The following is a 60,439-nucleotide window of genomic DNA, read 5'->3' as shown; positions in this document are numbered from 1 at the left end:
CTGTGGTGAAAGGTAAGGTGTGGATGTACGCAGCTTCCAGGCTCGGAAAATAAATCCAGTCCTCCTGCATTTCTCTAATATTGCCACTAAGAGGCGCTGTCCCGCCTCTATAAAAATATTCCAAGTTTATGTTGTGCATCTACTAAATAGTTCATGTCATTCTACTTTTTGAATAATGAAATTTAAAATTAATTAATTACTTATAAAAAATGTGTTGCTTCTGCTGTTATTGGGTCATAAATCTAGACCCATATCACAAATCACCTTCGTGCTTTTTAAAAAGTAATGTAGTGAACGTAAATACTGAGCATTTCTTTAGCTGATATGTTATCAGCGTTTGGATAGGTTTAAAGCTCACGTATGGAGACATTCACAACAAACAGTGCAGGATCAGCAGCCCCCACACCGGCAAAATTCCTGTGCTTCTTTAGCTCCACATACAAAAGCTTACAGGAGGCTGTGAGAATGATCCATTATTACTCTGACAGCCCTGCCTCCACCCTCGCCCCGCTGTTACAGATGGGCCACTTAATGCTACACTGAAGAGCGGGAGGCATTTCTCTTTGTTAACTAAACATTATACATTATATAACATCAATATCTGTCTGTATCTGAAGGTAATTGCAGTTTAATCTGGCTTAACGTGAAGCTTAAACGGCTTAAATGAAACTGTGTAAGAATGTTAAATGTTATGATAAAATATTCTGCCGTGTTGGAACGAGCTAAGCTGAAACCCGGCGAGTCCACTGTGCTGCATCCGACACGTGAATAGCAGCTTGTTTGGATTCATAGCAAAAGTCTTGTCTACGTGACAGATCTTCCAACGCTGAGCGGACTTGTTTACATTAAAATGCCATGAAGACTGAACTCGCCTGCAGAATGAAAAATGCTGCTACTGTTTGTAACATTCCTCGTCTGCTTCGCATAGTGAGAAGATGATAAAATGATGCTTGGTATTTAATTTCAACTAAACATACTAGCCATTTATTTCCATTATCACTGTATGATAATGCACCAGATTTAATGAGATTTTTTTTGTATGTAAAATATAACTAGTGATGAATGTTGGCCTAAAACTTTAATACCATGCTGTATGTGGGTAAGTGGCTTCAGTGTAACTGAACACTTTTTTTTTAATAATTGGTGTTGTACTGACAACATGTGGTCACAGCTGGATGACTGTTAAAGCTCATCTTCCCACATGCAGGCAGGTCTGTTCAGACGAAACACTCCCCTCAAACTCAGTTCACTTGGGTGTTTATTATTTCATGACATATAATGATAATTATTATCTTTATCATTCAGTGTCACTTAACTACAGATCGGTACAAAAGAATATAAAAAATATAAATTGGACGTTTGCGTTGTCGGTTTTTTACCATGACTTTAGACAAGTGTTGTTTGGTGAGAGTGACATCAGCATCTTTTCAAATGCCCTGTAAAACTCTAGCTAAAAGACGAAAGGCATTCAGTTACATCTATCAAAATGAGGTGGCTGCAATATGCAACATACTCGTGTTCAGATCCCACTGCCCTCTAGAGGCGACGCAGCTACAGCAAGTCAAATCCCACAGCTTCAAAAATAAGTTACAAAGAGGATGAACCAGTGGTATACACAAGACAGTGAGGGCTGTGGTCAGTTCAGACAGAAACAAACTACGTATTGCACCTTTTACACCTCAGTGAGAAGTTGCTCATGATCTGAGTAAAAAAAATTTAAAAAAAACTAGATGAACTCTAAGAAAAACATATTTAGCTCACACAACCAGCATTCATCTGGTGACTCACAAGAATCCTCAACTAAAAATGTATTTTAAAAGGAAACCGTAGAAAATAAAACTGTACATAAACGTTAGCAAAACAAAAGGCATAGTGTTGCCGTTGGAGAAGGAAACTGCTCCATAACATTTGGTGACTCGTGATTATATTAGTTTTCTTTTTATGTAGTGTTTGGGGTGAAGCTGCTGAGTACGAGGCAGTGACGTCATACAATGTCCAGAGTTCTCAGCAGAACAGTGTAAAGTAGACTAGTTTGAGTAAAATGTGAAACCAGTGCATCGTGTTTGAGCTTCAGTCGCTGGTTTCACTTCAGTCCAACAATTACTGAACTCTGTTTGTATAAAATCATGTTTTCCTAATCTTCAAGGAAAAATTTGCAATCTCTAAACCTTGAATATCATAAAGTACACACTTTAAGTAGATAATGGATATATTTCTAATCCTCAACACAATTAAATAGTCAACAGACTAATCATTAATACAGACAATTGTTCAATGTTGCCCCAATTCAGTCAGCAGCATCCTGATCATTGTAGATATTACAATGGTAACCAGTAGGAGACTGGCACTGGGAATCTGGATGCGTTTAAACTTTAAGAGGAAGTGAAGATTGCAGCCTTAGAAATCTTGGAAGCAATTACAAGCAACTGGCTACAGATGTGTAAAACTAGTCACCACAAGGTCGCTCACGATGACGCAAACAGACCGCTTCATGCATCCAGTTACTAGGCTGCGAGCAGAGCATGGTCCAGTGATGAAGATGGGGTTATTTCAGACCCCACAGATGCTCCATTAGCACCCACTTTAAAGCATAATAGCACAGAATAATGGGAAGGCCACCAGCACCGGCCTTAGAACCTGAGATTTACAGCTTACAGTTTTTATGAACAGGTACAAATATCAATCAATGGTGTACGTGTCTAAGTTGGTTTAAAAAAAAAGCTAAACTATACAAAGAAAATAAACGAGCGAACATAAATAAAAGATATGGCATGTTTCAATGGCATCATATTCAAGTAATCTTCAAGTCCCTGATACTTAGTGGTTCATGTAAACATTAGAGTAACACAGACACAGAACCAAGAGTTCTTAACAAGGCAGCAGCAAGTTCATATGTACATTACACAACCAACGCCCGCGTCTCCGTCACCACGCCGGTCCAGTCACATCAGTCCGTGTTCAACTCTTTGAGTGGTGTTGGAGAAATTAAAACTCGAGCCCCGGACGGCGGAGAGCCACGATTTCGCCCGATCGCGGCAACTCTGCCACGAGGCTCAACTTTGGAGAAGGGAGCAAAGACGAAACACAGAAGAAGAACTAATAAAAGACGCTACAGGTGTGATCCAGCGGAGGATTCACCTGCTGCCAACAAAACAGGAGATTACTCGTCTCAGCTGAGGTCTTATGTGGTGAGGAATTTCCACAGAGGCCCTTCGCCTAAACGCCACTGGCCTTGGATCAAAGCCAGCTGACATTCAGGAAACGCAACACAACAACTGCACCACCTCACACAGCTTCTTTGTTTTCTGCCGAGTCGCTCTTTTTTCCTTTTCTCTCACTCACATAGCGAAACAAGAAACAATATCAGTCAATGTGACGCTCTCGTTTTTTTTTTTTGGATTAGACATTTTAAAAAAGTATGTCAAGCAGCAAGATATCCTTATCACAGATACTTTGTGTTCTGTACACTTCTAAAATTGGCTCAGCTATCACGCAACTGAAAACAGGCACTGAATGAGGTGGGTGTCGGATCACGCGGCTGCTTTCATCTCATTCACAGTGATGGCAGTCTTATAATAACAAAAACAGCTTAGAGTATGACATCCATTTCTTTTTTTCCAGCATCTCAGCGTTTCATGAGTCAGTGGAGCATTTGTCACGTCAATGTGATGACTTCCACCGGGTCACTTCTGCCTTTGGACCTCTGCTTGCGTTTGAGGCGCCTCTGGGACGGGGGCGGGGCATCCGGGGACGCCGAAGGTGTCGCCGCGCTGACGGAGAGAGAGAGCAGGTCCGTGAGGGGGTGTTTGCGGGCGGGGAGGGCGGGCAGCGCGGCCGCGCGCTCCCGCAGGGCCCGGCGCTCCCTCTCCGTCTCCTGGCGTCACCTGTCGAAGCAGCCGGCCGCGAACGTGTGGTGGGCGCCCAGGTAGCCCCCGCCGTAGGCCACGCTCAGGCAGTGGCGGGGCTCCCCGGCGAGGGCCATCTGCACGGAGATCGGGCCCTGCAGCGGCACCGCGCGCGCCCCCGGCTGCAGGCCGGAGGTCAGACCCGGGTAGGAGGGGAAGCCGCCGGACGGGGTCATGGACGGGTCCGCCGTCAGCAGGCCCATCCTGTGGCCCGGGAGGAAGTCCTGAGACACGCTCACGACGGGCCCCAGAGCCTGGGAGTCCGCCAGCAGCTGCAGCTGGGACAGAGATGGGGAGTGCTGGGAGAGGTGCGGAAAGCCGTCGGGCTGAAAGAGCAGCTGTGGCGTGGAGGAGGAGGAGGTGGAGGAGGAGGAGGAGGCCGGACGCTGGATAGCCGAGACGGGGGAGAGGTGGGAGGTCTGGGGCTGGGACTGTATGGAGGAGGGTCGGTGAGGAGGGGTGGATTTGGTTTTGTTGGCCTCCTTAACGTCATTGTCATGAGCACTGTGGGAGGAAAGCAGCAACAATAAACAATCAGCAATAAAAATAATTATTATTATTATTGTAAACAAGTCATCTATTCAGACAAGTCTTGGCTGCTCTGACGCAGAGCTCGCTGAAGCCCCCCTTTAACCCCCCCCCCACCATTAGTCTCCACATGTGCAAACAATTCTCCTTACGCAGATGCACATAAATAAAACACACCACATCCCACTGAACAGGAAACATGCAGCCTCATTACATCTGCTAAACGCTGAGGCTATTAGCTGGGATTATTACATGGACAGGCCTCGTCACATAAGACAGATCTACGACTTTCTCTGTTAAGGTAGCAGGAATTATGCCTTCCACATTCACTACATCAAGGCTTCGCGCGGAGCCGATCCCCGCGACTTTCTCCAAGAGCGCGTCTTACAGCAGCATGAGTTCGATGCACTGGGTGAGGTGGTCCCAGGTGTAGCCGGTGAGCAGGTGCAGGGCCGTCGTCCAGCTCGGGGAGATCTGAAGGCAAATGCGAGACGCGGCCACACACGCAGCAGCAACCTGGGACGGTCGGAAGCTCAGGAAGGCGTGGTCTATGGGACAGAGAGAGAGAGAAGGCCGCCAGTGATTAGCACGAGCAAGTCAATTCACCTCCCGAACAAAGAATGGGCTGGATCCTGCTCCTCCAAGCCTACCTTGAAGTGACACCTCCAGGAAGTAGTGGGTGTATTTCTCCATGAAAGCCTTGGTCTTGGAGAGCGAGGACAGGGGCCAGCCGTTGTACAGGTCACCCTCCTGCACCGAGGCGTGGAGGTAGTAGTCAATAAAGTGGGCAGGCGTGGGCATGCATAGGTTCCAGTTAAAGGTCTCCAGCAACAGAAGCTCCATTTTGATTAGATCCCGCTTGTTGAGGACCAGGTTCAGGCTGCACATGAAGCCCAGAGAGTTGAGCTGCTCCAGTTTGGGGACCCGGTCCTCCTTCTCCTCAAATTTACCTTGGGGGAGAAAAGAAGAGTCACAACACAGGAATTTAGTGCAATGATGACAAATCTTGTCACTGAAACAGACTTAACACACAACTAGATTATAGACCATAATGTATTAGAAATTGAATTCAAGCCGCTGAACACAAGAAAGCTTGTAGACAGGACATGGTTGAATCATTGGATGGGCTTGTAGTTACTGCATGAGAAACACCAACCAAATCACAACGGTGGATTAGGTCAGTTACCAGACAGGCCTAAATGCCGAACATTCCAGATGCTTAAATGGATGAAGTAGTTTGATGAAGTAGTGAAAATCCGTCTCATAACATATGTTGATTGATCAGGAATCCACACAACGACAGAGGCAAATTTATTATATGCCCAAAATCTGGGGGTAAATCCAAATGTGTAGGCATGAACAGTTTATGGTGGAGCATTTTCACAAACGCATATAAGACTTTTTACAAATGTTTTACATTTAATACCTCAATCTGAAGCCATGTGCACCAGGTTGATGCAGCTTCCACAAACCCAAAAGCGATTACACCAACAGGCCTAGGAAGCATCGCTACAGGCTTATAGAAAGTGGATTATACAGGCCTAGCGCCTTCTGTAAAAGCCAGTCACCTCCACTCCAACGTGCTCGGTCCCTCTCACCCAGGCACATTCTTGCAGACACCACAGCAGTGCCTTCGTGGTGAGTCCCCCTCCCTGTCCTAAGACGTCCTCTTTTCTATAGACACAGCCCGGAGGCCTCTGGGGTCCCTGTGGCCACTGAACAGAGGTGACTCTGCCTCTAATCCACGGCATGAACGGGCCTCAGTGCAAACTTAAAAAAAAAAAAATAGGCCAAGACGGTGTCAGGTTACTCTGATTCAGTCTTCTCCTAAACACGTGTGCCCGGGAGTCAAACACACAAAATGACTCTTAATTAATAACAATTACATCTGTTTACAACTCCATTAGAGTAGAGCAGTTGGGTATTAACATTGCCTGCACTTTGGTGAAAGTCCAATTCAAGCAGCATATATTGATTTGTTTGATTCATGAAATATCTAAATACTTTTTTCTACAAAGACGTTTTTTTTATTAATGCTTAATTAGAAACCTGTCCCTGTAGAAAAAAGTATTTAGATATTTGCTGTTACTTACATTCATCAGATAAGATATGTGAATACGCTGAGGTGCTGTTGGTTGTTATTGGTTATAATATTCGCTAATTCATTTAAGGTCTCTCATCAGATTTGACATTCAGCTGGGAACAACAAAAAACGCTTTCTGAGGTAAATGTCTGCCCCTAATCTAAAACCATGGCAACCGAAATTTCAAAATAAGGGCTTATTGACTTTTCCAAGCTGCAGTTAGACGTTCACGCTGGTTGCCTGACATGCTACATCTATAGTAGCACTTAGCTCCATTTGTGCCCATGCGTTGAGGAGTGGGGGGTGTTTCCTCTTAAAGCGGCCGCTTCATCACAGATGTTGTGACCTGCCTTTAAGCAACGCAGCGCAGAGGGAGAGGGACAGAATGGTTGAGAGAGCACGAGGGGAGGGCGGTGGGGGGTGGGCAACCCAATGGGCCAGGGGGGTAATTAGCAGGGAGGCAGTAATGGCATCTCTCCAGCAGCACAGGAAGCAGAGGGAAACAGGGCTGTTTACACCCACCAGGGCTCGTTCCAACGCCCAGTCCACACGCGTCCCTTTCTTTAACCCTCGCATCCTCTGGAAGCGGCCCGTGTCTGCTGCTAGACGGCTCTGTCCACACAGACGCCGCCATAAAATGCCGCCAGCGCCACCAATCTCCACACAGCACCAGACGCTTTGATCTTGAGAGAGACAGAACAAGTCAATCTCCTCATTGTGCTCTGTGATTACTCTCCAGGTTTACTACTGTGGCTGAGCAGCCACATGAATGACACGGGAGGTCCCAGACGCTTCGGGAACAAAACCAACAGCCTCTGAGAAACCTGCAGGGGTAGTGTAATATAGCACAGATAATAGACACAAAGTAAGTACTTCACTGGCTTCTGTGTGTATTGTGATGTTGCTTTGTTTGCCCACTTAAAAAAATGCAGAATAATGAAAGATGGAATATAATGAAATGGGTAAGAGTCAAATCCAAAAGGCTGGTGTTGCAGATTGTGTAATGATCTTAAAGGTGGACCTCTCTGTGACACATGTGAGCTACATGCAAACTGCATCACTGCCTCTTGTCAGGAAACAGGAAACATACATACCTGTCCTGTGAGTTCAGCCTATCTGGAATTTAAGTGGCTGCGTGATCCTATCTTTCCAGCAAGTGGGGACAGACAGACGTCACAGAGGCCGCCTTCCTATGAGGTTAAAATCTACACCTCTCCGTTTTCACTGCACCCAAAGGTGACTTTGTGATGGGCAGCGTTCGGGTAAACACGGGGGGGTTAAGGGTCATGGGTGAGGAAGAGGTAAGGCTGGGATGCAGGGCCTCTTTCCAGGTGTGCTGTTATCGCAGGAGGTGGGGGTGGGGGGAGGGTGGGGAGGGGAGGGGAGGGGCAGTTAGGAAACCTGAGAGCTGCTCTCCGTTTTACCGGCAACAAAGAAATTGAAAGCAAATGTAAAAGTGACAAAATAAGATGAAAGGAATCTTCTTTCAGTTTAAATCATTTCACGTTGGGTTTTCTCTTTGAATGATTTTCTTTCGGGCCTTTTTTTTCTACCCTCTCCACGTACTGGGTCGTCTTTCATTGGGAGGGTGAAATTAGTCACAGCTCCCTCACAGAATCAATGTGTTACCACCCCTGGCCTTGGGGAAGTGACATTGTAGGCCCAGGCTGATCCTTGACCCCTTATGCTAATGCCTGGGTGACCAAAGAGAACTCCAGAAAAAGTCCATCAACCGAGGGTATAAAGCGTCCAGGCTCATGCTTGATGAGGACTGACACGGGGAGGGTGTGGGCAAACAGAGCCTCCAGCAGTAGACAAACAAATACCAGTAAATTCTGACAGACTTTGCTGATTCTAATGAAACAACGGCTCGTCAACAAAAAGGGCAACTGGCGTTGGGCAGAATCTAACAATGGTTAGTGTGTGCAAATCCAAACCCATATGTACGTCTCCCCATCATTTATTTAATTATGAGATCACCGCATGAAAACGGTTCCATCAGAATTAGTGTCAAGCCTCTGAGAGGGGGGAAATAGTGAGTCGTCTGTTATTCTACAATAGTGGGACCCTGCTGGGTGGGTCAGTTCTAACATGCCCCATTTTGCAGACCACCACCTCTCCCTCCCTTTATACCCTGTTTAACATCAGCAGCCAACCTGCCTTTGAAGTAGTGCACTGCTCGCTTCCCAACCCCCCCAGGGACGTGGGGCTGCTTTTACTGGCCGCCCCGTCCCAGGACTAAGTTGCTCTGCCTGACAAGGTGAGAGAGTGAAGAAGATGCAGAGCTTAAAGCAGAAAAGTAAAAAAAAAAAAAAAAAAAGACACCAGTCGGTTAAGTGGTAATGTGGCAGTGGAGCAGTGCCCCTTCGGTAGGAAACTGGCTAATGGATGATATTGCAAATTGAATCTTAATTAAGGTGCTCGGGTGCAAAAAATCCATAGGTTTATCACAAGGTTGCTACAGCAACCATCTTTCCTTTAGCAGTGTTAGCTCACGGCAAGTCTCTACCCGACACGCACACACGCATGCACGCCTGCACACACAACCTCCACCCCGTGGTCTCCGCTCCCCTCCCCCTCTCGGGGACGGGTCTGGCTGGCTAGCAGTCCAGAAGACGGGCTTTTGTTTGAGGCCTGACTCGAAGAGCATATGGCAGGTGCCCCTCAGCACACAGTTCCTCCCCACCCCCTGGCTCTGGAGTCTATGTAAGTGCTCTGTGTGGTCAATATGACTGAGCTTTTTGTATGTTTCACTGGATGCTCTTTTTTTGTTTGGACACCCCCGAATCGCTGAATCAGGTCCACTGAGCCAAAAGGATCAAACCACAGCGCACAGCTGAAACAGCACAAAGTGGATCATCAAGAACATTGGATATCCATAATCACTCAATTATAAAAAGCAAAACAAATACACACATAAAACACTGAGACAACGGAAAAAAAACAGCCATACCATCAAAGATGCATGTGTGTCATCAATTATCATAACAATTAGCTGCCGGAATATAGCTGAGCTGAGACTTCAGGGTGCAAAACTGCCAGGAAGACTGATGTGATCACTGCAGGACCTCATGGAATGTAACACAATAGAAGCTAAGTTCGTGGAGTGGCTCCACACGGAAATATGCGTAAACAAGATATAGCTTCGAATTTTCCAGATTGCAATTTGAGTAACTTGGTTCTGTGCAAAACTAAAGCGTGTTAATAAATAAATAAAGCATCAACGAGCAAAAAAAAAACTCTACATCTTACTCTTTTAAATGAAAAGCAATTCATCCACACGCACAAACAAGAGGCCAGGAACACACATTCACAATGGTGTAACAGGATTAGGCAGTGACTGCTGAGAGGCACAAAGGAGGTAGCGATTAATTAACCGAGCGCGGAAGCCTGAAATATTTAAGGAAAGACAATGTATGTGGCTGTCAAAGCCAGGCACAGGGACCTGGGGAAGCCGCTCAATAACTAGGCCAGATTCCAAAGCACCTCAGGACAGATAAAAACCCAAGACTACTTTGAATCAAACGCCCTTTCATGCCTTCATCAATCATGGCAGGAGCTCCACCGAGTCCTGGAGGAGTCAGAGGCAGAAGAGCGCCGCAATCAAAAGAATCAATAAAAAATGATTTCATCTGTTTGAGAGCAGGAGTGGAACCTCTGTCCAGGTTGCTTTAACAGTATTTATACGTGTCCGTGAGCCAGGACTCACACGCGTCCTTGTGCTTCTCACGAGACTGCTTTTAAATAAAACCTCTTTCAAGTCTCTTCTTCAAATTTACCCCACCGCAGAGACTACTGTGATTGCACAGGTGGCCTGCACTCAACTACACACGCACGCTCCCAAGCGAGCGGGCCCCGTTCCAGACTCCCACTTTGATGGCATCATTAGTCTAATTACCCATGATGCCAAAGGCTGCATTAATGCACAGAGAAACCTCACGGCCTTTTAATCATCAGACGGGCGCGGAAAGCAGAAGCGCCGGTCGAGCTCCGCGGCTGGAAACGAGGGTGCACGGCGCCGGCAGCCTTGTTTTTCAGCCCAGTCTGCAGCTAACGGTAAACTGTCATTACAGGTCTCCTGAGCGCATCTCAAATTAGCCTTGTTGTAGGAAGTGCTTCTACCTAGTGCGTCCACACACAAACCACAGTCACGGAAACTTTTTTTTTTTTTTTTTTAAAGCTCACAGTTGTTCGGCGGCTGGTTCTCATTTAAAAGGTGCACAGACAATAGAAAATTTTCACTCTAAGCTGGAAAAGCAAAGTTGGCTCATGACACATAGACAGAAAACAGTGTTGAGGCGGGACTTACTGGCAAGAAGCAGACAGGAAAGGGCAATGACGTATAGCTGCTTGACTGCCACGTCGTAGTGGTCCATAAACAAGTCCAGCAGGTACACGGCCAGGTGGCGCGCCGTCGGGCAGAGCTGGTAGCGGTTACTGAGGATGGCCAACAGGTCCGCGAAGTAGCGCCGCATGCCAATTTGTGGAGAGTGGGCCCGGTAAATGGGCAACTTCAGCTCCTGGATAAGAGAGGAGAGGAGGAATGAGAAGGGGGGGGGGTAAAAGGCAAAGTGATGAGAGGAGCAGGGTGGGCAGGAAGCGGTGATGGAGACACACGGGGGGTAGTGAAGGATGCGCATAATAATGGTGAAGCACGCATGTGTCCTGCTGCTATGAGGAGAGGAGCTCCAATCGAGCAATAGACTCAATTTAACAATAGAAATTGTTGATTGTTTCATCTCCATCTCAGTGTAATTGAATTCAACATTGCTTTGGCTCATTTTGTTTGTTGCAGGGGTCTGAATAATGAGGGTGGTGTGTGTGTGTGTGTGTGTGTGTGTGTGTGTGTGTGTGTGTGTGTGTGTGTGTGTGTGTGTGTGTGTGTGTGTGTGTGTGTGTGTGTGTGTGGAGCGGTTCCTTCAGTGGAGGCTGAGTGGTAGATAGGATTAGGTTTCACCCGACACATCTCCTATTCATGTTCAATTAGCTGCATGTGTTTCAAAGTGGATGAAAGGTACTCGGGGACATTAGCATTGAATGAGCCTCGGGTGTCCTCACCAGCATCTACAGAAACAGGAGAGCGGCGGCTCCAGTAACACGCTCTGCCTCAAACAGAAAACATGAAAACATTTGGCAACTCATTCTCCAGTTACTTCTTTTGAACTTAAGCTGCTTATCGCAAAATGTTTTTGTTTTTAAAAATATTTTTTACTCTCTGTACATTAGCATAAAAGCAGAGCTGCTGGGTTTAGTAGGAGATTGGGGGATTGGTGGAATAATCTCTATTGGTTTGAACAATGACGCGCGCTTCCATTAGAATGAAAACACATCGTGTTATGACTGTTGTCACGTTCCTGCCTTTAGGGTGAACAGGCTCAAACTGACGGCGAAGGCTCAGTGTTTTTTGGGAAAAACAAGCAAACACAAACAGTCAACTGTTTATCCTGAGCACAACTGAAGCAATAATACTCAGACTGGCACTTCAGTGATACCCACAAATAAACAGGACCCTCCTCTAATCCACGTATCGCCACTCCACCCCCAGTGCCACAAACACGCATAGCACCCAATCCGCCCCAAACTCTCCTCTCCTCCCACTGCTGCCGCTGCCTCTGGTCCATCTGTCTGTCTGGGGGTACAAGAGCAGCAGGGGAACGGGGGGGAGATGGCAGGGCTTTTTTTGGGGGGGGGGCTTTTGGAGTCTGGAAGGGGCTCCGGGGGGGTAGGTGCTTTGTGATGGAGCCATACCATAATTAAGGATTCCACAGCTGCCTTCACCTGATTTGCATGTCTGATAATTTGCCACATGCTACACACCGCCGATATCTCCCACATCAGGGCATTATCACTGCAGCGAGCGTCATTAAGGCTGGATGAGGCTGTGGGGGAGCAGGCGCCATGCAGGAAACCAGAACGCTGTGCTGAGACGACTCTCACACACACACACACACACATACACATCTGACACCAGATTCACCCATCTTTTCCATCAATGGATATGTTTTTCTCATTTTAAATCAACTGAGGTTACGCTAACTGCCGAGTACAGAGAAAATCGCTTTGGCATTAATGACTTAAGCTATGAATTAACATTGAAATGGTCTGATCTGGGAGCAAACAGAAGAGCACCTCATTAATGCACCTCAGTGTAACAACACTACAACCACATAATTAACATATAATGGAATTAAAGTCTCTGCTAGGAACAAAAACACAATATGACCCTGAAATGGTAGAATTCACAGCAAACAGCTGCACTGGGTTGTATTTGAGCATACCACTGCATCCTAAATAAGGTGGAATGATAATAAACAAGTCTTAAGTCTCCCTTAAAACCCAACTTGGACGTCTTTTAACTCAAGATTTTTCAGTTTGCTTCAACAACAGTATATTTAACTTTATAGCACTTTACTTTTATCCTCAACCGTCTGATTCAGTTTATTTGGAGCTTGTGTGTAATTTTATACTCTCCACAGCAATCTGTCTTCATTGCATCTGTATGTGTCTTGTGGTTTTATAATGAATTGTCTCACAAAAAGAAGCTCACAATATTCAAAAAAGGCATAAAATTATTAAACTAGCTTTGTCCTTATAGTTGTCTAAACGTTGCCTGTCAGCTAATTAATTATTGGGCCAAACGCTTTTATAAGCACATATTACAGGTCTATAAACGTGACAATTCCCTTTGTTGAAAACCAAGACAATCTGTAAATGGCAAAGTTAAACAATGCCTTTGGCAGCACGCCCAGAATCATTTAATATCTTTGTGCAGGTCTTCTGTTAAATACCATTGTGTTGAAAATCAATTTCAAAAAGCCCAACACTGTGCAATTTAAAACAGTTGTGGGACAGAGATACAGTTTGTTGTCCTTGTACAATAAGGGCCCTGCATCTCACAGTATATGTTGTGGTGAGTCATACGTTTTGTGTTTCACCAGAAATGCTAATGTAGCCAGCTCAAAACACGACACTGATGCTATCTGTCTCTCTCCCACAGTATCTGAGAAAAGAGTGGGCGTGCTGTAGTTTCTCGCTCTGTGTGCCGATTGTCAGGCCGCTCACTCTGAGTCAGAGTCTGTGCAACATGAGTAAACTGAAGAAGCAGGCTCACCAGCATCAATGCGCTACACCTAGTGACACGCGGAGCCAACCTCCGGCGTGTTCACACAGCCGACGTCTCGAACCTGACCTCTATTCCTGTGCCTCAGTGAGAAGCTGGCAGGAGAGACCCAGCGACGTGCCAGTCTAGTGACAGATGTCTCCATTAAAGTGACACCAGGGAAGAAATATGATCAAGCTTCGAGGTTAATTAAGACACTCTTAATTAATGAGCCTTAACTCCTCCATGTAATCTAATTTAGATCATGTTTAAGTAGATAACAGCAGAGGGCAATTTTGCGTTTCTTCAGAATATCGAACAGCACATCTGGAGCCTCGTCACACGTCTGCTGGCTCAGACTTCACGGTGCTGAAAGTTAGGCTTTTATTTCGGATTTATCTTGTAACTACTTTGCTCAATTAATTTATGATTAAATAGAAATGGAAAAATGTCCACTGCAATTTAATTGAGTTCGTTTTCCACTTACTTTTCTTACGATTACAACAATTAATTATACTTAATAACAGTGTGCTTTGATAAAAGAGCAACAGAACAGAAGTAGTGACAAACAACAAGCAGTGACTTCTTGAGATCTTACTTATGACTCTAGATTAGCAATTAATCAGTCACCGTGTCTGTTGTTGATTAACTTTGTGTAGCTCTACTAATCAGTTAATTACACTGTCCTCGCAGCTTTAATGACTTGATTAATCTAATCACACCAACTGTTGTAACTGGCTGCTGTTTTATTCAAAGTCACCACAATACGCTGTTTATTTGATGTGTAAATGACAGTAAGACTTATCAAGTATATACATTTAATTTAACTACGTTTTTAAACCCTACGCACCATGAACACGTTAAGGCTCTGAAATGAACGAATGAACGGGACTCACCTTGATGCGGAGGGACTGATGGATGTCTGCAGCTAGCTGTCCTTTCCACCACTGCAACTCCCTCTCCATCTTTCCCATCCAGAGGAGACTTCAATAAAACAAGTTTTACCTGCTGACACACACCCGTCCAAAACCAGACAAACACTTCAGCACGGCGAAGAAACGCGCAGCGGTAAATATTTACGGACAAACAGCAAGTAGAGGAAACGGGCTCCTAGGATTTAATCGAGCATTGTGCTATTTTGGGGGAAAAACCAAATGATGAGAGACACAGAGGTGTTAAAGTTTCTCATCATCCTGCCAGTCGCACGCCAGAGGTCCGCGCAGGCCATTTTCTCTGCTCGGGTATTTAAATGGCTCGGTTAAATGCCCGCTCGACCACTGTAGCGCAACATGACTCCAACGTCGCCTCCAACAAACGCCTCTGCGGAAACTGTGCACTTTAAAAAAGCGAAACACGAGCGAATCCCGCACTCTCAAAACGCGTCGGCACCACGAGACAGCGTCCAAACAGCGGGGGCTACACAAGTTAACTGGCCACCGAGCCGCGAGCAGCCCCTCGCCCAAAAAGACGCAAAATAAACGGCACAATGGGGACTAAGGCTGCAAATCCCCGCAAAAACGCACGCGGTTCGAGCCGAAGCGCCGCCGCCGGGTGAAGGTCCCATCACGTTACATGTGCCACTCACCGCTCCGACGGGAATGCCCCCCAGACCCCTTTGTCTCAGTCCGACATCCTGAACCGGAGAACTCCTCTGCGGCTCAACTTTGACAAAGCGCCGCTTTTGATCCGGCGAAAACGCAGGACTCGAAGCCGCGGACAAGTTCGCGAAGCAGCTGCCGCCGCGAAATCCCGACCGCGAGGGTTTTACTGAGCCGTCGCCCCGAACTGCTCGCACTTTTTCCAACAGACTCCGCTCCGCCGTTTTCTCTCCGGTGGCTCCGCTCTAACAAAGTAGAGTCCTCGGCTGCACCAGCTGCTGCTGTTGCTGTGCGAAGTTCGTGCGCCCGACGTGAACGTCCCTCCTCCTCTGTGGGAGTTGTAGTCCTTCACAGGTCATCCACGGAACTACAAACACCCACGCCTCGCCTAAATGAAAAACGTCTTTCTGTAAGAATATGTTGGTTGATGCGATTATTATTTATTTAATTTATCATCTTTAAACACATAGAATTTGTCGTATATGAATAAAACCTTATTTAAAGGTTTTATTCATATACGAGAGTCACCATATTGAATATTTACAGACTATTCTTACAATGCTGTTGTTATTTGCCTTTAAACGTTTTTGTTTAGTTTTTAGATTTAATTTTGTTTCATTGCTTACAAAGTTGATGTCAATATTTTAAATAATCATTTTTTTATATAACCAAAATTTTCCTCGCTTTTTCTCTTTTCTTTTTTGGCAATTTTACGTCTTGTTTATTTCACAGTCACTAAACTATCTTAGTTTTAAACTTAAAATGTGGGAACTGAACTTTGTATAGTGCATGAGCCCCACAAATCATTAATGCGAAAAGGCATAAGCACCATCAGGACATAATCAGTCTTTCTTGTGGTATCTATTTTAACAAGCAAAAAAAAATTTTAAGTACGTGAAAAACAATTAGTAACTGCTTGGAAACATTTTGAAAGCTTTTATCTGTGTAGCCATCAGAGTGGAGAGCCATCAAGTCATTTCTAAATGTGTCCACGTCTGCCCCCTGGTGTCAGAAGTGCGGAACCACACTTGCGTCCTCCGGACTGACTGCCTTCAAACTGTCATTCTGGGCATTAGCGTTTCTGTCTGCTTCACTAAGGAAGTCGTGGTCAGCGTAGATGAGGAAGCCAGTAAAGGTGCTGTCCGTCCAGAAAGGGTCAAAAAAGAGTCCGTTCTGTTCAGAGTAGAAGATCTGCAGCCAGACCTGGTCTGACTTCTGCAGGTGGAGGACGGTCGAGCCGGATGCAACATCATGGTTCCCTGTGTTTGCGTCAAACGTTTTGATCTTGTACTGTCCGTTGTGCACCAACCCGATGGCCAGGTGCTTGTTTGCCAGAGTGATATCATAGGTGAAATAATAGACTCCAGGGACGGCACAGATGAACTTTCCGCTGCTGACATTGTAATGACTCCCCTCATTCAGCAGGATCCGGCTGAAGCGGATGGGCATTCGCTCTTTAGGGTAGCTCTTGGTCACCGCCACAGAGAAGGCCGAACGGGCTGCACCGCCACAGTTACAGCCTCCGGGAGCTCCTTGCTGGCCCGCGTCACCCGTGTCTCCCTTCTGTCCTCGCATTCCAGCCCCTCCGGGCGTACCTCGGAGCCCCTTCAGGCCTCGAGGTCCAGCCTTGCCAATGACGCCGTCACGGCCTTTCACACCTGGCTTGCCTTGGTTCCCTGTCCTGCCTGGTTCCCCTGACAGCAATGAGGAAATTATTAGTTTGCATGTTCTACAACTGAGCATTAAAACATACACGTTACAGCTTATAAATAAAAAAAATAAATAAATAAAATAGGTCCTCAGTCAAAGTTATAGCACAATTGCTACTATAATTGCTAATATGCTTACACAGTTAGGAACATACCAGGTTATCGTAAAGTTTATCAAGTGCAAATATGCAATCAATTAATCATTACTTTATTTATTCTGGCGACTGGTTCAGCAGCAGTGAATAAACACATCTTAAAAACAGATTCAAACTCAATAAACCCAACTACCTCTTTCTCCCTTTTCGCCCTTCTCCCCATCCTTTCCATCGGGGCCATCTTTTCCAGGAGGACCCATGGGGCCCATGGTCCCTGGCGACCCAGGGGCTCCCGGGTTTCCTGGAGGCCCCGCTGGGCCAGGCAGGCTGCAGACCAGCTGGGAGGACGGGACGGTGATGTTGCGCCCTTTCTTGGATGGCAAATTCACAGACTCGGAGATGACGACCAACAGCAAACAGAACATCAGACGTATCTGGAGCATGATGTTCACTGTGAAGCCATGAAAAGAACCAAAAGTAATCAACGGCAACTTAAAAAGTGCTTTTGATGAAAAGAGTCAACATCAGTTTGCAAAATATGTATGTGAAAATTATTTATGTAACAGCTGACAAAGCAGAGCAACGTCATCTTGACAGTATCTTCTCGTCTCTTTTGCAAAGGGAGTGTTCCAGATGTTTTAGAAATGCAGATAAACAACTCACCAGTTGACGAAATATATTTTTAGCGCTATCCAAGTCCTTTTCCTGAGAATATCCAAACTGTCCAACAAGCTTTTCCAATAATCGGGTGAGGCAGCATTCTCCAAGAGGAGCACGGCAGAGAAATGTGCAGTCCACTGAATCGCACTCTAATACATCCGCCCTGTTTAAGCAGCTACGCTGCCAAATAAATGCTTTCACCATGATGTCATTATGTTCAAGTCAAGATGTATCACGTCACAGTCATTGCCGGGGAAACTGGAACATTGCTGGACAAAAATTCATAGTTATGCATTTTAAATACTACTGAATAAATATTTTTGGGATCCACAGAATAACAAGCTCTGCAGCCAGGTATTAAAATACACAAAGAATGACACCAGTATTTACTGCTGGAATACAGAGTCAAGGAACCCTTAAAAATGTTCCCACAGTCAGGTTGGGCAGCAACTTTTTTTCTTTAAACTGGTCCAGTGTGGAACTATACAATAGGTTGTTGTGTTACAAGTTTATGTAAAACAGATAAACAAAAATGTCACAGCCAACTACAGAGTACAGTTATTTTATTAAAAAAACATGACAGACTGATTGAAGCATGCGTTTACTCATTATGCAACATGCAGAAGTGGGACCAGGAAATGCAAAACCACCAGAACACAATGGACTTTGCAGTGTTTCAGCAGAAACCTTTGAAAGCTAAACATGTTTTTCAATGAAGCAACAAATAAACATTGATCTTGAAACTGTTAAAACCTTTCTGGGAAAATCAAACTTGACAGCAAAATATATGCATCAGAAACTCTCCTTTGGTTACCACAGGAACACTGTACATTTATTATAAAAATGCAAAAATCCAAATAAAAAATGCTTCTTAAATTGTTACTTGGACCAAGGTCAGCTTCATTTTGACTGAAAATAAATTTTCCTTTTTCTGTCAAATATATTGAGTACAGACAAAAGCAGACATCAGTGCTGTTCTGTGGTAAATCCAGCTGGATAAACAGAAATATACAAACTACTGTACACATTTTTCTGCATGGCTGCTCTTCGACATGTCTAAGACTAAAAATCAAGTCTGAGATGTTTTCCCCAATGAGCAGCTGCTCTGATAAAGTCACTGGGAGAGTTTGAAGGAGTCCAGGCAAGACAAGGTCACTGTCCCAGGAAGGAAGCCATGGGATCATCTGGCCGGCTGCGCTTCATGCGGAAGGCCTCAATCTCCTCCTCAGTGGGGGCCTTTACTTCCTGCAGGCTATTGTACGGCCTCTTCCTCTCATCCAGCTGCATTATTGCTTCTACGTGCTTCACCCGCTTGTCCTCAGCTTCTAGTGCCTGGGACAGAGAAGAAATGTCCACATGAGTTAAATAAAAATGTCAAAGCAGATGCAGGAAAAACAAAACGGAAAGGTGTGTCCTCACAAAGGCGTGTACCTTTTTCAGCTTCTCCTTCTTCTTCTCTTCATCCTCTGAATCACTGCTGTCAGCATCATGTTTCTTATTCTTCTTGGTCTTCTTTTTCTTCTTCTTTTCCTTCATCTTATCTCGATGCATCTGTTGATTGAAAACAATAACATGAACATGGAACATAGAATGCCCCCCCCCCCGGTAAAATTCCAATTCCAATTTACGGTAGGAATTTCTAAACTCTTCACTTACATCCAAAAGCGACTTGGGCTGTTCCTCTTCCTGTGGCTCAGTTAGTACTTCTTCAAATGGAACACAGTCTGTGTTGTTCTATGAGTTATTAAAAAAAAAAAAAAAAGTAAAGACACTATAGACTGTGTACCAAACAGAGCCTGTACGCACAACCGCTTTACTTACTGTTCCAATTCCAGCTTCTCCAGTGCAGTAGCTCTGTTTGACCATGGAGTGACAACACTTGTATCCCCAGAAGCCGTCCTTCCAGTAAGAACCCCAAATACACTTAAAAACGAAAAAGGCAAGGTATTAGAATACAAAGAAAATGATAAATGATGAAATGAGGCAGGAACTTGTGCCTGTATAGTCTAACTTACAGTGTGGTTGTTGATGAGCACGTCCTCTTCATACTTGGAGCGAGCGACAGCTTTCTCAAGTCCTTTCAGAACAGCGCCGTGGCGAGAGTACTCCACATAATCCTCTGTCTGGGCCAACAGCAGCTCCCGGGGTGGAGCATCCAAGTGCTCTTGACCTCCATACTGATCACACACACACAAAAAATCAACACTATTGTTCCAGATTGAACTGGGACCAGGTAACATTTAAAGTATTGGTGATTATATTTTTGGTAAAAAAAATCCCAACTACTGTGAATAAAAATGGGATTACAACAATGCACTAATACGACTTAACTCAACAACAACAGTTATTCTGTTGACACAGAATGCAATTAAACCTTGATTTGACAGCTTTGAATTGTGCTCTCTTATACTGTATACGACCCAAAACGTGATCATCTCCCAAAATGTTGCTTGTGTTTTTTCTGCACAAGTGAGCATCAGGTTCTCACCTTCTCCAGGATGCTCTCACTCTGCTTCTCTTTAAAGTCCTCTTTCTTGACCTTGAAGGACCGATGCAGAAGCTCCAACTTGGTGGGGTCAGCCTGAAGATGCACCTCAGAGCCCCTCTCATAAGCCTCCCAGGCAAACACTGTCACCAGGATGAAGCACAGACAATTAGGGTAAGTTACAAATACATGTAAGAGTAAACGCAATTCATTTGGTTCCTTGCACAACATTAACATTTTACTTTACATTTAATTACTGTTTTCTTCATCAGAAACGTTGACTTAACAACAATATACTTGATAACTACAAAAAGAGACACACAAAGCCTAAATAGATCTGTAAAACATTGCACTTACATTGTGTTTGAGCCATAGTGATTGTGTCCCCACTATAACGAACAAAGTTGTCTCCAGCATATCCCACTCTGCCACACAAAACAGAAGTTAGTTCAGTAGTTATCAGTGGAACTGAGTTTACAGTAAATGCAGTAGCACTAGCTTACTCATCAGGGTTCATTCCAGTATTAGAGTATGGATTCTCTCTCATAGCTCGAGTCTTTGGATCATAGTAGGCTGAATTTAGATCCAGATTCCTCAGATACTGTGAAAGACAGACATAAAAGGTTCTGGTTAATAAGTGCCTTAACTGTTGATTCAACACATTCCAGTAAAGCAAAATAAGAGTAGCTAGGAGTAGAATAATAGCTCGTCAGAGATTGACAGTCATGTATCGCTTACTTTAGCTGTATCTTCTCGAATACGCAGATTCCTGACAGTGATGCGCCTCTTGGAGTCAAAGTTCTGACCAGGCATGTCAATGTCATCTGCATATTTATCTTCATCCTCATCCTCACTGTCATGTTCCCGCTCCTGCAGAGGGATTTAAACAATATCAATAAGACCCATGTTTTATCTCTAGCATGAAACAACAGTGCTATTGTTATTAAAACGATCTTGACTTTACTAAACACTTACAGTTGGATCAAGTTTTCCTGAGGCCAATTCATCTTGAAGCTTCTGTGCCTTTAATGTCCTTTTAGCCTGAGAGAAAGAAACAAATGCAAAGTAAGATTCACGCTAACAAGAGTTACATAAAACATATCAAATCTATAGGGTCTCACAGTCATTATAATACATTATAAGCAATACGAATAATGGCTTTTCCAAAAGGTGGAAAAGCGTTAGTTGCTCATTTTAAAATGCTTGTTTATTGTCTTGCTCTATATTATATATTCTGTAAAGGAATTGATAAAACAATTAATACTTTCCTTCTATTTAAGTTTTACCAGATGAACTTTGGTTTCATGGAGTTTGATTATGTGTGGAGAACTTTTGCATAAAGTAATTTTTAATGTTAATTCTTTCTTTTAAGAAACCATTACAATGATAACTAAATAAGCTGCAACAAAGTTGAGTACCTACCAGATCAACCTTTGCATACTCCTCCACAATGCGCTGATGTTCCTCAGGGTCATACCCATTCCACCGATCCCGCTTCCCATCATAGTCCATGTCAAGCTGGACCTGTGCATGTTCATCTGGAGCTATTGCTGTGCCCGTGTACTTCGCACCAACTTTTCTAGGTCGCTGAAGACATAAAAGGTGAAGGTCAAGGATAAACATTTATTGCTGAAAACAGAAAAACTCTTGAAAGTAATTTGTTTTGGGTACAGAGTTGGAAACTAGAGCAACTCCTCAATGTGATTAAAGCCTAATTTACCTCCATGCAATCTTTTTTCTTGTGTGTCATGGCACCACAGTTCTCACAAGCTCCCTTTCGAAACTTTGTGACAACTTCAGTCTGAGGAAAAAAACATTAACTTTTTACTAAACGTCGCAGCCTATATGCTACATTCATATGTAAGTAAGTATGTAAAGGACATCTTACCTCTTGCACACCTCTTTTATACCACTCTCCAATAGATGAAAACTGCTTCTGATTTTCAGCCTGGGGTCTCTGATGTTTTAATGTGGGTCTTTTAGTTGGGTCAACATACCACGGGACTGATGAAATATACTGTGGGATGTGAGGGTTAATGTCCCTGAAGAGGAGAAAAATCAAAAGGCAAAAGTACCACATGTTAATGTTATTATAGGATATTAAAATATTGCATGAAAAGAGAGCAAAAAGAATTTTGTCTTGTGTGGGAAAATTTGTCATGTTTAAGAAATAGAGTTGAATACTAAGACAGACTCTGACGCGACCGCTCTTTACAGTGACTTACTTTCCCTCCTCGTCCACCTCAGCTGGAGCATTTCCGAGTTTTCGCTGCTCCTCCAACTCCTTCTTCTTCCTCCAGTCCTCCCTGGTCATCTTCTTGGGCTCATCCAGGCCCACGATCCCCTCATTGCTCACGCTGGTCTCTTCAGTCATAATGGAACCTGCCACAAACACGCCACAAGTTATCAATTTGTCCAATTAAAGCGTTGACATGTTGATTGTAAACACACTAGTCGGGAATATGCAGTTTTATTTAGCTAAGATTACCCATAGTGTTAGCTTGCAACCTTTAAGCTAACGATAACGTAGGTGTTTATTAGCTAGCTAAAACAGTTAGCGTGACCCTAACACTTGTCTGTCACAGTAACCGACAAAAACGTTACCTTTATATTTTCCGATAACTTAACAGTGTACTTGATGTTTCCTGGTGTTTTACTCTTCTGTTGTTTTCAGATGTTGACTTAAGACGTCGCCATTTTACGTCGACCAGGTACGTCACGTCCTTTTCTTCGTCGGTGGTGTTTAAATCGTGCATATGTTACAACGGGCGCCCCTTGTGTCAGTATAATAACGTCCCGATAAAGTGGAGGCTAAAGATAAGGATAAATGTATTGAGGTAAAAAGTTATAGCAGTAAAAAGCTTTCGATCTACACGATAATGTAACAAGTAAAGTAAGCCTTGAACTTTGATTTAAATATAGTACTTAAATATTACATTTTCTTTTACTTGCAACTCTGCCAAGTTGTTTGTGTCTAAAAAGCCAAATAGTTTATGTACTAAAATGAAAAGTGCAAAAATTGCTTTAAATGTACTCCACTAAATTAGAAGTATTACCTTGACTAGGGTTAAATCCAACCACGCACAACAATTATAAACATATCACACCAATAAATAGAAAATACAGAGAATAGCATTTGTTAGCTTTGTAATATTTCCACTAGGTGGGACGAGAAGACAACAAACAAACTGGATTCAACATAAGTACTTAGATTTTATTCTACTTTACTGGAACAGCGTTGATGACTGTGCATTGTTAATGATATCTGGTTTGTGGATTTTTATGTGTTGTGTGTCTGATCCTGAGCTCTCACCTACATGTTGACCAGGGAAAAACACACATTAATATTCATTAATTTAACTTTTAGAAGAATCATCTACAGTCTTAATGATGAGTCCACTGGGTTTATTTTTGCATTCCTCAGAAGCACCACACAGTTCTTGTTTGTGTCTAATTGTAACATGAACCAATGAGAACTTTATATTTTGATCACAAAGACATGGTTAAGACAGTAACAACAACACAAAGTGTCCTCGTTGCGACAGTTTGAACAAGTGGAGTTTCTCAACCTTTCTTCCACTTTTCAATGAAGTTTCTTTAAAAAAGGCCAAAAATATGTAAACAATGTCGAGTGATAGAACAGAAGAAAAACACAACAGCACCAGACAATGACCATATGAACAGAAGTATAAAGAGATGGACTAAACCAGTCCTCGAGCCTTAGCACCAGAACACATCCCCACTGTCAGACCAGCAGTCTGAGGATGAAGAAGGCCAGTACCAAAGAGAAGGCAGTGTTGCATTCAAGTAGGTACCAAAATATCAAAACTCTTCTTGTCTTTTAAACATGTTTTGTTTTTTTGCTGAGAAGTTATGAAGGAATCAATGAACTGACTCATTTGTCATCGTCTTCTACTCTCCCCCACTCCCAGAGCTCCTCCCCATCGTCATCATCATCACCCCCACCACTTTCATTGTAATCACACCAAGTGTCATAAACAGCTCCTCCATCCTCCTCTTCGCCTTCCTCTGGCAGGGGACCTCCATACAGCGGCGCGTCCTCACCATCCTCTACTATTTCCATCTCTGCCTCATCTTCTTCTTCCTCCTCCTCCTCCTCCTCTCCTTCCTCCTCCTCCTCCTCCTCATCATCATCATCAAAATCATCCTCATCTTCATCGTCTTCCACCTCTCCCATGTCTATGCCACACACCTCCCCGTCCTCCAGCTCGCCATGCTCCCGCTCTTCTTTTGTGGAGGTAGGAGTGGAAAACAAATTACCATCAGTTTTGTCTGCGAGGTAAGATCTGCTGGATGGGACGAAGCTCGACGTGGCAGTCTTCGTGTTGATGTAGAGACGTGGAGGCGGCTCCCGCTGGGCAGATGCAGCCTGGTTTGCAGAGGAAGAGATAGGAGTAGGAGAGCAACTGGCTGTGTTAGAGTTCAGGGCCACGGAGGGAGAGACAGGCACAGCAGTGGCCCCGGGCCTCATGGAGGTCATGTTGGGCACGTATTCCCGAATCTCCCCTGGCTCCAGCGGGTCGGGTCCACAGGGGTCGTGCTCGCTGCACGACAGCTTGCCGTCCAGCTTGGAGATGAAGAGCATGCCGTCGCGATGCTCCTTACAGTAAGAGCTGGGGCACATCTCGCAAAACGAAGCAGCCTCTTTGCCGCAGATGTCACACTGGTGCCACGGACACTCCCACCGCCCTAGAGACAGTCAAATTCAAAAAGGTACAAAAAGGTTAGTTGTCCTTACAGCCACCCCATCTTGTATCATTATTCATGAATATGTCCAGAAGCAGCAGGTCATGGATGGTTTGGACGCCCAGTTTTCTATTCTTAAACAAGTGGCTACACAGCGTCCCTTTTGTTGTACATTACAGGCACAGTCACCCACAGATGACTCCCCCCCCCCCCGCTGCCTGTACTCGCCTGCTGGTCTCTTGGCCAGGTTGAGACAGTCCGCATGATAAACCTTGGGGCAGCCTGGCTTCTTACAGGACACTATCTGCCCCCCGTCGCCGCAGCTGAAGCACTCGTCTTCCCTCTCCTTGGTCACCTCCTGCCTGGCCTTCTTTTTCACAGCGACCCTCCTTTTCCCATCCTTCTGTTTCAGTTTCTCAGCTGGTGGCTGATTCTAAACACGAGGACACACATTAGTACGTTTTTTTTATGTATGTGTGTTCGGAACCCTTTAGATCTAAGGCTTTTACCTTTGGCCGGACTCCTAGGAAACCACTGCAGTTGGGCGCCCCACATTTACAGGCCGTTTTCCCATTGCCAAGACACTCCAGGTTATAGTTGAACGTCAGCTCCACTCCTAAAGTGCACATTGAATAGAAATGTATAACACTGCAGCTCTGCAAAGACTGCACCAGGGGGGTTCTAAGTGGGTCACTCACCCTGTGGGATGTCCTGCAGAGCAAACAGCCCCACCCTGGTGTCCCCGTTCACAGTCCATTTCTGAGTCTCACAGTTTGGCTGGCAACAGTGGTTCATAAATCGAGCCTGGTTGCCCTTGGGCCCAGCATCAATGATCCGGTCCTATGAGAACAAAATACAGCTTTTCTAGCCTACAGAACGCAAGCACCATGAATTAAGTGCCTGTCGGACTCATATAACCTTGTCCAGTGTAAGCATGTAGAAGTTACAGATGTCATTTTCCTGGGCATGTCTGATCCTGGCTCGACACTCTTCTTCATCTATTACCTCTCCAACATATTCACTTATAAAAGCTCCCTAAAAAGCAAAGAAGACCATGTGAAAAAAAGGATCAAATTAAATATATAGTAATGGTTTCACTGCGGGTCGTGTTCTCGTCGACCTTCTTGATGTTGAGCATGGCGCGTAAGCCCCAGCCGCGCCCCAGCGTCCTGAAGATGTCCACGTCCGTGTACTGGCGCTTTGTGAACGCCTGGTTCTGGCACTGCTCCCCTGCCGCGCACACCTGAGGGTGGCACTCGTACATCAGCATGCGGTTAATGCACTCCGAGTCCACGCCGCAGGGGTTCTCGTCCGTTATCTTACAGTTGCAGCGCGGGATCTCCGACAGGTCGGCCGTGATGATTTGCACTTTCCCCACTGGCCGGTTCACCTGAGAATCACAACGAACATCTGGATTGTATTCATTTATCGGACAACGAAGGCTAAAACAGCATAAAAACACCACCAAGGTAGTACCTTAATATGCTTATATGGAGGCGGTTTCTTGTCATTCTTTCTGTCCTCCTGAAGTTGTTTCATTTCCCTTTCCGCCTGGAGCTCCTTGAACCGCTCTGCTGCTTCAGTCAAAGCTACAAAGACACCAGCGTTACCCAAAATTTGAACTTTGGCTACAAATTTATTAATCATTAATTATGAATTTATTCATTAGATGAAAATGCCACTGAGCTGTACGCACCTTTTTTGTACACTGCATCTGCACCCTTCCCCATTTTCTCTATATTGTGAGTGTCGCCCTCCATGTAGGGGAAGACCCTGGCCTGGTACGTCCACACAAAATCTTTGGAGCCAAAGAACTGCACCGGGAACTCCCCCACCTCGTGTTTCATCCTCAGGATGTTATCGGGGACATCTCTGGCCAGACAGACTTCAGCCGGCCACCACCTAGAATTTCAAAGCATGTAAATCCAGCAGCCACTGCTAGCAGCGCCTGGAGTCTGGGTACGGAAGGGACTGTGTCCTCACCTGTAACGCGCGTATTTGACCCACAGTATGTCCTTAATTCGCGGCCTCTTCCCTGCTCTGCAGTCGTTGCAGTACCAGCTGCCCTGTGGCATCTCCATATTCAAACATTCCTGGTGGAACGCAGCCGGACAGGCTTCACAGCACAGCAGACTGCCCCCTGCAGAGCCGCAGCCAAACCCTGGTTAGCGCCGCAACAGACCTTTAAGTAGAATCTTGCATTGTAAGTGCAGCGCTGTACCTTCAGAGCAGACAAAGCACCAGCTGACGTTAATGTGTTCATGGTTCTTGCAGCCTTTGCGTGGAGTGAAGTGGTTCGGACACAGGAAGCTGTTGTTTGCCAGCACCACGCTGCCCGCTGCCATGCAGTTGTCGTTGGGGTGATAGGCCACAGGGCAGCGCACGCATCGAGTCAGGCGGCCTGGAATACGGAGGATCAGGGTTCGATCAACACGTGCACATCAGAACCAGAACAAATTCTAATACGTTTGCCTCCATGTTTAAACCAAAATCTCCCATCATGTTTTCATCATGCTCAGATCTTTAACACGAATAAATATGTGAAGGTGTGTACAGCTCCAGGGTTTCACTCATCCACATGCAACAAGCGCCTTATTAGCGGACCTCACCCTTAGCGCTGCAGACGTTGAGGGGGTTGCTAACGTGGCAGGACAGACAGACGTGTAGAGGGCAGCGGAAGCCTTTGTTAGTCGACTGCGTGGCCGAGAAGGTCGATATGCAGTCGCTGTGGTAGAACTTCCCGCAGACCGGAATGATGCAGCGCTTCACGTCTTCGCCGGGCTGCTTACACACGAAGCACTTGTGCACACCTGATGGAACATGCACACAACAACGTCAACAACAACAGAGTCACAACAGAAGCATGTGCAGACGCTTTCAGCGTACTCACCAGTTTTGCAGTCATGGCAGAGGAATTTCCCTTTGGGAACTGCCGATAGACCGATACAGTGAGGGTGAAATGCTCCGTAACAGTGGCCGTCGCACACCAGCAGGTCTCCCGTCCTCTCACACACCTGCACAAAAAACACAAAATAACAGGCAGGCTATTAATGCGCCTGTTACCAATGAAGGGTGAAAACAGGTGCACTTCACCTCACCTGACAAACATTCTCCTTAGAGGACAGGGTTCCTAGTTTACCCTTTACGTCCCCTTGGGAAGACATGGTGTCATTCAGACCGACAGGCTGCACCTACGCACGCCGAGAAAGAGCTGCCGTTACTCCAACTCACAGTGGAGGAAGGATGGGTTCGTTCATTCACTGAATCATACAGTCATACACGCCTACCTCCGGTTTGGGAGTTAGTGTTACAGTGTGTATGCTTTGCTTCTCCTCAGTGCTGCAGGCCTCCACCTCTGGCTCCTGCTTCGGCGTCTTGGACCCCCTGGGGCTGAGAGGCCCGTTTGGAGCCAGGCCACTGAGGAGGTCCATGCCCTTCGAGTCCTGGGTGGCAGCATCCGGGGCAGAGGACGCCTCGGCCACAGGCATCTCTTCATTCAAAGATCCAACCTTTTCAATGGAAGTAAGACCAACAATTACTTTACCCTGTTATCTGTACAAATGAATTTATTTCCCTTTTCTCGCCAGTCTGTAGTAACTGTGGGATGAAAGGTGCTTCTGCAGTACCTGAGCTTTTTTGATTAACTCCTTCGCCTCCGAGGTAAATCCACAGTGTTGTTTGGGCTCCTAGAAAACAAACATTTATTTGTACCCATGTCCAAAGCTGTTAACTGGAGTACTGGTGTAGCTGTGTGCTCAGTCCTGACACACCTTCTTTTTGGGAGATGCAGGAGACACTTCTTCGACGGCACATTCCAGCACCCTGTGTGAAGGCTTCCGTGGCCTCTTTCTTTCTTGGATTGTCATCCCCACGTCTAAGAACAAGCAACACCAGGAAAGTTAAATGTGCTGACGGCGGATTAACAGAAGTATTTAGCAAAAAGACGCGGTAAACTCATTTACCCGATTCAGGAGGTAGATCAGGTTCTTCTGGTGTCTCTGCATCAAGGGGGGGCTGCGACGTGTCGGGAGATACTGAGGGTGCTACAGGAGAGAGCTCTTCCTGAGTTGGACTCGGGCTCGGCTCTGCCAGAACCCCGGTGGGTTCTATAGAAGGCGAGGCCGAGAGAAAGGTTCCTGTGGTGGCGCTGACATCGGGCAGAGCCGTCATCCCTGAGGTCTGCTGTGGACACACACCATGATCAGCTGAGCAAGTACACACCACACAACACTATTCCCGAAAAGCTTTTTAACCTGGTTTATGTTGAATGTTTGTGCTGTGGGGAAACAAAGTCAGGCTTCTCACCATTTCTAAAGACTCAAGGATGAACTTCTTTGTTTTCGTTTTTGAAATAAATATCTGTTCATACTCCTCGGCCGACTCCAGGAGCCTCTTGGTTGGTCTCCGGCGACGTTTGGTCCCCGTTTGCCCTGTTAAGAGCAAACATCAGATGCACATCGTCGGCTTAAACATTACAGGGAATTAACGTAGTAGCGACGGTTTCCATCTTACCAGCTGAGCTGCGGGGGTCATTCTTGTCACTCGCCTGCTTCTTGACATTTACATCAATCTGGTCCGACGCTCCTGTGCTGTGCAGCCCGTTGATCTCGGCAGACGGCCCCCTTACGGCCTCCTCCTTAGTCTCAGCGGGCTCCTCGTGCAGCTGCCATCGCTTCTTTGGGGCTACGGTGGATTCCGGGTTCCTATTGAGGTAGCTGACTGTGGGATCAGTAGTGACGGAGGAACCAGCCAAGTCAGCGTGGCCGCTTACAAACTCCCTGCCGTACGCCAAGTCAGAAAGCTCTGAGGAAAGGCCCGAGTGAAGTCCTGAAGAAAGGCCTGAGGAAAGGCCTGAGGAAAGGCCCGATCGTCCAAGTTTAAGTTTGGCTGGAAGCCTTTGCTTTCTGCGCTGTTTGTCTGCGCTGCTGATCCTGGACTGAGCTGAAAGGTCCTTACAATAGTAGGTGTCAGCCCTCATGATGGGTTTACTTCTATTCTTGGTCTTCACAGCTTTGTTGGGAGCTGTTGGGGATTTCTCCGACAGTCCTTTCTCCACCTTGATGCCTCGAGCGAAGCCATCGCATGAACCATTGAGCGCGTGTCCTCCCGACGACGTGGGGATGACCAGCGGCTCCTCCTTAATGAGCACCGGCGACGGCGGCAGCGTCAGGGGTTTACCCTCCTTTTCCCTCGTGTCGTGAATATCTTTCAGCAGCATCAGGAAGGTGCTGAATTTATAATTGGAATCGGGCCGAAACGAAGCCGCGGAGCCGCCGCTGTCCTCATCGGCAAGGGATTTGAACATCAGCTCCTTGACGTCCTGGAAAGCGGCCACGGGGGACGGAGACGAGAAGCAAGACGGCGCTACGTCTTCCACAACGGCTTCTGTCTTGACCTCAACGGGCCGGTCGCCCGGCGCACTTGAGCCCGTGCACTTAGACGGAGGCAAGGAGCCATTGCGAACGTGCTTCTTGTCAGGTTTCCTCGCGCGCCTTTTCGGAGAGCTGTGATGTGCAGACGCCACCGCGCCGGTGGGCGCGTGAGGAGCGTCGTCAAACGTTGACGTTCGCCCTGTGGCCAGCGCATCGCTGAGGTCGGTCTCCTCCTCCGCTTTCAAAGCCCGGGTCATCAGGCGACAGCTGGCGGGGAAATTCACCGGGTGCTTTTCAGCTGAACTGCACGGTAGCTTCTCGCGGGTGCTTGAACTCTCTTCCGATTCGCTGGGTAAGACGCGCGAGGGGCCGCTGGGCTCGGCCCCTTTTGGTGTAGCTTTTGGTGAACGCCGCTCCTCTTTGAGTAACCGGTCCACGTCCCGTGCTGGGGACTCCGCTGTGCGTCTAGGTCGGTGCAGGATCGGAACCGAGTCCAGGTCGGCATAGGGGGAGTCCTTTGGCTCGTCTCTCGCTGTTATTGTTGCTGTTGTCGTTGTATGAGACTTGTCCGCTACAACGCTGGCGCTCGGCGGTTCCTTTGATCCGCCAACTATATGTCCAAAAATGTCTGACAAGCATTTCTTCTTCTTCCGGCAAGCTGTGCTCTTGCTGGGTTTCGCTGCCGAGTCTGTGCCGCTGTGGCGCTCGTGTGCCCCGAGGGCCCTGTTGGGCGACGGGGTTCGATCGGGGTGAGCGGCGAACGGGGGCGCCTCCCGCGGCTTCTCGTTAGGAACGGGGCTGGGCACGCGCTCCTCTCCGTTGATGGATTCTGGGAGCTCCCGTTCAGTATTCCTGTGTTGAACACGGAGCAGGTACTCGGCTTTAGCCACGCTGATTTTCCACGCAGTCAGAAGACTTTTGGGTATCTGCAACGTATGAAATCGCCATTAAACGCGTTAACCACAGGATTTAGGATTATGTATGAGTGTTACACGCGTTTAGCAGTCCTCACCATATACTTGTAGTCCTTGTCCTTCTGCTTTCCTCTCCGTCTAAGCACAGGTAGGTCTTCAAACTGATGTCCGCCTTCGAAAGGTAGAATGACGTTGCCCGGGACCCAGGAGGACTCCACCGTCTGCCCTATCGTCTCCAGAAAATACATCCGACATGGACGAGGACTAGGTTCTGGGGGGAAACAAATAAATAAAGTTTTAAAAGTTCTTACTGTATGTAATTAGCGTACAACTATTTTGTTTGTCAGATGTGAAGCGTTATTTGATTATAAAATTCATACGTAAACGCGAGCTCACCTTTCATTTTAGTGTGGCTTCCCACTTTTGGATCACATGTGATTTGACAGGGCCACCAGGGCCTTCTGTTGAACTTGGCCCACACCAGGTCATCTTTCAAGTACTTCAGTGCAGGGGGAGGCTTCTTCTTTGGGCTGTTGGACTAACCAGGGCGAAGAACGTACAACACCATTAAGAAAACAGCACAGATCATGACTCAGAGTAGATAAGTTGAATAACATGATAATTAACTGTCACATAAACATTAAAATATCCTTTCACAGGCATCAATAGTGACATTCTCTATCTGTAGCTCAGCCAAGCTTTGTAGTAGCAGTAAACCCGGTGCTTCAGACTCACATTAGAGTTGATGCCAACTGGTGAAACAAGTCCGGGGTCAACAGGGGACAGAAGTTCACCGCCGCTGTCGGACTCTTCGCTCAAGATCCACCGCTCCCTCATAGTGATCTCTGGCAGTGCGCTGGGGCTTAGTGTAGGGTTGAGTTCAGATATAGTCTTTGACATCAGATTAAAGACGGTGGGCTTGTACGTCCTCTCGTCCGCTCCTGAGATGCACGTGGACCTGCTGTCCGCAACAGTTCGGTCCTGACTCAGCTTTGGGGAGCGGTGGGGGGGCGGCAGCCCCTCACCGCTGCTGGCCACCCTCCCGTACGCCTCCTCCTCCTCCCTAACATCACTGCTGTCAAACAGCGTGGACCCGAAATGCAAGTTGTGCTTGGTGACGGGGGAGCAGCGCTCCACGCTTTCGGGGCTGCGGGGGGAGAACCCATTCCTCACGACCTGCAGCCTGAAAGCGTCCGCGTCGCCGCCGTCGTCGTCGTCTGCCGGGGACGGGGGCAGCTGGACCGACGGCGCCTCGAACTCGTCATCGTCGCTGATGGGGCTGGCGCAGTCCAAGCGGCCCCTGGCGCCAGGGTCCCGCTGCGGGTCGCGGCGGCCGAGCGCCGGGTCGAGGTCCTGCAGCCTCTTCAGCGGGCTGTAGCAGCGCGGCGGCTCGGGCGGGCCGTACGCCCGCAAACCTGGCTGTTTGAACGCGGGAGGGGGCAGCTGCACAGGCGACTGCTGCTCGGGCCCACACTTCAGAATGCCACACTGGTTTCCATAGGAAGTGCCCACGAGGCCATTGCGGGGCCTGAGCTCTGGTTGGCCAGAACCGTACAACGAGCCCACCCTAACAGTTGGTCTGTACGACTGATTCATGTTGTCATGGCTATATCCTGTCAGGAAGAAAAAGAGGCAGGTTAGACGAGGGAAATGGGCCGTGGAAGTTTCTCACCAGCCCGTGGGGTCAGTGGAGGTTGTGTACTGTACATAACGACAAAGCGGCCGACGAATACGGAGAAACCTTGCACTAACGCGAACTAACTGGAGACAAACCCACGCAGGTAGAACAGAAAGGAACGGAGCACGCACGCAAACTAACGTGCCGACAGTGCATGGCCTCCACACTAGAGGCAGGTCGGACGACGCAAGAGAAAACACGGAGCACAATCGCCGCCTCGCTCCTTTCACACGTCCCATTCACGTACTATCAAAAAAAAAAAATCCCCACCAGCAGCTCGTCCGATGCCTGCGGGTCGCGGCGATCGCTGGCGACTACAGTCAGCGGAGAAGCCCCGGCTCCGCAGCAGAGGTGGTGACACCGAGCCATCACAGGAACAGTGAGTGGCTCACACAAACAAGCTACAGCCGCACACCGACATAGGAAGCTGCTATCAACACACACACACACACACACACACACACAAAAAAGGGCCGATCGCCACCGCGTCCACAACACGTATCAACACGTGGAGAAAAAGGCGAAAAACTCACCATTTGGAAGCTCGGTCACCGTGGAGCCCGTCGCAAATGTTGGACAATGTGGCACAAAGCGAGCGTTTCTCTCGGCTCGTGAAAGCGGATCTGTACAATCCCAGCTGCAGCCGCTCTAGTAGTAGGCCAAAGCACAGCGCTCATTCTCTGCACTTCATCGCCTCATCAGCGGCGGCCCTCTAAAAACTGTCATCTTTAAATACAAAATAACCAGCGAACGTCCCTCACGCTGCGACATCGTACAGCCGCGAACTTCGGTGTGCCACAAGCGCGCCATTAACAGCCACAGCGGCTTATTTACTACATGGTTTTTTTGCCTGCTGTCGAAGTGCCCCCGGTTATGTTAAAACAAGCCCAGACTGACTGTGTTGGTGAGCAGCAACCAATCGGCACCGCTACCCAACCCCCCGTCTGCAGAGGGCCGTGACACTCACCCGACGCACACGCGCACGCTGCGCGGGCACGCACGCACACAAGCACGCACGGCAAAGTGAAGTTTCTAATAGCGATTAATGCGATAACTGCAATATCAGCTAATAATAAAACACCGGGAGTGACCTGTTTTTTTTTTATTTGCTTATATCGGCGCGTCTGCTCCCGAACGTTACGTCCTCCGCCTGATGCGGGCCCGTCTATGTGGAGGGTTTGCTGTGAGCAAACAGCCACACGGCCTGTCTGGTCTGGTCGAACCAAGCTGCGTGCGCCATGTTGCCTCTCCACAGAGTCCTCTGACATGAGGAAACGGGCCGCGAAGCGCTCCGCGCGGCTGCGAGTGTGCGGGAAAAGTCCGATTAAAAAAGCACCCGGCGATCGTCCCCAGCCCGGTCTCACGCGGCACTCGTGATTCGCTGTGCGTATTTATAAATCGCGCTCATAAACGCGCATAAGCGCGCAACTTAAAGCGCACAATGGAGTCGCCGCAGTGGGCCAGTCCTTGGAGATCAAACAAAGACAGTGCGGCCGCGCGCCGACATGACAGGAGAACTCACATCTGTGTGCGCGTTTCTCTCGGATGTTGGCCCGGACCGCTATGTGGCTCGTTTATTCTGCGTTTTTGGTGACTGATCCCGCACAAAAAGCAAATAGATTCGACAAGTAACTTAGTCACTCGCCCTGATACATCTGCTGCCGAGCGTGTACAACAAATCATGGCTCATTGGTAGTATTCGAGGCAGATCCGCGTCGACACGCTAGAAATGCGTCAATAAATAAAGACCGTGGATGTCAGGGCGCTTTAATTTAACAAATCGGGGGTAAATAAACGTATTGTTTCGTGGCGATAAGTATTGTCTCAAGACCTGAGCCCCCTTGTGTGTAAAGGGAGAATTACAAGACGGTTTTCATTATGCTTTTAAATACAACACTTCTTCCTTTATTACATATTCAACAGGACTTGTCTGTTTTATTAAGATATTTTTAAGTGCTTATTACGTGTTTGAGGACAAAAACAAGCAAATACGATACACAATCAAAGCGCCATTCACAAAGTGACGTATCAACAAATACTGCGATGAAAATAATAATATACTTCGAGTATTCCTATGTCAAAGTCATCATGGTGTTTTGCAGTGTTGCTGTTACAGATGCAGGTAAATTCAAAATACAAACTATGGAAAAATGGACAAGACTAGAGGGACAAATATACATCCACATATTTATGCTCAGAAAAAGCTAATTTAAATACTGTACTAAAAGTTGTAAAAATGTAGAAATGTCCAAAAAACCTGGCAATAGAAATGTTGAACCAGAGTACGAGATCATGTCACAACTCAAACAAAATGCTCAGGGAATAAGGTTCACTGTCCAAACATCAAAAAGGGTTTTTTGCTTGCCTATACTGACTGGTGTGAGTAATTATTACACATGCACTGCTGCCAAATTTGGAAAACATACTTCTAGTAATGTCACATACAATAAGAGGAGAAAATGTCAAATATTGTACAGTGAAAAGTCAGAGCATATATAAATGACAAAAAGTTCTTTCCTCCCACGCGTCAGACACATGTCCTACTCATGCACTGAACAAACGGCTGCACAACTAGTCGCTGCTTTCGTCTACTTTGTCACTGTGCTCGCAGAGGTCTCTCTTCTCAAGCACCGTGTATGGATAAGGTGGTATGTCACAGGTAGTGAAGTCCAGTTTCTTAGAAACGCTGCAGTGGCTAAAGTCATGTTTCTTGGCGGCGTCACAGCCAAACTCCAGCTTCTTGAGCCGGGCTAGGTTCTTGATGCTGCCTGGGGGCCTGCCGGGGCTGACCTTGTATCCCGCTGCCTTGGTGGTACCCAGGGGCCTCCCCGGGCTGGTTTTGAAACCCGCCGCCCTGGTGGTCCCCAGCGGGCGCCCGGTGCTGGTGCGGTACCCGGCTGACTTCGTGGTTCCCGATGGTCTCCCCCTCCGGCCCGACTTCACTATGCCCTTCTTCTTCTTGGAGCCGTCGGGCCCCGCACCATCACTGCCCCTGATTCTCACTGTCTGAGCCTGGAAGTCGTTCTGTGCGTCTTGCACTTGGCAGGCGGCGGCCTTTTGCATGCCCTGCGACAAGGGGCCGAGGCCGGCGAGAGACAAACCAGGGTTTGTAGGGCAGGCGTAGAATTTGTTGGACTGTGTGCTACATAAGTCAAAGTGGCTGGCTGGGTGACAGTCCTGTGTCAGTCCACTCATACAATACCCACTGCTGCTGCCGGTCACTTGATGCATCATTTTCTGTTGGAGCACACAAATACACAACAGCAATGAGGAGGGCTGCAAACGCACGCGTGTTGCCGGACTAACACAAACCCGAGGGGCATTGTAATAGCTTACTTTTTGTAGAGCAGGCGGGCCTATCAGCGCTGCAACACAAAAGCACAAGTGATGTGAACACAAAGGTATCTACACTCAGGCTGCAAAAAAACGATGGCGCACGCGACGATGCGCGTGAATGTGTGCGGAGAAACACGCAAAACACACTTACGAGCGTAGAAGTGAGTGTTCGTACCTCATTTGTTAGAGGATGGAGGACGGGGAAGGGTTAATTTCGACTCGAGGACGTTTTCATTTTCTGACAGCTTCAACATCTTCCCGATGCCCGATCTACGCCCAAGCTTCCATAAATGCCGTCTCGAAGCGGGAGTGCAAATTGGGCCGCCTATTCAATGCTTATTTAATCCGTTAAGCAGAGCTTTAGATGAGAGAGGCAGCCATTTTCACCTGAAAAAAATTCATAAAACAGGATGCACAAAGCACGCATGCGCACAAAGGAGCAGTTTATCCGCGTCACCCGATGTGATTCTGTCAAATCGATGCGGTATATAAAGATAACATTGTATTTATATAAAGTGTTTAAGGAGCTTTATTTATTTGGAGTATTTTGTTTAAATATAACATTCATATACATTTATTTCTGCTGCTGCTGCTACAAGTCATTGTTAGGGCACAGTGTCAATTACAACAAAGAACATTCTCCATTTTTGTAGTTTTTATTTATTAATATTCATATGAACTGAAGCACAGACAGAATAGGAGCAACTGCACTGTTAGAACAGGTAGTAATATACATTTATCAGCCTTTCCCCCGATGGACAACCACAGGATTTAAGTTTCCCTGATTAGCTTGGTCAGCTTCTGAATCTTTGTTTTTGTTGACATGTCAACATACTTGTCTCCAATACTGACAATCATGCCACCCAGGATTGAAGGATCAGACTGTAAACAGAAACAAAACTTATGAAATTACATATTCATTAAAAAGCATTTATTTTATTTTTTTTAATTATGTATTTGCACATTACCTGTGTGTTCAGCTTGATAGTTTCACCCTTCTGAAGAAAGCCTTTGAGGGCTGCCTTCAGGTCAGCAAGATTAGCTTCATCCAGAGGCTTAAACAGATAAATACTCATTTAATGGTTGTACATTCACAAGAATATAATGCAATAAATAAATGAAGAGCAAGTCACTAAGGTGACTTACTCTGAATAGTTGATCTAACAAGGGCAAGAACATTATGCACATCTATCCATTTTCTACCTGTGCAGTAGTGACAGAGCAGATGACTTCTCCACGATGAGCACTCATCATTTTGCCAAAGGCAGCGATGACTTCACCAGTTAAAGTAAGACGACCATTGTCTGCCAAAACATCTGCAAAACAAAAAACAGAATACATGAGGAACAACTCACGACATATGTTTTTCTGCATAATTAACCAACAAAAATGTTTACAAAATTGTTTGCAATATGATGATTCTGATACATACATTTTCATTTAAATTTCAAAATTAAAATTTATACTGTCGTGGGAGATTTACTCTGATGCTTACAAATAGCTTGCTGTAAAGCTACTTTTGTATATTTGTATTTGAAGACCTTACACATTCAGCCTTTGAAAAGTACAATTCACAGACATTTCAAAAATTTTCTCTATTTTATTGATACGTATGAACAGACGTACACACTTTATACTGATCAGAACCTACAACTTATGATGTGTGGAAGATTCCAACACATAATAGTTTAATTTAAACCTGATAAGTGAGGACTTACTAATGAGATTGATAGTGATGGGTGAAACCTTAGCCTTTGCAAGAGCATCGGTGAATGTTTTCTGCTTGATACTGCGCTTAACATGGGGATTCATTACAACACCGGAAATCTTGGGATCCTTGATCAGGGTCTGAAAGACAAAAATCAAACAAAGCCAAATATGACTTAATTTATGTACAATAGGAAAAAAGAGAGCAACTTAAACAGCTCAAATAATTAAAAAGGTGCCACCAATAACAATCCCTTATGCCATAATTTTAGATAAGTATATTTAGAAACATGAATAAAACACATAATAACTAATAAAATTAATGTCGATAAAAAGGAAATTAAACCAAAACAAACACATAAATAAAATCTAATCTTATTAATTTTACTTACAGACAATTTTGCCAGTTCCTGCTCCACTTGGTCCAGTTTGTTCTGCTTACTGGCAGCTGAGAACAGGGCAGTGGCATATCGACCCTCCACTCCATACACCTGAATGGGAGGCTACAAAACACATGTAAACCTTTAGAGAGACGAACTCAAGAGCGACAAATAATGCTATCAGATGCGAGGTTATGCCCCGTGTCGTTTACCTTGACCATTTTTGCTGCAGGCCTGATCACAGACGTGCTAAACTGGCGAACCTAGAAGACAAAATGTGCATGATTGAACTACAGAAAACAACAATACTAAAAGCTATAAAAACACAAAACTATTTCTGTGCAGCTTTTCCATCATTTACGTCACTTAGCTAGCCGGCAGGCTAAAGTTAGCAGTCATTCAAGTGCAATGCCACCGTGTCGATTATTTTTAACGTTTAGCTTTACCCCTGTTAACGAGAAGTAATATTACAGGTAAAATGTGTTTTCGATATAAAGGATTTTAGCTACTAACACAAATAAACCCATTAAAAGTCCAAAAATCATTGACTATCTTACCTGCTGCCCTAGCATGAGCGCTGCCATTTTCTCCTACAACTGTCCAGGGTGGAACAAACAACTGCGCATGTGCATATGACAGAAGCGTGTCTTGCTCTGGGTAATGTAGTCTTTGCGATGTTACGCGTCTGAAAGCTAGACAAAATTAGTAAGAACATGCTAAACTAAGCTAAACTACTTAATTATAAATTAAGTAATTTATAATATGCATATGATTTATTTATTTTTTTAAATATAAACGCATACGACCGTATAAAAATAATATACATTAAACAGTTTATCTTATTTAAGCTCTAAGCTTTACTACAGTTAACCGTATAGGTTTTATATAATATGTTAGTATAGCTAGGATGCTAAGCACATTCACCCCAGTTGCTATCAAGCTAACTTCAATTAATGTTTTATTACAACTTGTGTTGAATAGCAACTCTATTATAAATTATGCATCAAACTGTTGAAAAGTACAACTAGGCGAACTAGAGGTGAATGATTTAGCTACAAGGAAATGAAGTAAAGATTAGAAATTTAAAAAATATAACAATCGTCGCGTTTTAAAATCCACCACCACCAGGGAGGCCATGACGTACATGTGATTTGTTGCTCAGTCTGTGAACCAGTCGTCAGGGCTGGGTCTGTGTGAGTGTCAGCTGTGTTTTAGTATTTTAACGGTGACGGTTTACCAAAGATCTGTTTTTATTTCTGTACCATGTAAATCCATCCTTTTGTCGCCATCACACTGCAGGGTCGCAGAGCAGCTGACGCATTCGCTTCCGCGGAGCGCACACAAACACACACACACGCGCGCGCGCGCGCAGACGCACGCACGCGCGCAACTTGCGAGTGACCGAGGAGCTTGCGGGGACCGGTGCCATCAGAAACGCAGCAAGATAACGAGAGGTTTTCCGGAGGCTTGTTACAGCTGGTCGGCCTCCCAGCTGACAGCGATCCAGGCATGGACGACAAATCTTTCACCAAGGAGTTGGACGGATGGATCGAGCAGCTGAACGAGTGCAAACAGCTAACAGAGAATCAGGTCAAAGTCCTGTGTGAAAAGGTGGGTTTGCGCAGCGAGGCGGACGGGCCATCTTAGCATTCGTGCTTGGCCTTCTAAGCTCCTTCGTCAGGATGAGTATACATTTTATGAGGCGATGCATGTGGCCTTGCTTCGGAGCGCACCATTTGCCTACAGCTGCATGCAGTATATTGCACAGAAAGCCCAGTCGGCAAGAAGATGGAGGGGGGCGCCTGCAAACATGTTATTTTCTAGCTACGCCCACTCCTGGTGCCTCTTCGCCAGCGGAGTGCACCGGCGCTGCCACATCTGTCTGTAAAATAATCAGCTGGATGCTTGAGGGATGTCACTGTTTAGCTCACAAGACGTGCGCTTCGCGCGCCCCTGCACTGCACCATATTCAGCATCATCATCGTCATCGTGTGTTTTTTCCGGCTGTTTTATTTTAAGGCTAAGGAAATTCTGACGAAGGAGTCCAACGTGCAGGAGGTTAGATGTCCGGTGACGGTGTGTGGGGACGTCCACGGTCAGTTCCATGACCTGATGGAGCTGTTTAAGATCGGAGGGAAGTCTCCAGACACTAACTACCTCTTCATGGGAGACTATGTCGACAGAGGCTACTATTCAGTGGAAACCGTGACTCTCCTGGTTTCTCTGAAGGTAAAGCAACGAAGAAGAAAGTTCAGTAGGAAAGTAAAATGTGGGAGGTACGAGCATTGTTTGACTGATGCCCTTGTTTCTGGAAATGCTTTTATTTATAGGTAAGGTTTCGCGAAAGAATCACTATTCTCAGAGGGAACCACGAAAGCAGACAGATCACACAAGTCTACGGCTTCTACGACGAGTGCCTGAGGAAATATGGAAATGCCAATGTTTGGAAGTACTTCACAGACCTGTTTGACTATCTGCCCCTCACTGCTCTAGTAGATAACCAGGTGGGACTGATGAATCCACACGTGACAGCACAGATGCAGGAGCCTTTATTTATTCACACGCTATTTTTTTTTTTTTTTTTTAGATTTTCTGCCTCCACGGTGGGTTGTCACCTTCAATAGACACACTGGAACACATCAGAGCGCTGGATCGCTTGCAGGAGGTTCCTCATGAGGTAATGTGGGCCTTACTCAGGGATTTATGCGCAATTGTTAGCAAATCAAAGGTTTGTTGCAGTGTTTGATCTCACGAATCTCAACCTTTAAGCCACAAAGGCGCAACATGTTGAAGATGATAAATATTCGGGCTTTGTTAGTGTAATGATCCTCTCCTTTTGTGTGTTTGAGGGCCCCATGTGCGACCTGCTATGGTCAGACCCAGACGACCGCGGCGGGTGGGGCATCTCACCCCGCGGCGCCGGCTACACCTTCGGCCAAGACATTTCGGAGACGTTCAATCACGCAAATGGCCTAACGTTGGTCTCAAGAGCCCATCAGCTGGTGATGGAGGTAGAAACACTTCATCTGCACAAAGTAACTAGCTCCTCTTTACGCGGAGATGAAGCTGAGACGCTGCTTATTTCTTCATCCAGGGTTACAATTGGTGCCACGATCGCAACGTAGTGACGATTTTCAGCGCACCCAACTACTGTTATCGCTGTGGAAACCAGGCAGCCATCATGGAACTTGATGACACATTGAAATACTCTTTGTAAGTTCTGATTTTTGGATAAATGCGTTGTATTTCTTGTATCTGATATTAAAAAATACTGTAATGATCATAGATACACATGCTTAAAGTGAGTTGTTAACGCTCTTGTTTGCAGCCTACAGTTTGACCCCGCCCCACGCAGAGGAGAGCCCCACGTCACTCGTCGCACTCCAGACTATTTCTTGTAAAGTTGGCTGGCGAGGATGGTGACGGACTACACACAAAAACAACATTCATAACCACATGGACCAAATATATGTGCCATAATCTACTCCATCCAGCCATAATCTACTTTAATCTTTTCAACCTTTTCCTCTCTGTGCATGACATTTTTATTGCTAGAATTAAACGCTACTATGAGCAGTACAGTCACAATACCTGCTGGTTTGTCAGGAAACATGAATAATGACTATAAGTAAATAATCTTTGTGTTAGGATGTTACCTGAGTGTTTTCCATATATGGTATCTAAGATGCATCCTTCACTTGGCATGGCCTCAAATCAAAAGTTGCAGTAAATATAATGTGATCTCTTTTCTGTTTGTAGCCAAAGCGCCACCGTTAATTTCGTGGGGTGAGGCAATAGGGTTAGACGTCAGCGGTGAATGTGTTTTCTTTCAACTTTTGTATTTGATTCTATCACATGGCACCGACAGACCGTGTTGTCTTTTATACCCCGTTACAGTGTAAGTAGCTCCCTCTCTGCTCCGCTGTCTCTTCAGTTAGTCAGGCAATATTGGTACAAATATATCAGTTGTGAAAAATAATGTTTTGCAGTTTACAGCTATATGGAATAAACACAATTGCATCATCGTCATTCATATTCTTTAGGTGAACTTTGTGACAGTTTATGGCCCACAGACCTCACGGCCCCCTCACTATATGGAAACAGACACCAGACACCCGTTAACGCTTAACTCTGACCAGATAATCAGTGTAGGACATTTTATTATTACAAGTGTTCTGTGTGCAGTTTCAACACATTAAAACGACAACACCGGTTGTTTAACTCTCATTTTGCTTTTCTTTGGGTATGTTTAATGTTTGTATTTATTTATTTATTAAATAAATGATTAATGCGTTGTTTATTTAAAAGACTGCCTACTTTTTAGGCCCCTTTTCGGGGCTGTCAAACATTATCATGCGTGGATATTTGCAAAGTTTTTCCCGTTATTAATAATTTACTGTAAATCAATGCAGTGAAAGTGTCGCGCCTCAGCCGGATGTAGTGCTCGGCTCGCCCCGCAAAATAAAAGCCCCGGCACAAAGCACGAAAGAGGAATTCAACTTTATTTAAATATGACGACGCAGTTTTGCAAAAGAGCCGGCAGTCTTGCATTTTCAAAACTTCTCCCACTCGCATTTCCAGTACAGACTCCAGTATTTCCCGGCGTGATTCCCTGCTTTGAGGCGGGACTTTTACTTTCTCAGCGAGGCTTCTCACACTGCGGGATGTGACTGCGCGCTCTGGCCGTGCTGACGCTGCTGCGTGTTAAATTAGCTGGCTGCAGCCATTCAGGGACACCTCTTGCGATCCGCCGGAGCCCACAGTGCAGTAAGTAAAATTGTCGGTATTCTTCAAACGGGTTCAACAGAACGTGGCCAGTAAAACGCACGGGTGCGTCTTTGTGTCTGGGCTCGGGGCGCGCGAGGCTGCGCGTGTGGATGTGGCAGGCTGATACTAGTTGAATCTGGGGCTCACAGCTGGACCGGGGCTGCACAGATGCCGCGTCCAATTAATCGTTTTTAAACGATGACGGGCCCACGATACTTCGCGACTGTCTCGTGGTTCGGCGTCGGCGCGCTGTGGAAACGCAGAAAACACCTGCAGCTACGCTCCAGATTCAGCTGGTCTCCGTCGGGTTGGACAGTTGCCCGCGTGCGGCCACGGCGTGTTTCTGCGACCGCAGCCCGAAATCAGCTCCGCGCGACACTAATGATATAATATCCGTCAAGGGCCGCTTTCCGGGGCAATTGACTGATGGTGTGATTGCGGGGAGTTGCTGTGAATTGCAGGTTAATGTGTAGCCATGCAGGCCGCCTTTGATTGGCTGAGAGTGAGGGCAGAAGCCACCGAGGGTTTATATATCAAATAGAGCGTTAGTCCAAAGTTCAGTCCTCGGGTATGATCCTCATCGGTAATTAATATTGTATTAATCTCATTAATGAGGGCCTGACTGGAGGAAGCACCTCCACCCACCTACTGTACGAATTCTCCTGCTACCCTGACCTACTGCTTTATTGGATGCGCTCAGAGGGGTGTTTTTCTTGCCACCTCTTGAGGAACCCCCAGTGGAGTTTAATTCAGTTTAAAGGGACAGCACGCCAACTTGGAGCCTCTGCTTTGCTGTCAGTCCAGCAGCCATCTTTGGTGCAATTTCAGGTGGAGTTTCATCATGCTGCTGCAGATGCCTGCATGCACCGCTCGGCCTATTACAGGGAGCACGAGGCCAGATCAGACTGGGTTACAGTGGCCCCCGCACGGGCAGGCATGCGTGCACAGATCTGGCCGCGCAGGAAGCCAAACATGAGCTTTCTCCACTCTGATGCAGCTCGTGGTGCACTCGCACAATGAACCGGTCTGAAGTTCAGCTGTCGCCGCTATCACTGCTCGCCTTCTGCTTTTCTGCCGCCGCTTTCCGCTCCCAGTTTGGGGGGGTTGGTGCTCGGCCATAATAGAGCTTTGCAATTTAGCACTTCACAACCCTCGTGTCGGGTCAGCCGTCACCATAGCAACATTATGCTGAATTAGCAGCATGGCAATCCACAAAGGTTTTTTTTTTTAACCAGTCCTCCACTGACTTGTGTCTGCTAAAGAAACGGGGCCTAAAGGGCCACATGTGCTGCCAAACCCTGTGTCACAGTTTGTAGGTAACTTGTTGATATTTAGCCTCAGTTTGAGGCTCATATAAGGAGGCTTTAGCCCTAACACTGGCTGCATGTGCCTCTCCCCAGATAAACATGGCAGCAGAGCTATCCACCTCCATCAACATCAACGAGCCCCGGTGGGACCAGAGCACATTTGTAGGTCGGGCCAAGCATTTCTTCACAGTCACAGACCCCAGGAACGTCCTCCTCACCAACGAACAACTAGCACACGCGCACAAGATCATCACCGACTACAGGTAAGCGGCAGAGCAGCCAACGTCGGCAGCCGTGAAACCCGACGGCGTGCTTTCAGCGCCGCTCTCCTCCACCCCTTCAGGAAAGGCGTCGTCTCCCCAGGGCTGACCGAGGACCAGCTGTGGCGGGCCAAGTATGTGTTCGACTCCGCCTTCCATCCCGACACCGGGGAGAAGATGATCCTGATCGGCCGCATGTCGGCGCAGGTCCCCATGAACATGACCATCACCGGATGTATGATGACGTTCTACAAGTGAGAATAAGCCTATTAGCGCACACTCAGCAGATTATAGGAGACTGTCCCCATCCTCTGACAGCATTTGTTGAGCTTCCGTCCTATTTAAACACGGAGATAAAGCTCAGACTTTCACCTGCTCCCTTCACCGGCCTTGACCTCTGTGTTGCAGGACGACCCCAGCCGTGCTGTTCTGGCAGTGGATCAATCAGTCTTTCAACGCGATCGTCAACTACACCAACCGGAGCGGCGATGCTCCGATAACGGTCAGGTGAGGAGCGCGCGCCTTGGTCGCTCACGTTGAGCTCTGCGCGGTGCAAGCGGTGATGTTGTGCTGTTTGTTTGCAGTCAGCTGGGCACAGCGTACGTGTCTGCCACTACAGGAGCAGTCGCCACTGCTCTAGGACTCAATGCACTAACAAAGGTATCGCTTTAGCTAATGCAATTCTGCACTGAGGTGCAACATTATGACCAAATGGAGGCTGCTCTGACTCATTTCCATGTGGACCCCACTGGACCTGAAGGGTTACTTTGACTCCAGGGGTCAGATTTGTCCAGGATGTCCCACAGTTGACTGGGGTTTAATATTTCTGGAATATTTGAGACCAAGTCAATAGCATGAACTATTTCTAAACTCTCCCCACGTAACGTGACTCACATACACATGACCAACCACAGCGTGATTCACTGGATGAACTTGGACTCAACTTCTTCATTGCTCCACAGTCTAGTTGTGATTCTCCCATTGCTCCTTTAGTGTCGGTGGTCATAATGTTACGCCTAAAGGTGCATAACGTACAGTAGCCACGCTTCCACAGGTTTAATTATTGCGCCGTGTGGTTAAAGTGTAGCCAAGTGTTTAACTTGTCTCATCCCGCTGCAGCACGTCTCGCCCCTGATTGGACGATTCGTTCCGTTCGCCGCCGTAGCTGCTGCCAACTGTATCAACATCCCATTGATGAGACAAAGGTACGGCTGAAGCGCTGTGTTTGTTTTGGCATAAATGTTAGCTCTGAATGTCAGGACAAATATTTTAAGGCCATTTCTATTAGCGGTGAGGTCAGAGTTCAGGTGGAGTCTCCTCCTTGACTTCAGGGAACTTCAACACGGCATCCCCATAACAGACGAGAATGACAACAGGTTAGGAGAGTCGACGAAAGCGGCCCAGCAGGCCATCTCTCAGGTCGTGGTCTCCAGAATCCTCATGGCCTCGCCTGGAATGGGTACGACTTCAGACGCGTGTCACCTGATGACACGGGGGGGGGGGAGTTTAAACTAAAAAAAAATCACTGTTTACAACATTTTACAAGTTCAGTAGAGCTCACCCCTGTTTTGTGTGTTTTTCAGCCATCCCTCCGTTTTTAATGAACCATTTGGAGAAGAAGGCGTTTCTGAAGGTTAGAACCACCACACGTTCTACCTCTTGGCTGTGTCGCACATTAGAGCGATGAAAAGCACTGCGGACGTGAGGTCATGCTCGCAGGGGGATGCACCGCTGCCTTTGTGCCCCTCATTCTTCTTTTTTAATGCTTTACAGAAGTTCCCATGGATGAGTGCACCCATTCAAGTGACCCTGGTGGGATTCTGGTGAGTCGTCAGATGTTCAAGCTGATAGTCAGTCACGCAAAATGCTTTCTGACCCGCTTCCTAATAACAAGGATGTAACACACCTGTTTCAAACGGTTCCTTCCTAATCTGGGGTCTCTTTCAGCCTGGTGTTCGCCACGCCGCTGTGCTGTGCATTGTTCCCTCAAAAGAGGTGAGTCAAACATTCACGCTGGACACACAAATCACAGCAGCCACTTTTTTTTTTTTTTTTTTAGCCTTATCTGTAGCTGAATGTATTCAGAGAATGCGCTAGGTGTTGTGCAATCCGCCCACAGGACGGGTGTGAGGCGTTAACCCCCGTGTTTCTGTCGCTCCCCACCCCAGCTCCATGTCCGTCAGCCGCCTGGAGCCGGAGCTGCAGGAGAAAATCCGGGCCAGCCACCCCGGCGTGGAGCGGGTCTACTTCAACAAAGGGCTATGAGCGCGCCGCGCCCTCATCCACGCACTGCCATAGCACAGCTGCAGGCTCGGCCCTCACCTCTCTGCCGGCCCTCCTCATTCTCTGTGCCAAAGTTAAGTTTGTCTCGTCCCCTCCCTCCGCCGTCAGATGGACGCCTGACGACTCCCTCTGGGTCAGATCTTTGGCTTTTTGTTTGTGATTTTATTGTAACTGCTAAAGACTGGGCTGGACGGAACAGGTTATGTTTGTTATGACAGATATAGTGGCCTGTGTGTTTTATGTGTACATTTTCATGTGCAGTATTTTTTATTAGTTGGTCATTTGATTGTATGTCGCTGCCAAATGATTATTGTATTATTTCATATCTGTCGTAATTGATCAGATTTTACCATGCATTTGCCAAATCTGTACTATCTGCTATTTTAGACCTCATTCAACGATTACGACCTCCTTTTGACAGTGTTACTTTATAGAATGACGTTCACATTTTCTTCCTTTTTAATGTAGTTGAGTTCGCCACACGAGTGGAACTGAGCAAGACCTTCAGATCTTGCTGCTGATGTTGATTAACCAATTATCCAGGTATTCGCCCTATTAAATGTGATGATCTGATGGTGGTGGCCATTGATAGTCCAACACGGTGCTATTTCAAGTCTTTAGGTTCAGTAGTTTTTACAGCAACCTATTTATTCAGTTGCTAAACATGCGTGAATAAATCACTCCTCATGTGCATCATGGAATTTTATCAGATCAGAACGTCATTCGTCAACAGTGGTGACAGATGTTTGTTACTGATCATTTTAGCAAAACACTGATTCATTTTTACAGTGGATCCTATTAGATGCCTTACAGCTTTGTGTGAAACCTGTCTCCAGTACTTTACTGCAGCATTTGTCCAACACCCTAAATGTTTTTGAGTTCAAGTACATTAATAAATACAGTACATTTGGTAGTTATGGATGTCAGTGTTGTGGGAAAATAACAAGGAAGCATTTTTCAATGCAGGGATAGTTTACAGGAAGCTCTTTATAACATTTTTTGAACCCTAACAATTAATCTCAGCAACTTAAACATTTCAGCCACTAGCTCATTACGCAGAACTAAGTTCTTGCTTTGTGTTGAGCTGTATAAAAATAAGTAATAATCATATTAAGGAGCTCTAGTCTTGTGAGCTGATGAGCGTGATGCTGTAACTTCTGTTGTACGTTTGCTGCCGTATTCAGATAACGCCAGTTCAGACACAACTTAACAGTCCGATAAAGAATCGCAGTCATACAAAAGGCTGCCGTATCTTTAGCTGCTTCATAAAATATCTGTTGTTGAGCTGCATTACCATCTCTATTGTAACACACAAAGTAAAAGTGAAGGGTTATTAAAAAAAAAAGTATGATTGGATAGTTTAAACATGTCTATATATTTACCAATGAAAGAAAATTGCATATTTAGGATCCACAGAAATTACTGGGTGCAATTATTTCAAGTTTAAATACATAAAATGCTCAAAGTCTAATTTGCATCTTTTGCCCATCATACTGTGATTTCTGTAATGTGTTTAATGTTAAATATACTGTAAATCTCCTTGCATATATTGCCGTAAAAGTTAACTTTTGGTCGTCAGTGTTTGCCATGAGGTGTTAGTCGGAGCCATTTCCTAGCCGGTTTGAAGTGACGTTTCTTATTCTGGTGTTCACGGTGACTGAATGTAGCATTTTTCAACTGCAGCTGTTCTGTGTCAGTAAAGGAAAACCCAGTGTTGTTCCAGAACTAATCAAGCCTGTTCAGTTTCCACTATGCCTTTCTGAAAGTCCCAGATCGTTAAGGGGTTAAGATCAAGCCAACCTGTTTGGAGATGCTGTCTTTGAACCTTCAGCTCCCTGTGATGAGAGCCAGTTCCTCTAGGACTAAATCAACTCCCTAATGAAAAACATGTTAAACTTTAAACTACCAACATCTCCACAGCCAAAGCGATACAAATCAACAAGAGGAAAAGGAGTCATTACTTTGCATTTGTTGAAACTAATAATTTTTTTAAAATTACAAATACATTATTCGACTTATTTGATGTAATGAGGTGAGGTGCTGTAATGTTTAGACTAACTGGATGAAATAAAATTAAATCTTGTATCTGTGGCCTGATCACTTGGCTCCTCGGCGCCATCTTCTGGGCCAGCACTGGAAACACATGAGTGAACTTAGAAAAGCATTTTATTCAAGGCACATAATGTTCAGATGAACTATTAAAGACAGCAAACAGCAACTTGCTTATTTTGACTGCGGGTCTGGAGCAAAGTGTCTTTACAAATACCACACACACAAACAAAAACAAGCTGTGATTGCTACAGCAAGTAATGCATCATGGGAAAAGAACAAACAAATGGCTGCTATTTTCACGATCAGCTTAAGTGTAGTGATTATTTACTAATATGATGCAGCAGATAAAGCAGTTTGATGGCTGTAAAATGTAACTGGCTTGGCCTTAGTTTTACAGCTGGCACAATACTGTTTCCTGAAAGAATGAATACTTTCCTCTAACTCAGTGGTGAACCCGATCAGGCTGCAGACTACTGCGATTCCCAGACCCCTGGGTTTAAATTTGTTCCTCCGAACAAATGCAACAGCTTGAGTCATAACTACCATTTGAAAAAGAAGAGAGTAAAGTTGCACCTTGATTCCTCTTTGAAATGGTAACACCATCCTGCCTGTTGAGGCAGTGGAAAAAAAATGTAATAAATATTTGGCCGGCTGACAGCAGAGATCCTCTCACTGCAGTCTGCAAAAGTAACAAGCACAAACAACTGTTGTTCAACTTGAATACTCACATTCACTGAGATTTCTCGTATTCACTAAAGATGCAACGTGCTGACATTATGGGACCTACAACAAACATTTGCTTCGCCATTTTACAACCACCTTCTTCAGGTTGAGTCTTTGACCCATTATCAGTTTGTGCACATTAAGTCCAAGGTAACCTCTGCCTAGTGCTATCTTTGGAATGCCTGTGACTTTGCCAAGGTGGTATTTCTAATGGGACTTGTGTCACGCTCTCTAGATCTCTTCACTTGATTATTTTGTGATTTACCGTGCACATTTTGGGAAGCTGAAAATAAAATTTCCATTTGGATACAACATCTTCATTTACCAGAATATAATGAAAAAAGATAAATAATATAAATACTCTGAAATAGAATTATACAACAATGATATTTTCCCCCTATATAAAGGAACATGAGTTAAAACCCAACACTGTAGTGTCCATACTTACAAGAGGCACTACTATTAAAATGTCTTTGGATAGATGTCACAGATTGTACTGGCTAATGACCACAGTGGCAGAAGAGCAGAACTCGGCTTCCTAAATGTGTCTTCAGGGTCCTTAAGATGCTTTATGCTTACATCAAGAGCATCAATCAAGTGTCAAAGGACCAATTTGTGTGCAAGAGGGCACTGACCTCCACAAAAATAATAGAACATCAGATCAGGCAGCTCAGAAATGCACCTGTTGACTGGCTGATCTAGAAAATAAAGGCCATCTCAGATTTCAAGTCAACACATCTGCTTCGAGGGATTTACAGATGAATGAGACATTATTCAATACAATCCACTTAGCACGAAAAAGCCAATATTTCCGTCTAGGCAGGTATAACATTGTTATGTTGCGCATTCAGCAAATTTCCTCCTCACACGGTGCATCCTCCACCAGCAGTGTATGTTTGCTGGGCTCTTTGAGCACAAAGCTGTTGAGAGAGTGTTTGTCGGAGCGCAGGGAGTTGATGGAGGCTCGGCTGTAGTTGACAATGCGGTCTAGCAGGCTGAGTTTTGGTGATGGACGGCGTGCATCACCCATGCCTATGTGGACACTGATTTCAGACAGGCTGCCATGCCACCTGTTGTTACCAAGCTTCGCTTCCAACCTCTCAGCGGTGGGCTTTGTGTAACTACAAAAATGCAGAAAGAGATGAGAAAAAAAAAGGGATTTTCTATTGTTACGCTTGAATGCAAGAAGAACTAAATTACAAAAGATACAAACGTCTCAAAAGAACATAAAACATCTCATTACCATTTGAGTAGAAGGGACGACAAAACCACAGAAACTGATGATAGTGCCATTGCACCAGAACCCATCCATGGCTGTAACACCAGACCAATAGGAAGAAATACGCCTGTGAATAGATGAGGTCCTTATTTCTTTTGCGCTTAGTTTGAATACAGCAAATAAAAACACTGGGATTTATGTTCTGTCATCACATACCAGCAGCAATAGGAATTCCAAGCAGGTTGTAGATAAGGGCAAAGACAAAGTTGATCCTGATCCTCTGGACAGTTTTCTTAGAAAGGTCAATACTTCCTACTACATCCAAAAGGTCGTTCTGCAGAAAAAAGAAAGAAATGTTTATATCAGAATATACAATGTGAATATACTACAAATATGATTTGTATTATCCTTAAATCACATTGTCTTTATGACACTTGAATAGCATGATAAGAATAAAGTAAATAAACTCACCCTAATCAATACAACATCTGCGGCCTCAATTGCCACATCTGTGCCAGTTCCTATGGCAATGCCCACGTTGGCCAAGGCCAAAGCAGGGGAGTCGTTGACACCATCACCCACCATCGCTACTATTTTTCCTTGTTTTTGCAAATGCTCCACCTTGGCTGCCTTGTGGGAAGGAAGCACCTCAGCAAAGACTTTCCGGATCCCCACCTGGTAGAGACACAAAACTAAAAAATAAATTATTTTGTTTGTTTAGGTCAGTTCTTTCTCCAAACAGCATTCATACCTGAGCAGCGATGGCTCGTGCTGTCTTGCTGTTGTCTCCAGTCATCAGTACAACTTCCATACCCATGTGGGTCAGAGTTTGCACTGCCAGCTCAGCTTCTGGTTTCACTGAGTCTGCTATAACTACCATTGCAGACAGTGTGTCTATAAACAAAGTAAAAATATTTTATAATTAAAATACAACATTTTCACTGATAGTAAACAGTTTAAGCCTTAAAGATAAGTACAACTTACTGTCTACAGCCACAAGAACAGCAGTGTGTCCTTGTTTTTCATGGTAGATCATGGCCTCATCTACATAAGCGAAAACCTCCAGGCAGTTCCTCTTCATCCACTCTCTATTGCCAATAAGGACAGTGTACGTGGCTGTCTGTACATGACCTAAAAATACAGATCAAATTGATGAAAGCTAAGAGCAGCCAGGAAACCTAAATACATCACAACAAATGTGTCAGGGCTGAATTTAGCTATTTACTCGGGGGCTGTGGGTCCATGATGAGAGGATGGGAGCTGGAGGTTATATGATTGTCACTGATATGGACAAGGATGCTGTTACGCTGGTTGTTGTCATCTCTGTCACCGTCCACCTGTTTCAGCAAGAACTCAGTGTTGCTGACCTGACATCGAATCCCGCAACCTGGCACTGCCTGAAAGTCTGTACATGTGCCAACAGACTCCGTTTCAAGCTCCTGCACACACAAAGTATTAAATGTTTAATGAAACATTGTAGGTCGTGTAAATCAGCTTTTAACATCTGAGATTCTCACAAACTCGAGCATGGGAATTCAATTTGAAGGCAAGACTAACCTGTTTGCAGTATTTGGTGATTGCTAAAGCAAGAGGGTGTTCACTCTTGTTTTCAGCTGTACCCACAATTGCCAGCAGTCGGGAACGAGGCACCCTGTTGCCCCCCACAAACATCTCGACTTTGACAACAGCTGGAGCACCTTTCGTGATGGTCCCAGTCTTATCAAATACCACTGACTGAACCTGGGCATTAAAGAATATGGTCCGCAACATGACAACAAATTGATGTTGTCAAGTGATTTTATTAGTGACATATAGACTATACATTGTGTAACTAGAACCACTAATATTCAAACTGAACACACACCTTATGCGCCATCTCAAGTGGCTCTCCACCCTTTATCAGGATGCCATTTTGGGCTCCAACCCCTGTGCCCACCATGACAGCCGTCGGGGTTGCCAAGCCGAGGGAACAGGGACAGGCAATGCATAACACTGTTATAGAAGCCTGGAAGGCAAAGCGAATCACTGCCTCCGACCTGGAAATGCTCTTATCATAACCCTGCAGAAAAATAAAATCAAATGCAGTGACATTCAGTCATGCCTGTGATTTTAGATCACTAAAATATGAACAGATCTTATTTCCCCAAAAGTGTGGTAATACCAATTATTAGAAATAAAAAAAACTCACAGGAAAGTACTTCTCCACTAGAGCAAAGTCCAAAAACCCAATAAAGATCCATGAGATGAGTGTAAGGACCGATACGAAAACGATGAAAGGCACAAAGTAGCCGCTGATCTTATCTGCATATTGCTGGATGGGAGCCTTGACATAAAAGTCCAAACATTAAAACCTGTTTAGGTAGCAGGTACGCACAAATGTACAAATCTCACACCACATAATTCACCTTTGAAGTCTGAGCATCTTCCACTAGTTTGACAATCTGAGCCAGAGTTGTGTCCTTGCCAACATGTGTAGCACTGACAAGAAGGGAGCCATTCTGGTTGATGGAGCCTGCAATAACAGAGCTCCCAGGTTTCTTACTCACTGGCATGGATTCACCTGCAGTCACAAAGCAACAGCTGGTCAGAAAACACAGTAATGTAAAATAATTAGAGTAAATGAGTGTGTATTATGGTGCTTTGGCAGTGGCCACAGCTAAGATTTTAACCAAACACATGGTAGAGACAATACAATAATGTGCTCAATTTAACCCTATAAGCTCAGTGTTAGTATCAGCATTGCAATAGCAGATTTCACCATGGACAATCTTAAATAATATGAATCATAATTTATGCATATTTGTTTCCATTTTCTACTTAGAAAAGCCCTGTAAATCTCCAAGTATAAGTTGATTGTTGGAGGGGTGTTCATAACAACTTAATTTCTGAATTTGCTCCACCTTATGAAGTATTTATATTGTAGCGTGTTATTGGCCATGCTGACATAAAACAAATAATCAATACTCAATACCCTGCAACTAACCTGTGATTAAAGATTCATCTGCCAAGGAGTGTCCGTCGATGACCTTCCCATCTACTGGAAATTTCCCTCCAGGGACGACTTTTACAACATCACCTCTATGCACCAGCTCAACATCCACTTGCTCCTCACTGGGTACGTGGTACAAATAATACAATTAAAATACTATAATGCACTATTGCTGTAGCTATTATTTAAAAAAAACATTCACAATGCTATTAAGCCAGATACGTATTAGCAGCATGTTTCACTTTTCTGACATTTCAACTACAGACATGTTTTCTAAAATAAAAAAAAAAAGTGAGAACAGTAAACGAGTACCTAAGAACAGACATGTCACTGCCAAGTGTTACTACTGTGGCCTCAGTAGCTTGTAGAGACATCAGCTTAGACAAAGCCTCAGATGTCTTGCTCTAGATGAAAGAAACACAAATATTTTGAAATAAATGCATTAGAAATTGTTCTTTACTACATTTCAAAATTGATTTTATTCCCAGATACAGATGATAATAATAGTTTATTTATTATTTATATTCATTATACCTTGGCTATCTGTTCTAGCCAACGACCCAGAGAGATGAAGACAAAGAGCATTGGTGGAGTGTCAAAGAAAGTGATGGGGTTGATTTTCGCCTTCTCCACCATGGCCACTAACACGACAACGACTGAGTAAGTGAAGGCAATGGAGGTAGCCAGAACTATCAGCACATCCATGTTGGCTGATCTGTGTTTTACTGCTTTGTAGGCTTGAATGTAGAAGTAACGGCCACCAATAAACTAAAGGGAGCCAAAAATATCATTATTGGTTTGATAACGATGATGCTGCATTGGTAAGTACAGGACAATGACTGACTTACCTGCACAGGCACACAAAAGAGAAAAGAGAGGAAGTTCATGATGGAGAGGCCTGGAAGCACCTGCTTTTCTAAGAACATGTCGGAATGGTAATGGATGCGGTCCTCCACTGTAGCATTGTGATTATGTGAAACATTCGTCTGGTGATCTACTATAATCATGTAGATCATCATGCCCATCACAGGCACGCAGAAAATCAAGCTCACCAAAAATGATTTTCTCCACCTGTGGAAGGTAATAGGACTCTGTGTTAATGTTTCATCTGTGTTTTGTCATTAGAACCAAGTTATGGTGCACGAACAATTCCTAATCACTATCAACAAATACTTAATTTAGCGTATAGGTCCATCCCTCACAGCTCAAAACATAACAGAACATAAACAAAGAAAGATTGATGAATATAAAACACATGTAAATCACAAAAAACAAAATGCAACCCACTGTCGTATCTCCTTAGTGTGATCTAGGTGGCTGGCAGAACCATCCTTCTTTACCAAAGATGGTTCAAATCCCAGACTCTACAAATAAAAGTCATATTATTAATCAGACCTTGTATCTTAATCTTTCTAATTTATAATACAGTTTACACTAGTTATTGTGTCCTGGCTACAACCAGTAACAAGATATACCAAACATACAAACAAGATTTGATGTATTACCTCAATCAGCTTGGTGATGTCTCGCGGCCCTATAATGTCCAAGTCATACCTAATGTGCGCTTTGTTCGTTGCCAAGGCAACAGAGGCATACATAATTCCTTTTTCTTTCATGAGGCTGGATTCAATTTTATGAACACAAGAAGCACACGTCATTCCCCTAACCTGAAAGAAAAAGAACACAGAAATATATTAAAAGACACTTTTATAAAAAGGAACTGACATTACTCAGTTGATGAACTGAGTACAGTTCCTGTACTCAGTTGAGTTGGTGAAAAGGAAGTTGCAGATGAGTCAACATTAAATGTTTGTTGTTGTTGTTGAGAAATGTTTATCAATTTCTTCATAGGAAACTATGCCACTTTGCTGAATGTGTTGTCTTCTTTTTATAAAATCAACGCAATCTGACACAGACTCACCACTAGTTCTAGATTTCCATCTGAACCTTCATAGTTCTCCATCACGGAGGCAGTGAACCCCAGCTCCTTCACACACACTGCTATTTTCTCAGGGTCAGTGACTTCGGGATTATAACGCACCTCAGCTTTACTGGCCATTAGGGCTACAAGGACAGAGTAGATACCTACAGAATGATAAAGATGTTAATTTTAGTCAATACCAAGTTTTGTTTGTATGTGAAGTATAAAAATGTTTACAAACTACTACTACAAACCCGGTTCATTCTTAAGGTTTCGTTCAATATTTGATACACAGGAAGCACAAGTCATCCCACCAATATGGATGTAGCATTTAGAGCGTGTTTCTCCGATTTGTCCCTGTGAGGTTGCTTTGTGTAGTTGAGTCTCATGTTCCCTCTCTTTTACAGGCGCTAGACTCGAAGACTTCAAAAGACTGAGATCAGATGCAGGCAGCAGAGAGGGTGTCTCTGTGGACAACAAATAATGGTTATTATACTAGAAAAAAAGCTACACTAGAAGTTAGGTTTGACATCCCAGCCTCACATCCTAAATACACCAATGTCTGTGTTGTATTAATGGGAGATACTTCAAAACAAGTCACAAAACACCACAACAACACAAATTTTGCCATTTTAGTACATGAGAAATGAGCTCTCACCAGCTAAGGAAGCAACAAAGCCCATGTCCTCGATAGCTTCCCTAAGCTCCTCCGGTGTGGTTAGGAGGGGATCATACTCAAAGACTCCCTGCTGATTGTTCAGAGATACCTGGGCTGATACTACACCCTTCCTTTGGGAAAGCATGCCTTCTATTGACTGAACACAGGAGTTGCATGTCATGCCCTCAATCTGAATGTTAACCACAGAGGCTAGGGGCTGAGCAAAACAAGGTTGAGAGACTGCAGATTTGGTATGGAATATTCCCGCAGGCTGTGATGATACGGCAGGCGTGGACAGGGAACCAAGAGGGATAGAAGAGTCCCTGAGATCAGTCTTGAAGTTTCCTGGAGGCAGTGCCTCAATTGCCTTCTGCAGTTGGAGCACTGTGACCTTTAGAGGATCGTAGCAGATGGAGGCCATCTCCTTTTCCAGAGAGACCTCAACTGAGGAGACGCCAGGCAGCACAGAGATATTGTCTTGGATGTTGACTACACAGGAACGGCAGTGCATGCCTTTCACCCTGAGAGTGACGAGTGTTGTGTCTATGAATATTTCTGTCTCGTCTGAAGTTTCGGACGGTGAAGAAAGTGTTAGTTTTTGAGAATCAACAAAACGTTCAATTTCACTGGAGGCCAGCTTCAGAGGATGGGGCTTGGACTTGACCGTTGCCTTAAAGCCAGCCACAGCAATCTGGTCGATAATGGTTTGGACAGTGATGAGATAAGGCAGGTACAGGATTGTACCTTCTTTAGAGTCTAAACCAACTGTGAAAGAATAAGACATGTCAGTTAAATTGCATTGTGCAACCTGTTACTGGTAATCCTACAGCCAGGTTGATATAAATGACAGCATGAAACTTCATCTGCAAAACATACTGTCCACAACAAATACATATCAATATATTTAGTTCACACAGTCATATAATATACTTTGGGACAAGTACATCACCTTTGATCTTTTTAATTCCTTTCAATTTCCCAATCTTTCCTTCAATAGTGGTGATACATGAATGACAGGTCATTCCTTCAATGGTCAACTTCAGGACCACCACGCTACTGCTGTTAGAGGGAGACAAAGTTGGGCCTTTGGGCAAAGGGCTAGAAAGGGTTGGAGTCTCCAGAGGCATTACGCTGGCAATCGCCTCATTCAGCTGCTGCACAGAAGTCAGTGAAGGAACAAAGTCGACAAGGAGACCAGTCGGGGCTGGGCTCTCTCTAGCATTGAGGACCCCATGAATTTGAGAGAGCTTTTTCAAAGCCTCCTGGTGGGCTGCAGGTGTCAAGCCTGAGGTGGGGATTAATTGGGTATCCATAGAGACTGGTGTGGCAGCACTTGACTTCGATAGACTTGATTCAAATCCCATGTCTTCAATATCCTCTGCCAAGGATTCTGGACTTCGTTGGCTGGCGTCAAATATGATGGTGGCATTTTTCTGCTCCAAGGACACCTATAAAATAAAGGCAAATTCATGTTCATTATCAATACAAATCTAAATACATATTTTTAAACTATGAATAATCATAATAATCTGCCAATAATCTTGCAAAAACCTGATGTTAATTTTTCTGTAAAAACACTTTTGAGACCCAGTATTCCTGTTAAGCATCCAATACCACCGTGCCTAAATTTTCCTGTAGGAAAAGTGCTGGGTTCAGATTAAATAATGGTTATATAGAGCCTATAGATAAATTATCTTATGATCATACTCACTTCCTCTTACACAATTTGTTGGCTAGACTTTGGTGTAATCTTTTAAAAACGACTGAACATTAAAACATTACAAAGGTTAATTGAGTATATGTACCCTCTCTAGGTCATAGAGCTGACCCTTAGCCTTCCCTCTTCAGCGTGATGGTAACATGTGACATGCGGAAGGGATCACTTGACTGAGTCTTGAGTTACAACAGTAGCGTTTTAGTAACTGAGTGTGCCTGCTTTTAGGATTATCTTACAAATCAGAGATGAAAGAAGGCAAGAAATCAGACAATGGTTCTACCAAGAAAACTCAATTCACTTGTCAGATATTACATCTTTTAGAGTAACATGAAATGACAAGCACAGACTTCTCTTAAGACAGAAATGGCCCCATTTCCTGTGGGGAGAGGCCATTTATTGATCTGTTGTCACAGTTCTCCAAAGGGCAGAGGCCTATCAAGAAGACATTATTATGTTATCTTCTCATTTAAACTTACCCTGAGGGGTAAGCAAATAATAAACAAAACACAGGCCACACAGACTGCAATTCAGCCCTCTACTGGTGCCACCTGCTTGGGTATAAATTGGATCAACTAGTCCTATGGGATCAAAACAGTAGAAAAATGTCAGTTGTATTAATGGACACAGCAGATATGCTGTGTCCACAAAGCTAATACTAATGCATATTGCGTTCTTAATTTAGTGTTAGTCAGCATAGTCAGATCCTGTTTTTAAAGTGGAAACGTGATGCAAGAGTGTTAGGGTTAGTGAGCTGAGTCAGTTCTAAATCAGCAAAAATTTTAAATATTCTCTTACTTGCTTAAATATCAAAGAATGACATTAAATTTAAAAACGGGGTTTTCTTTATACTTGTGTGTACCTTTATATGTATTACTCCAGTGACAGACCCGATGCGCTGCTCTATGGACTGAACGCAGGAGCCACAGGTCATACCCTCCACAACAAGAGTCGTTGAACACAGATTGACCTTCTGCGTCATGACTGCTTAGTCTGGAATAACAGACAGACAGAAACATTTCTTTGCTTAACAAAAATCACAGAATCAGTCAAACAAAAACTAAAGTAAATAAATATTGAAAGTAGTTACTAGTATATATATAGGAATATACAATCTGGGGAGTCTGAAAACCTATTGTCTATAAAACTGTTAAGTGATCATCTTATCTCTCACTTTGGTATCAACTCTGGATGCACATGACATATAACATGTTGGGTTATTCCAGACACTTTTACTCTGGGGTTCCAGTTCAAGGACTTGTTCATTTGAGATTGTCTTCCTTTATTACTTGTATGCCCCCATGATCAACACTGATCATATTTCATCTTCCTTACAATGGATCTTTTATCTTTGCATCAGACTGAGAATAAACACTTCAGTCTAAGCATGTTTTGAGTTCAATAGAAGTAGCTCAAGACATCAGATTAGATAAGGAATGTCTCAAAAAGGTTAAAATAGCTTTGTTTTTTGAGACTGCTCTGTTTCTACCAGTCACTTTAGCTATGTGTAGGGGAGCTAAAGTTAAGCTAGCCTCAACAAGCTAAAGGAGTTAAACGTCAGATGCGCTTGTCTTCTGCTAAACTTACAAAAATGTACTTAATGCCAAACACGCGAATGGAACTGTAACGGACATGTTTGTTCCGTTTCGTTACTTGGTCAGTTTAAACACAGCTAACGCTACTGTAAGACAGAACAAATGCTGAACTTACCTTAGTCACAGGCGAGTAGTCGGGTGAAGCCGACTGGCGTCGGCTTTACTGACGCTAAGCTAGCGAGCCAGCTAGTTTCCCCTCGTTGCCCAACAATCAAGTAAGAGGACACGCCTTGGCATCCCGCCGCCCGCCACCAACAACGCAGAGTGCACGAATAGGAGCTTTATCGCCTTATAACGTTCATTAAAAAACACGACCCCTTCATCGCTTCCTCGCGCATACGTGACTGACGGCAGCGCGGTGACGCAGCAGCGCCGAGGAGGCGGGGTCTGCGCGAGGGGAACCCATGGTAACGGCGGGGGCCGCTGACCTGCCAGGCTGCACGTGCCCTTTTACCTCATTTATATATACATATAATTAAAGCTCAGCACAGAAAACCTATCATAGCATTCAACGTATAAGGAAACAAAAGGTTGATCCCCAGAAAGGAGTGGTTCTAACAAGAAAAGGCTGGAATTATTATAATTCAATAATTCATCAAATATTTGTAAAGAATGTGGAGAAACAGATGTTTTTTTCAACATTTTCTTAGTTGAAATATTTAATATGATGTATGACATATAATACAATCCACTAC

General features: G+C 45.2%; 9 protein-coding genes across 13 annotated transcripts; 2 read left to right on the top strand and 7 right to left on the bottom strand.

Moving 5' to 3' along the window:
* Positions 1–1,240: 1,240 nt before the first annotated feature.
* On the bottom strand, positions 1,241–15,906 carry ccnjl (cyclin J-like). 2 transcript variants are annotated; one of them, XM_029165413.3, is made up of 6 exons: positions 15,201–15,906; positions 14,512–14,623; positions 10,826–11,036; positions 5,084–5,383; positions 4,822–4,981; positions 1,241–4,409 (listed from the first exon to the last, which is right to left on the bottom strand). In XM_029165413.3, the coding sequence occupies exons 2-6, from the start codon at positions 14,587–14,589 to the stop codon at positions 3,881–3,883; spliced, it is 1,278 nt and encodes a 425-aa protein (XP_029021246.1). In that variant the 5' UTR covers positions 14,590–14,623; positions 15,201–15,906; the 3' UTR covers positions 1,241–3,880. The 2 variants fall into 2 exon arrangements, with proteins under 2 accessions (XP_029021246.1, XP_029021245.1); XM_029165412.3 differs by having other exon boundaries at positions 14,512–14,620.
* Positions 15,907–16,134: 228 nt separating this feature from the next.
* Positions 16,135–17,868, bottom strand: c1qtnf2 (C1q and TNF related 2). The gene is made up of 3 exons (XM_029165415.3): positions 17,681–17,868; positions 17,211–17,468; positions 16,135–16,907 (listed from the first exon to the last, which is right to left on the bottom strand). Exons 2-3 carry the CDS (start codon positions 17,458–17,460, stop codon positions 16,222–16,224), a joined length of 936 nt encoding a protein of 311 aa, XP_029021248.1. The 5' UTR covers positions 17,461–17,468; positions 17,681–17,868; the 3' UTR covers positions 16,135–16,221.
* Positions 17,869–18,223: 355 nt separating this feature from the next.
* slu7 (SLU7 homolog, splicing factor) lies at positions 18,224–22,924 on the bottom strand. Its single transcript, XM_029165411.3, has 15 exons — positions 22,767–22,924; positions 22,388–22,544; positions 22,051–22,204; positions 21,883–21,963; positions 21,585–21,749; positions 21,138–21,203; positions 20,901–21,032; positions 20,666–20,763; positions 20,520–20,587; positions 20,166–20,305; positions 19,693–19,854; positions 19,499–19,600; positions 19,334–19,411; positions 19,109–19,228; positions 18,224–19,009 (listed from the first exon to the last, which is right to left on the bottom strand). Exons 2-15 carry the CDS (start codon positions 22,534–22,536, stop codon positions 18,830–18,832), a joined length of 1,695 nt encoding a protein of 564 aa, XP_029021244.1. The 5' UTR covers positions 22,537–22,544; positions 22,767–22,924; the 3' UTR covers positions 18,224–18,829.
* Positions 22,925–23,550: 626 nt separating this feature from the next.
* On the bottom strand, positions 23,551–34,272 carry nsd1a (nuclear receptor binding SET domain protein 1a). The gene is made up of 23 exons (XM_029165423.3): positions 33,367–34,272; positions 31,891–32,768; positions 31,552–31,693; positions 31,254–31,426; positions 29,382–31,167; positions 29,175–29,299; positions 28,832–29,051; positions 28,640–28,743; positions 28,496–28,555; positions 28,157–28,378; positions 27,968–28,060; positions 27,760–27,883; positions 27,479–27,679; positions 27,091–27,270; positions 26,853–27,009; positions 26,566–26,771; positions 26,346–26,458; positions 25,990–26,259; positions 25,788–25,904; positions 25,568–25,709; positions 25,379–25,485; positions 25,098–25,302; positions 23,551–24,872 (listed from the first exon to the last, which is right to left on the bottom strand). The coding sequence occupies exons 2-23, from the start codon at positions 32,749–32,751 to the stop codon at positions 24,058–24,060; spliced, it is 6,423 nt and encodes a 2,140-aa protein (XP_029021256.1). The 5' UTR covers positions 32,752–32,768; positions 33,367–34,272; the 3' UTR covers positions 23,551–24,057.
* Positions 34,273–34,584: 312 nt separating this feature from the next.
* Positions 34,585–36,587, bottom strand: si:ch1073-44g3.1 (uncharacterized protein LOC797133 homolog). Of its 2 annotated transcripts, none has more exons than XM_029165421.3 (3): positions 36,321–36,587; positions 36,170–36,198; positions 34,585–36,070 (listed from the first exon to the last, which is right to left on the bottom strand). In XM_029165421.3, the coding sequence occupies exon 3, from the start codon at positions 36,065–36,067 to the stop codon at positions 35,405–35,407; it is 663 nt and encodes a 220-aa protein (XP_029021254.1). In that variant the 5' UTR covers positions 36,068–36,070; positions 36,170–36,198; positions 36,321–36,587; the 3' UTR covers positions 34,585–35,404. The 2 variants fall into 2 exon arrangements, with proteins under 2 accessions (XP_029021254.1, XP_029021253.1); XM_029165420.3 differs by having other exon boundaries at positions 36,345–36,586.
* Positions 36,588–36,806: 219 nt separating this feature from the next.
* Positions 36,807–38,921, bottom strand: atp5po (ATP synthase peripheral stalk subunit OSCP). The gene is made up of 7 exons (XM_029165422.3): positions 38,814–38,921; positions 38,469–38,519; positions 38,269–38,379; positions 37,888–38,017; positions 37,373–37,485; positions 37,138–37,224; positions 36,807–37,051 (listed from the first exon to the last, which is right to left on the bottom strand). Exons 1-7 carry the CDS (start codon positions 38,838–38,840, stop codon positions 36,941–36,943), a joined length of 630 nt encoding a protein of 209 aa, XP_029021255.1. The 5' UTR covers positions 38,841–38,921; the 3' UTR covers positions 36,807–36,940.
* A 345-nt stretch (positions 38,922–39,266) lies between these two features.
* On the top strand, positions 39,267–42,563 carry LOC114864542 (serine/threonine-protein phosphatase 2A catalytic subunit alpha isoform-like). 2 transcript variants are annotated; one of them, XM_029165418.3, is made up of 8 exons: positions 39,267–39,449; positions 39,556–39,867; positions 40,276–40,485; positions 40,587–40,760; positions 40,844–40,933; positions 41,106–41,267; positions 41,351–41,469; positions 41,585–42,563. In XM_029165418.3, the coding sequence occupies exons 2-8, from the start codon at positions 39,766–39,768 to the stop codon at positions 41,655–41,657; spliced, it is 930 nt and encodes a 309-aa protein (XP_029021251.1). In that variant the 5' UTR covers positions 39,267–39,449; positions 39,556–39,765; the 3' UTR covers positions 41,658–42,563. The 2 variants fall into 2 exon arrangements, with proteins under 2 accessions (XP_029021251.1, XP_029021250.1); XM_029165417.3 differs by having other exon boundaries at positions 39,409–39,867.
* A 238-nt stretch (positions 42,564–42,801) lies between these two features.
* Positions 42,802–46,999, top strand: sfxn1 (sideroflexin 1). The gene is made up of 11 exons (XM_029165414.3): positions 42,802–43,023; positions 44,424–44,593; positions 44,674–44,844; positions 44,999–45,097; positions 45,175–45,250; positions 45,710–45,795; positions 45,922–46,049; positions 46,174–46,223; positions 46,364–46,413; positions 46,538–46,585; positions 46,759–46,999. Exons 2-11 carry the CDS (start codon positions 44,430–44,432, stop codon positions 46,853–46,855), a joined length of 969 nt encoding a protein of 322 aa, XP_029021247.1. The 5' UTR covers positions 42,802–43,023; positions 44,424–44,429; the 3' UTR covers positions 46,856–46,999.
* Positions 47,000–49,021: 2,022 nt separating this feature from the next.
* Positions 49,022–60,122, bottom strand: atp7a (ATPase copper transporting alpha). 2 transcript variants are annotated; one of them, XM_029165409.3, is made up of 23 exons: positions 59,860–60,122; positions 59,012–59,142; positions 57,385–57,883; positions 56,436–57,200; positions 56,032–56,244; positions 55,778–55,941; positions 55,362–55,523; positions 55,144–55,220; positions 54,705–54,927; positions 54,391–54,624; positions 54,169–54,260; positions 53,851–53,978; positions 53,273–53,427; positions 53,056–53,190; positions 52,732–52,926; positions 52,425–52,607; positions 52,093–52,306; positions 51,852–51,998; positions 51,619–51,761; positions 51,339–51,542; positions 51,084–51,201; positions 50,892–50,994; positions 49,022–50,769 (listed from the first exon to the last, which is right to left on the bottom strand). In XM_029165409.3, the coding sequence occupies exons 2-23, from the start codon at positions 59,129–59,131 to the stop codon at positions 50,496–50,498; spliced, it is 4,548 nt and encodes a 1,515-aa protein (XP_029021242.1). In that variant the 5' UTR covers positions 59,132–59,142; positions 59,860–60,122; the 3' UTR covers positions 49,022–50,495. The 2 variants fall into 2 exon arrangements, with proteins under 2 accessions (XP_029021242.1, XP_055368529.1); XM_055512554.1 differs by lacking the exon at positions 59,860–60,122 and adding an exon at positions 58,629–58,730 and having other exon boundaries at positions 59,012–59,144.
* Positions 60,123–60,439: the final 317 nt, after the last annotated feature.

Source organism: Betta splendens, chromosome 10 (assembly GCF_900634795.4).
Source record: "Betta splendens chromosome 10, fBetSpl5.4, whole genome shotgun sequence".
Taxonomy (NCBI): domain Eukaryota; kingdom Metazoa; phylum Chordata; class Actinopteri; order Anabantiformes; family Osphronemidae; genus Betta; species Betta splendens.
Note: the sequence above shows the minus strand (reverse complement) of the source record. Positions and strands in the feature narration are given on the sequence as shown.

Coding starts and splice junctions, on each gene's coding strand:
- ccnjl (XM_029165413.3), bottom strand. CDS start 14,589: ATGGGAAAGATGGAGAGGGAGTTGCAGTGGTGGAAAGGACAGCTAGCT. Junction 5,384..10,825: donor TTCCTGTCTGCTTCTTGCCA/GTAAGTCCCGCC, acceptor TTCTCCCCCAAG/GTAAATTTGAGGAGAAGGAG. Junction 4,410..4,821: donor TGCATCGAACTCATGCTGCT/GTAAGACGCGCT, acceptor TTCCTCCCACAG/TGCTCATGACAATGACGTTA.
- c1qtnf2 (XM_029165415.3), bottom strand. CDS start 17,460: ATGCTCCAGATACGTCTGATGTTCTGTTTGCTGTTGGTCGTCATCTCC. Junction 16,908..17,210: donor GGGCGAAAAGGGAGAAAGAG/GTAGTTGGGTTT, acceptor CATTGCTGTCAG/GGGAACCAGGCAGGACAGGG.
- slu7 (XM_029165411.3), bottom strand. CDS start 22,536: ATGACTGAAGAGACCAGCGTGAGCAATGAGGGGATCGTGGGCCTGGAT. Junction 22,205..22,387: donor GAGGTGGACGAGGAGGGAAA/GTAAGTCACTGT, acceptor TCTCCTCTTCAG/GGACATTAACCCTCACATCC. Junction 21,750..21,882: donor AGAAAAAAGATTGCATGGAG/GTAAATTAGGCT, acceptor TTATGTCTTCAG/CGACCTAGAAAAGTTGGTGC.
- nsd1a (XM_029165423.3), bottom strand. CDS start 32,751: ATGAATCAGTCGTACAGACCAACTGTTAGGGTGGGCTCGTTGTACGGT. Junction 28,061..28,156: donor CACTAACTCCCAAACCGGAG/GTAGGCGTGTAT, acceptor CGGCGTGCGTAG/GTGCAGCCTGTCGGTCTGAA. Junction 27,010..27,090: donor GTGCTTTGTCTGCTCTGAAG/GTACAGCGCTGC, acceptor GCGGCTCTGCAG/GGGGCAGTCTGCTGTGCTGT.
- si:ch1073-44g3.1 (XM_029165421.3), bottom strand. CDS start 36,067: ATGATGCATCAAGTGACCGGCAGCAGCAGTGGGTATTGTATGAGTGGA.
- atp5po (XM_029165422.3), bottom strand. CDS start 38,840: ATGGCAGCGCTCATGCTAGGGCAGCAG. Junction 38,520..38,813: donor CGCTCATGCTAGGGCAGCAG/GTAAGATAGTCA, acceptor TTTGTCTTCTAG/GTTCGCCAGTTTAGCACGTC. Junction 38,018..38,268: donor AGGAACTGGCAAAATTGTCT/GTAAGTAAAATT, acceptor TTTGTCTTTCAG/ACCCTGATCAAGGATCCCAA.
- LOC114864542 (XM_029165418.3), top strand. CDS start 39,766: ATGGACGACAAATCTTTCACCAAGGAGTTGGACGGATGGATCGAGCAG. Junction 40,486..40,586: donor CTCTCCTGGTTTCTCTGAAG/GTAAAGCAACGA, acceptor TTTTATTTATAG/GTAAGGTTTCGCGAAAGAAT. Junction 40,761..40,843: donor CTGCTCTAGTAGATAACCAG/GTGGGACTGATG, acceptor TTTTTTTTTTAG/ATTTTCTGCCTCCACGGTGG.
- sfxn1 (XM_029165414.3), top strand. CDS start 44,430: ATGGCAGCAGAGCTATCCACCTCCATCAACATCAACGAGCCCCGGTGG. Junction 44,845..44,998: donor TGTATGATGACGTTCTACAA/GTGAGAATAAGC, acceptor TCTGTGTTGCAG/GACGACCCCAGCCGTGCTGT. Junction 45,796..45,921: donor ATCCCATTGATGAGACAAAG/GTACGGCTGAAG, acceptor CCTTGACTTCAG/GGAACTTCAACACGGCATCC.
- atp7a (XM_029165409.3), bottom strand. CDS start 59,131: ATGACGCAGAAGGTCAATCTGTGTTCAACGACTCTTGTTGTGGAGGGT. Junction 55,942..56,031: donor AAACCTTAAGAATGAACCGG/GTTTGTAGTAGT, acceptor ATCATTCTGTAG/GTATCTACTCTGTCCTTGTA. Junction 50,995..51,083: donor TGGAATTCCTATTGCTGCTG/GTATGTGATGAC, acceptor ATCTATTCACAG/GCGTATTTCTTCCTATTGGT.